The 72,089-nt window shown below is 37.4% G+C and overlaps 1 protein-coding gene and 1 pseudogene across 3 annotated transcripts; both read right to left on the reverse strand.

The window, feature by feature from the left end:
* Positions 1-3,433: 3,433 nt before the first annotated feature.
* Positions 3,434-5,926, reverse strand: LOC145159584 (uncharacterized). Of its 2 annotated transcripts, none has more exons than XM_079078590.1 (6): positions 5,785-5,926; positions 5,515-5,585; positions 5,235-5,417; positions 5,002-5,154; positions 4,843-4,933; positions 3,434-4,729 (listed from the first exon to the last, which is right to left on the reverse strand). In XM_079078590.1, the coding sequence occupies exons 1-5, from the start codon at positions 5,855-5,857 to the stop codon at positions 4,856-4,858; spliced, it is 558 nt and encodes a 185-aa protein (XP_078934716.1). In that variant the 5' UTR covers positions 5,858-5,926; the 3' UTR covers positions 3,434-4,729; positions 4,843-4,855. The 2 variants fall into 2 exon arrangements, with proteins under 2 accessions (XP_078934716.1, XP_078934715.1); XM_079078589.1 differs by having other exon boundaries at positions 4,840-4,933; positions 5,785-5,925.
* Positions 5,927-52,667: 46,741 nt separating this feature from the next.
* LOC145157846 (uncharacterized) lies at positions 52,668-58,751 on the reverse strand (annotated as a pseudogene). Its single transcript, XR_013737219.1, has 5 exons — positions 58,433-58,751; positions 57,258-57,606; positions 54,292-54,633; positions 53,990-54,220; positions 52,668-53,037 (listed from the first exon to the last, which is right to left on the reverse strand). The product of XR_013737219.1 is annotated as an uncharacterized LOC145157846 (transcript).
* Positions 58,752-72,089: the final 13,338 nt, after the last annotated feature.

Consider the following 72,089-nt stretch of genomic DNA (forward strand, 5'->3'; position numbering starts at 1 on the left):
ACATGCAATTTACATGTAAATCACAAGTGAATCACATATGAGTTACATGTGATTCATATGTAATTTACATATGAATCACATGTAATTCACAAGTAAATCACTTATGATTCACATATGAATTACATGTAAATCACATGTAATTCACATTTAATCACAAGTAAATCACATATGAGTTACATGTGATTCATATGTAATTTACATATGAATCACATGTAATTCACAAGTAAATCACAAGTGATTCACATATAAATTACATGTGACTCACATGTAAATCACATGTAATTCACATGTAAATCACAAGTGAATCACATATGAGTTACATGTGACATATGTAATTTACATATGAATCACATGTAAATCACAAGTAAATCTGTCACAACTAGCATTTTAGCTGGGAAAATTCTATTCTCATGTAAACATTTAACTATTGTAAGGCATGTACTCTAAGTGAATATTATATTCTATGCTCAATCAAAATCATCCATTTGAATCAAAACTCATGCGCGAAGATCAAAACCTAATACAATACATCTCATACCCATCCCCGGCGGATGCGGGGAATCAAATCCCCTCCCCTTTGTATTTTGGGCTTTTCCTCAGCCATCCCCGACAAAAAAAAACAAGTTTAATAAGCGATCAAAACCAAATGTCATAATCTGATTCTGTTTACATCAATCACAAAGTTTAACAAGCATCAAAATGAAAAGTGACGATTTGGTATATAGATCGTCGAACGAAGTGACAATTGACGAACTCTTGGAACCAGGAACATAATTTGATATAGGGACTCTATCTCTGATGGTCTAATATAGATCAACTCATTTTAGTAGACTTAATTCAAATTCAATAAATGAGTGATATATATATATATATATATATATATATATATATATATATATATATATATATATATATTCACTAGATGATTCATTTGTAAGATGATTCACAAGAAAAAATTCCCAAAAAAACATCTTTATGATTCATTTTTAAGTAAATTAAGAAAAAATTCATTTTTATGACAATTTTAGTGAATAACAACAAAATCATTGTATAAATGAATCATCGAGATGTTTTTTTGATAATTTTTTCTTGTGAATCATCTTACAAATGAATCATCTAATGATTCATTTTGTTTGTTCGCGAAAAAATATGTAGAAAAAAAACTTCTTACCTTCCTACAAAAAATTTCCTTCTTATTTGATCTTGACTCTATATATATATATATATATATATATATATATATATATATATATATATATATATATACATATATATATATATATATATATATATATATATATATATATATATATATATATATATATATATATATATATGATCATAAAATCAGGGGTGGGGCGAGTTGGGGATTGTTATACCCAGCCCCGTCTCCATCCCCGATTTTAGCAAAATAGGGATCCCCAGCCTCGTACCCGATATCCATTTTAGCGGGGAATACCCTTCCCCGATTGGGGCGGGTCAACCGGGTTCCTCACCGGGTCGGGTGAAATTTTCATCCCTAAGCATTTCTAAGACCTCTCCAACCCTACTCCATTTTCTACCCCATTTTTTACCCCAAAAAGTATATTCCTAGAATATTCCATTTTTATAACTTATATATATTGTCAAATACACCCCTCTACTAATTAGATTTTAACAAATACTATATATTATATTTTTTCATTACAAAAACATTATAAATTATATTATCATAAATAAAATGTTTATATATAATAAGTTTAAATTAATTATTACTTTATTATAAATAATGATTAAATAAATAAGATTATATTTATAATAAATATATCAAGATCACGATCGTATTTGATTACTATATTTTATAAACTATGTTAACGTATTTCAAGTCTTTAATCTATATTTACGATTAATTAATATAAATTAGTATATAATATGATATTACAAATATTAAATATTACATTTAAATTATAATTAATAGAAAAAAATAAACTACAAATGTATAAAATAAAAATGAGAGCGACTAAAATTTGCAACCCAAACTTCAACTCCATTTTTGGAGATATGAATAGTATAACCCCAAATATGGGGTTATACTATTCATATCTCCAAAAATGGAGATGGAAATGGGGTAGGGTTGGAGAAGAATGGGAAAGAAATGGGGGGGGGGGGAATAGAGTTTGGCGGTGGGTTGGAGATGCCCTAAGAGAGTTGAAATCGCCAATTGAGAGGAGATACAGATAGAGAGAGCAGTGTGGTGACAAATTGGGAAGCGATAGAAATAAGGGCAAGGCGGTGGGAATGAGAACGATAGGTGGAAGAGATCGATTGGAGCGATAATAGGCGGAAGATGACAAATTAGGAAGAGATAGAGATAAGGGTAAGATCATCTCCAACCCATCTCCATTTTTCCCCCCATAAATGGAGTAAAAAATGGGGTAAATAGTGTTTCATCTCCAACCCTACTCCATTTTCTACCCCATTTTTTTACCCCAAAAAGTATATTCCTAGAATATTCCATTTTTATAACTTATATATATTGTCAAATACACCCCTCTACTAATTAGAATTTAACAAATATATATTATATTTTAACTTAATATAAATTAGTATATAACATGATATTATAAATATTAAATATTGCATTTAAATTATAATTAGTAGATAAAATAAACTACAAATGTATAAAATAAAAATAAGAGGGACTAAAATTAACAACCAAACTTCACCTCCATTTTTGGAGATATGAATAGTATTCCCCAATATATGGAGGAATACTATTCATATCTCCAAAAATGGAGGTGGAAATGAGGTAGGGTTGGAGAAGAATGGGGAAGAGATGGGGGGGGGGGGGGGGAATGGAGTTTGAGGGTGGGTTGGAGATGCCCTAAGGCGGTGGGAATGAGAACGGTATGTGGAATCGAATCAAAACCACCTGAGAAACCTAAGAAGGCAGCGAACATCTAAAAACCAAAACCACCCTCTTGAATCCTTGTTACTATTCATAACGACCATGCCCATTAACAGAATATATAAATATAAATGATTCATTGTTTACTTTATGATGTGTTGCTACACCTGGTTGCTAATTATGGTTAATATTGGTTATGGTTAATGGTTTTTGTCGGTTAACAATTTTGGTTAATGGTTAATATTGATAGGGCTGGTCCAAAGGTTTTTCATGCCCGGGGCAAAACGATACAATAATGCCCTATTTTTTATGTCGTTGAAATACAACAAACCAATATAGAACATAAATTTCAAAATCAACAATGTAACAACTTTTTTACTTAAAAAAAACTTATTATACAAACTAAATGTTTCAAAATCCCTATGTAAACTTGTCTTCATGCATTTCAAAAAGCCAATAATATTAGTTATGCTCTCATAGTGCCTACTAGCTAGCTTAAAATTAAAAATCAATATTTCAAATTTGTGAGCTGTTAAATATTCAGTCTTCTTAAATGGTAAATATGACTTTATTACAAATGGAACTAAAGGGCCTAAAAAACCCCAAAATTCCAATTAGGCCTAAGAAAACAAACAGAAGAACCACAACAAAATGGTCACAAATCAAAACACTAAAAATATTATGAAATATATGGCAAGCCTGTTCTTGCGAGACTAGCAAGTACCAACAATCCAATCATAGATGATTAAACCTGAATCAAATTTCCAAAAACTATCATCAAACTTTAGGAAGGAGTTCTCACACCAAATGCAATCCAAACCCAATAAAAACTTAAACTCAAGAGAATCTAGCCCAACCAACCCAAAACTGTAATAAACTTTTTGTGACAATCCAAAAATAGCAATTAACAAATGATTAAATAGTAAATATGGTCATGTACACAGTAAAGTTATGTACATAAGTCCGGGGATTTCACAAAACTAGAACCACATATGTAAAACAGATTAGACCACAGATTAGACCAGAAACTCCACTTAGTATCTAGTTTTCATAGATTACTAAACAATAATTACTCAGAAAAAGCTGAAACAAGATAATAAACTAACAAGACAAATATTACATACCCTTTGTTCTTTAAACTCCCTTCAATTATTAATCCTAAAACGTGATAAAACAGTTAAAAAAAACGATTGTGGTCGAATACCACTAAACATACGACCAAAAAAACACACATTTATAAGACTACAAAACATTAAACAATAATTTTATAAACTAAAACCAAACAAAAGTTAAAACGGCAACAAATAAACAATGAAAGTTGAAATCTTTAAACAATAAAAACAGCACATAGTAAAAACAACAAAGGATAATTACCATAAAGTTTGACATTTTATGTAATTGAAAAGATAGACTTATTATCCTTTACAAGTTTTCTTCTAATTTTAACCTAAAAGTTAAAAAGCTTTTTGGTTCATTTGTTGGCTATTTTGAAGAATCTGTACTACCAAGAAGTAAGAAGTAAATAAAACCAATGAACGATAATGAAAGAAGCATGAAGGCAGTTACTCCAGTCCTAATTCTTTACTACCAGTAAAAACAATTCTACTTTGATCTTATATTCATTAACCTTCTTCAATTCCAGGATCACCATCACCTTTTTTAGTTCCAGAATCTGTTATTTAGCTACACATCAGGCTATTTTTTTTTTATTTTTTTTTTTGTGCTGGTACCAGAATCATCATCACTTTCTTCAATTCCAGAATCAATATCCATCTTCCCCAACTGTTCACTAGATCCAACTTCTTTAGCAGCCCCATTACTTCTCACTTTAAGTTCCTTATTCTAATAAAACCAAAAAACAATCAATCAAACCGTTTCTTGTAATCCAATCACATAAACATATATATATATATATATATATATATATATATATATATATATATAAAACTTACCACCTGACCAAGCTGATCATTTAATCATCAACACGGCCTTAAAAATATCCTCCTTTTGACCATATACCTTGACCTTTCTCTCCAATGTATCAACCTAGTTATATGTATATTAGTATCAAATGAAATCGGTTAACCATGGTTTGACCATAATTATAAACTAACCTCTATCCATGTCTTGGATTCTGATTCCATCTTCAAAATATTGATGCCATTGGTGCCCATGAAAGGTTCAACTTGGTTTAACTCAATGTTTATGGCATGATTAAAAATATATGTTGGCATTAAAGGTGTAGGGATTAATGGCTCTGTATATCCCTGAAAATGTTGGTTTTTAATATTAGTATACATAAAACTGTAATAATTACCGGTGTTGAAAGTAGAATTGTTTGTTTTACCTCTTTGATTGCTTCCTTAATGAGGAATTCAGCAATTTTGACTTGGAGATCACTACCCAGAATTTGGATATATAACTGACCATCTTTCTTGGCTGGGGCATGTTCTAGAATCCTGATTTCGGCTTTTGAGGTACTGTGAATGGAGGTTATGATTTCATCTTCATCACCGATAATCTTGAGTAACTAAAAATAAGAACAGAGTTCTATAGAAACAATTCATATTTGTGTCGTCAAGAGAGAAAGATTCGTGTAGAAAAGGAAAAAAAGGATGTTTACTTACTTCTTTTGCACGAAACCTATAGTGTACCTTTGCAGAATCGATTTGAACTGGTTCACCGTTTCTCAGTGGACCTGTTAACAGAGACATGATTTAATCCACAAATTCATTGATATAAGTCGAATAATTGACAGCAGTTATAGTGCATATCGATTAAACAAGCCCAGAATTAGGGTTTCAAAGGAATCATCGGTTTTGATGTCAATATAGCAGGATCAATCCCATGAATCTAGATATCAAAGAATTGAGAAATCGTCACCTGAAATTTCTTACCAATAATTTTCACACATTTGACTTCATCGCTAATCGGTGTAGGTTTAGACGGAATTCGATTTGGATCAACCATCGTCTTTCCCTTTCCTTTCCTAGGGTTTGCTAGGACGGGTGTTTGTTGGGATGGATTGATTTGTTCCAATCCAATCAAGTAAAACCAAATTGATTTCGGTTTTCAAAACATGGATCCGAATAATACAAACTAAATTCAAATCTGATCTGATCCGATCCAATTAATTCGGTTGGATCGGTTTTTATAATTTGGTTTTTAAAAACTAAAACATTTTAAAACGACATATAATTATAACATTACCGCATTTTACACAATAAGCAAAAACCTATTATTTAGTTATGATTTGAAATTTATAAACAACTATTAAGAATGTATATTTTATTTTAATATTTTATAGATAAAAGAAACTTTTGAGAGAAGATGCATATTAATATTTTTATTAGGTGAAACTTTTTGAACCTATTTCAAAAAATAAATTACAAAATTAATAAATAATTATAGATATATATTAAAAATAAATAAATAATAAACTGTTATTCAGTTTTTTTGGACTATTCGGTTTTTATTTTATAAACCATAACCAATCCGAAATCCAAAATAACAATTCGGTTTTGTCGAAAACCAATCCAAAAATCTGAATATCCGAACCAAATAGTCAAATCCAAATTGTCCAATTGGAGAATTCGGTTTTATCCAAATACCAAACAGCCTTACTTTTGAGAGAGAGATGAGAATTGTAGGCGATGGAATATTGGAGCGATTCTTGATAGAATTAGGGCCTAGAGATTTTGTTATGTGGCCCGATATTCGAGTGTTGTTATTGGGCATCTAAATATTAAGCCAAAACCACTATAAAAACAAAACTTATAACCCAATCATGATTACCGTAATAAATGAAGTTATTTATTTATTTATTTATTTATAGGTTACATTCTCATTCAATTTGTCAAATATCATTTTGTGGTTATTTTGAAATAATTTTCTTTACAACATGTCATTTTATGAGTTTTTTTTATTAAATTACACATAATATTTTAATATAATAAGTGTAATAAATATAGTAATAAATGGATATCAATTTCATTGATGAAATTGCTTTTTAATTTCAAAATTTCCAAATTAAAGCTCTTTAGCTTTTATTTATTTATTTATTTAAATTATTTGTTTAAATTTAAAAGATTAAAAACAGCTTGTTGTCCGTTTGTCATCTCACTTGTTGTACGATGATAATTAAATTAATGGTATTGCTATTTGCTTAATAAAAATAAAAATAAAAAAGCAAACAATTATAATCATTCATTATTTTTCTTATTTTTTTAATAAATTCAAAGTTCTCAAATATTTTGACCTTTATATTTAACTTTTTTTTAAATTAACTCATGTAATACATGGGTCTCACACTAGTTTCTAATAAATGAAAATAATTTTGCCACTTGTCATCTTCTTATGTATTATGTCACATGTCATTTTGTGGTAAATTTAGATTAAATTATATCTGTGTGTTATTTTGTGTTTTTTTTCCATTTTATTAAATTTCATATAATATTTAAAAATATAATAAATGTAATAATAAATGTATATCCAATTCATTAATGCAACTTTCATTACAATTTCTAAAATTCTAAACTGAATCAAATTATTTTAGTTGTTTATTTATTTAAATTAATAGTTTAAATTTAAAAGATAAATAAGCACTTCAATTTTAATAATTAATTTTTTTTTCTTATAAATTTAAATCCTGCATAATAAATGAAAATAATTTTGCCACTTGTCATCTTCTTATACATTATATTACATGTCATTTTGTGGTAAATTTAGATTAAATTATATTCATGTGTCATTTTGTGGTTTTTTCCATTTTATTAAATTTCATATAATATTTAAAAAATATAATAAATATAATAATAAACTAGGTGGGTTCGGTTAAGACCATACTTTTAGTCTTTTGTTTATCGGTTATGTATGTGGTGTAGCGATATATAGTGTGTCATTGGTTGTTATGTTTGGGGTTGGAACATGTCGCTTCTGTGTTAAAGTGTCTTCCAAAGACACCTGAGAACTAAAGTGGCTTTACAACACTCGTTCATATTCTTTGTATTGCAGTTTGTATGTTTGGTCTCATGGATTACAATAAACCAATATGTTTGATGCATTTACTTATTTTGTATGTTTAAGTGTTTAACAATTCTACATAACATCTATGCTTATGGAACCTGATTAAGAACATTTAATTTACATGATTACATACCAATCAAGATTCAATGGGCACTTTCTTTCATACTAATAAAATATGAATTCTGCTAGAAATTGTTTCATATAAAAGTTAGATTTGTTAAAAAGATTTATCTTTTTTCTTCTTTCATAGTGACCATTGTTCCAACTCCATCTCTTTGAAATAATTGCTTCAAAAACAGTCCAGAAATATTTCCATCTAGTAGATGCACTCTCTTCACACCTCCCTGTGGTAATAAAAGTTTATGTTAGATGAGGGCATTTACGTCTTTTTGTACAAACAAAAGATGTAGAGAAAGTCTCTGACTCCCTATTCTATCTTGCTCCACTGTTTTTGGTTAGTTTAGATAAGGGTCTGTATACGTAAGGTATGTTTCGTTTCTAGACATGATAAACCGTCTAAATGAGACTAAATGACCATTTTACTCTTACATTTAAGAAACAAATATTAAGTAAAAAGAAAGCAATCGGTTACTCTGCACACAAAAGCTACAACACCCAAGTCCGAAATATAACCATTTGATCTACACAGTCTCTGTTGATCACCAATAGCAAAACCATTCCCATGGTGAAAGTCAAACCCAATTCCATCCCGGAACGTGCGATTGGCATTGGAATTGGAATTCGAATTCGAATGGTCTTTCTCAACAATGGCATTTACGTAATTATCAACTATTTCACTTTGCTTCATCAAGCTATCCGCATATTCAACACTCAAAAACCTAATAACACTGACCAATTCATCCAGTTTGTTATCAGCTATTTCACGTTGTGCTTTTTCTGTATTTTTTTTCCCAAAATCCAGGAAAAAACTCACACGATTCATATTGCATAGCAGAAATGCAGAAGAAAGGCATGTTATTACCTGCATTTGCTCCAAATCTTTGCTAAGTATAAAAGAAACACTTATATATATGTTAACATATTAAGTTTTGTCTATTTTAGCTAATTAAAATCCTAATGGTGTCAAGGGTCCAAAGCATGTTTATGTATAATTTCATTAGTTTTTTTTTTGTGGAAAAATAGAATAAAACAATTACAAACATAGAAATCAAGTATCCATGGAAACTTAATGAGGTTTTGACATTTGACCTCATATATTTTCTGCATTTGTGTAGAGGGAACATTCGTAATAGCCTCTTGTTGTTGCCTTGATCCATGAGTATGCATGAGATATGAAGGTAAGAAAAAGTGGCCCCCACTGTCATAGTTTAAATAAGTTTATAAAATTGGTCCAATTTAAGAAATCTAAAACAAAGTATTAGCATCATAACTTTAAATCCATACTCTTTCCACTTTCTTGGAGACACTACTCCACAAGTAATTTGCGGCTTCTAACCACCTTGGTTGAACCAAAAACTTGTTTACTTGAGCCGCCCAACGATACCTCTCATGTCCACCATCTATGGAAATGATGTGTGTCAGTGACATGTCGACATCCGTCACACATTTAGCCCCTAACTTCTCTGCCAATTTCCATAACTGATGAAATTATGTTGTCAACACACGACATAAAAAAATCTTACACCCCTTCAAGATTTCACCATGAGCTGTCGCCAACACCTGCAAGAGTATATAACTTTTGGAGCAAATTACAAAAAAAGGTCACTAAACTTATTTCTTTTTTTCATATTTAGTCTTAAAATAAAATTGTTTTAAGTTTTGATCCTTAATTTAAGCTTTTGTATATATTTTTGATATTGTTGGTTCTTATTTCAAACTTAAGAACCATATTTGGAAGAACTTCATCATAAGGAACAAATCTGGTACGTTTTGCTAAGTATAGGGACCATTTATGTAATTTTGTTCAAAAATTAAATTCTAACCTGTCTTACATCTCGGCCTGTGAAATTATCTCCAAGTTCCTAAAATGGAAAGTTAAACCATTAATTAAACGCAATTTTTGAACATATGCAACGGTTTGGTTTCCACTATGTGAAATGTGATGGTTGGAAATCCAGTCCAGGTTAGAAATGGTAAACAAAAAGCATATGGGAAAAAAATAAGGACAGATGCTGGCTTTTTTTTACCTAGAGTGCCTTTTTAGGAAATTTTGAAGGTTCTTAGAGCTGGGGTCGGAACAGAGCGGCAGTGCGATTGGGTTAAGAGCGGTGTCCATGGTAACCCGATGAACAGTACCAAGGAGGCGGTGGAGGTCAGAACGCAAGCAGGGAAAACATACCTGGAGCAAGTAGAAAACGGGTGAAGAAGAAGCGGAAAGCGGTGGAGACAAAGAGTAATGAGTTTCGATGGTGTGGTGGTTGTGTTTAGAAGCGTCGTTCAGAAATGGAGGAATCTAGAAAAAAAAATTGTGGGAAGCACACGAACCGAGGCAGGACCGGTGGCGGAGACGTGAGAATGACACGTATCAGCGCTCATCCTTATCTTTACACCACTGTTAATAATTTAAGGGACCAAATTGCCAATATTATAAAGTTTAGTGCCAAAAATCTGAACCACTGAAAATATGAAAACTTATGGACCATTTCTGCCAAACAATTGACCAATTCACTATTCATCTTGGTGCACAACTTTATAATATATATATATATATATATATATATATATATATATATATATAAAATGTATATCCAATTCATTAATGCAACATTCCTTATGCATTTCTAAATTTCTAAATTGAATTAAATTATTTTAGTTGTTTATTTATTTAAATTTTTAGTTTAAATTTAAAAGATAAATAAACACTTCAATTTTAATAATTAAATATATATTTTTTATAAGTTTAAATTTTCTAAATTGTTATATTTTTATGTTTGTTGAGTGTGATGTAAATAATTCTCACTATGATTAAATCAAAATAATATATTTATATTTATATTTAAGGTCTTTTAAGTTATCCCACATTTTACTATAAATACTCTAAATTCCATTCTCTTATTAAATGAGGTGTAAATGAATCCTACTATGATTATTGAGTGCGGTGTAAATAAATCCCACTACGATCAAATTGTAACGACCCAAATTCCCAAATAAAATTTTCATTTTTAATTAATCAAAACATTCCCATAAAATATGAAATATCAATGACATTGCTATCAAAATCTATATCATCAACATTTTATTTCAAATATCATAGTGTTCCCATATAAAATACTGTAGAGTGCATGTCGCGCCATCAAACCGTGACCTTGCCCTTAGGCTCTGAAGTACCTGAAACAATCAACAAACTGTAAGCTCATGATTAGTGAGTTCCACAGAGCATACACCACATAATCACATATTCCATATTAGCTATACAAGCTACATAAATCACATAAGCCATACATACTAACATATAAGTATGTCGTGGGCTCCCCCCCAGGGTCTTATACCTACATGCCATGGGATCCCCCCATGGTCTTTACCTCGGATTCCATGGACGGCCACGGGCTTCCCCTGGGGTCTTCCATGCAAATAACACAAAGTCAACTAGCATACCATATATAATAGAAATATCTATCATACTACATAGCTCATACATAAACATATAGGGATGTCGTGGGCTCCCCCCAGGGTCTTACTCCTATGTGTCATTGGCTCCCCCACATGGTCTTAACTACTTGCCATGGGCTCCCCCACATGGCCTTTACCTAGGAATGTCATGGGCTCCCCCACATGGTATTATAACCAACTGCCACGGGCTCCCCCCGGGGTCTTCACATATCTAGTCAATAAGTACTAGCACATCCTCATATACATGCATATCAGAAATATCAGTAGTGAATCTACAATAAATACTACAACTAACTAAATGAGTCGGCCTTGGTGCCTTAGACCCATTGGTATGGTGATGAGACTCACATTAGTCTGCTGAACATGAAAGCTACTCGCCTAACAGTCTGAAACCACCTGCACTGAACAATAATACCATTAACCTTAAATTAGGGTTAAACACAATCTAATTGTAAAACCCAATTACTTAAAACTAATTCCTTTCACCATGGCCCAAAAGTCTCTCCTAGCTAATGGGCCCCAAGTCTGTGTCCAAAACTACTCATGGTCCATACGGCCCAATAAGGCCCAACAATAACAACCATGGCCCAAAACAGATAAATTGTTCCATCAACCCAAAACATGCCCAGGCCCAAAACTGGTCAAGGCCCAACAATGCTTACAATCCCATACGAAGCCCAAAACCCATCTGAGTGCGTACGCTCAACGTACCCCTCCAGTACGCTTGGCGTACCATGGTCCAGTCATTACGCGTTGCGTACAAGCTGCTACGTGCAACGTACTAGTCTGATATGCAAAACTGACCATTAAGTGCTTAATACTTGGGATTTCAACGTCCAACTTTAGACCTGAGTCCATTAAGGCGTCCTAAGGCATAAAATTGGCAACTTTATGCCTTTGCATGTTCCATATGCTCCCAACAATCCATTAAGACCTTTCCAAGGGTCTTTACCCATGCATTTGGTCAAAGTGCTCACCAAGACTACATTTTTATGGTATAGATGAACCAAAGGACCTAAGATCTACTTTTCCTAAGCTCTGGAGTTGCTCAAACTCCCAAGAGATGATCCATGAACACAAAAAGGGACAATAATTCAAATCCTAACTTAATCTAATGAATAAGGTGGCAAGATCAAAGCTTTATACCTCCAGAAGCACTTCAAGGTGAAATATATGCAAGATCTTGAAGCTCAATAACACACCAAGCTTGCTCACTAACTTCTTCTTCTTCAATACACTCTAAAATAGCCACAAATTCACTCTTTAAGCTCAAGAACACTCTCACAAGGAAACTCTGGGGTAAAAGGGTGAAATGAGGCTATGGAGGCTGATTAGGGTTTAGTCCATGAGGCTTAAGGTTGTTTAAATAGGTGTCAAGTCCAAGAATTAGGGTTTTGCTCTTCAGTCACGTACGCCCCGCGTACGCTGCCACCCTCCGCGATCAATTATGCTTAGTACGCTAAGCGTACTCCTGGAGTACGCCCAGCGTACATAAGGGACCATTTTGCTTTTATTTATTAGTTCAAGGTTTCAAATGGTAATACCTGATTTGGAGTGTTACACAAATAAATATAATATAACTATATTTAAATTATCCCATCTAATGCCTAACAGTTTGCCATTTTGGCGTCATAATAGATCAGCACGTTCAATTGGATGGAAAATAATATTGTATAATGCTTGCTTGAATGCATATATTCCATCGAATGCACCACATAATAATTATAACATTCATATAGTTGATATCCCTGATTATTAATAAATTTAATTTAAACATTATTAATATTACATGTTTTTATTGTTAATATTAAAATATTTTAATAAATTGTAAAAGATGATTGTATTTGACAAAACTATTGTAAAAAAAGAACAATAATTTTGGTTTATTGTAGTTGCGTGTGATTAAAAATAATTGTAATTATGCTTCGTTAATTATAAATATTTTACCATCTCAATGATTTAATTTGGACCTCACAAAACTTTTTGGGTGTGGATGACAAAGCATACATTTCCACTTAACAAACCGTACCAAATGTAAAACCAATAAAATGAAAACGACTATATTTTAAATAATATTGAAATGCATGTAAACATTAAAATTTTAATGGGTAAACTTATAACTTTCTAGAACACTGAAAAATTAAAGGAAACAATTTCAAAGAGCTTGAGAGGAAATACTTTATGGATAATTACTATATACGAAAACACAATTATAATTTGGATGCTTTGTAAATATTTTTTATAAAGTGTAGTTCGTATTGATCGAGTAGACGAAATGAAATCAGAGTATAGTTTAAATCTAGAACACAAGAGTAAATATAATCTGGATGGCTCAATTAAACTTCTAAAGGTTACAAGGAGTGAATAGAGTAAGAACAAGAAATGTCCAAAAGTTACTTTATCTCTAGAACTTAACACCTATTTATAGGCATTACAAAAGTTAACAAAAAATACATAAGGGCTAATTCTGTTAAGATTCGACATACCAAAGTGCCCCTATGAAATACATACAATGACAGCTGAAATACAGACTTCGACATTAAGACAGACTCATGACACTTCGACACCTCACAACTCCATTCGACCTCAACATACTCCCCCTTTGTGAGCAATGTCGAGTCCTAGGTCATTAGCATATAATTGAAACAAGACAAACACCATCACCATACATATCAAAATACAACCATCATTGTTTACATCAAGTATAGTTTCATAAATTACATGCCAAAATATTCAATGTATGATGATAACAAAACACGACAAATTCCACATGTTCTTGTTGACCTTTCCGCTTAACGATTCCCTGAGAATACAAGTTATTTTGAAAATGTCAACATATGAAATGTTGGTGAGTTCATAAGCATATTTGTATGAAAGGTTTTTGTATTGTTTTGTAAATACTAGAAAATCCGATATTTTCTATAAAAATGATTTGAAAGTTTTGTGTCAAATCTTGTATTAATGCATGTGTCATTTCTGTTTTGGAAATGTATAAAAAGTGTGTATTCCAGAAAATCCTATATTTTCTGTTGAAAGTAGAATGTATTGTATAACTGTATGTTTTCCCAGAAAATCCGATATTTTCTGTTTATAAAAGTGTCGTGGTCTTAAAACCCTAAGACCGAGTATTAGTGTATGTATGTTTTTGTATCGTCAAGATTCTATATGTATTTCCGTAAATTTATGATGGAGTTAATCTCTATGTGAGTCGTTATAACCATACTTGAGAATGACTAATTTGCCTGTCATGCCGTTTTTCAGACGCCGACTTGTTTAAGATAAGGTTTGTCACCCTAGACTGGCCTAGTCTAACTATAGCAAACAGTTCAGGTGTGGGGTGCCACCCCCGTATAGATCTATACACAAACTCTCGCTCTCCCTCCAGGAGACTCTGGTTATAACTACAGGCTACGATCGTACACTCGAAAGGTGTCAATCGACATGTCTCACTAGATCCTTAACTAAATTTACGCGAATATTGTATTACACCATGTAATGCAGTAAATAATTGTTAGGCGTGTCAAACCCAACAAATGATAGGGGTACAATGGACTCCAAATACACTGCTTTAATGCACTAAAAAGTAGTACAAGGCAAGCAGGGTCGAACCACAGAGACACGCGACAAAAGTCTATACCTCTTTGCACAAGGTACTTTGGTCACAAAGGGGGGTTTTGTTTGCAAAAGTAAATAACTAAATAACAATCTACTTTAAAAGCATGCACAAAATGAAATAGAATTGTAAACAAATTGTAAAAGTGCTTCCAGTTCTAGTTCTCAATGTTGTTGTTCAACTTGATTGTGACTTGATGTAATTCATGATTGTTATTCTAAGTTGGTACTGAAAGATATTAACACGCTCTAATACCTCTCGCTTGCCAAATTATCTAATCAAAACACGCTCTTTGACTAGACCTAGCTTTACTAATTCAACCTAAACACGTTCTTAGATTGCATTGAAAAACTGCATTAAGTTTTGTACAAGGTTCCCAACAATGTTCGTTTCTTCTCATACACTCGGAAGTGTGAAAACATGTGATAAATGTTCTACAATAAGAAAACCTATTGTTTGTTACCAATCATTAACTTTATAGAACGATTAGGTGCCCTAAAAGTTAATTAACTACACAAAAATTCAATTCATGAAAGTGGTCAATCAAACACAAATCAAATTTAAGGATTCTAGTTTAAACAAGAACATAATCACTAGAATAGAATCACAAATCAAACATCAAATCACATGCTTCAAGTCAAGCAATCAACATGTTTTGAACAAGAACTAGAAACTAGGGTTTCTTAGCCACACATGGCTAAGAACAAATCAAACAACAAGAATAAAGATGAAATTGAAATGTTTAATTCTTACTAAAATGAAATCAAAAGTGTTTGCAATGATTAGGTCTTCTCAAAAGCTCCAAGAGTTCTCCCAAAATCGCCCAAGATCGCCAGAAGTTGCTCCACAAACCGTTCTTTTATAAAATGGCGACGTCCCCTTGTTTTAATAAAGTTCACGTGCTTGCCATAAGGCCATGTGTTTTTGGCATGGCCATGCCTTTTGTCCATGCGTTTTTGGCATGGCCATTTGTCTTGACCATGTGTTTTTGGCATGGCCATTTGTCTTGACCATGTGTTTTTGGCATGGCTCATGCTTTTTGCTAAAAATCAAATAAGTCTTCACTGTTGGCTTCATCTTCAGTCTAGCCTCACCACAAGTCATGTTGCTCAAATATGAGATGATAAAGGACAAACACGACCCGTGTCAGTGTGACAAGAACTGCGTTTCAAACGTAGTCCTTTACTATGATGACAACGCAACAGTGACTCGAGTTATATCTTCATGCTTTCCTCCATGGAATGATCGGTTCATCTTCTCTTCATGTTCCAAAGCTCCATGCTCCAAGTTCCATGCTTCCAAGCTCCAAGCTCCATGCTTCATATTGTCTGCAAAATAAATCAAAAATAGTGAAGTACCATACATTCTTAATGAAACATGTAGTTGCCCAAATAATTAACTAAATGCAAGAATTATGGAGTAGAATGCTATGAAATGACAGAAATAAACATGCAAAATAGGTGCATAAAATGCACCTATCAATAATGTTCTCGAGTATGTAGAAGGATTACAAGGCCTAATAAGTATGAAATGTGTGGGTTAGGCCTAATTGGCATGTATGTGGGTTACTAAGGCCCAATAAACATGAAATGTATATTCCCTGCCCAATAAGCATGTAAATGGACCACAAAGGCCCAACAAACATGTAATGTATATTCTAGGCCCAATAAGCATGTAAATGGACCACAAAGGCCCAATAAACATGTAATGTATATTCCAGGCCCAATAAGCATGTAAATGGACCACGGAAGCCCAACAAACATGTAATGTATATTCCAGGCCCAATAAGCATGTAAATGGACCACAAAGGCCCAATAAACATGTAATGTATATTCCAGGCCCAATAAGCATGTAAATGGACCACAAAGGCCCATTAAACACGTAATGAATATTTCAGGCCCATTAGAATTGAAAATGACGTAATTATCCCATTTGTTATTGTATTGTTTGTTCTAGTTTAATTATTTACCAAAATAACTTAACAAGCCCACTTTTTGTAATAATGACATTTTTGGTCCATTAGACCGAAAATTTACAATTTAGGCATATATTTGGTAAAAATGACACTTTAAGTCCCTTAAGACCAAAAGTTTACATTTAAGGGTTTAATTCAATTAAAATGACATGTTTAGCCTACTTTTGTTTAAAAATGACATTTTCGGCCCAATTTTATAAAACTTGATATTTTCGGCCCAATTTCATGAAAATTGACATTTTCGCCCCAAATTTATAGAAATTACATTTTTGGCCCAAGTTTGATAAAATTTACATTTTCAGCCTATTTTTGATAGAAATAACATTTTCGGCCCAATTATTTTGAAAATAACATTTTAGGCCCAAATTTAATAGGAGTGACATTTTCAGCCCCTTTATCCGAAAATTTATATTTTTGGCTCACATTTTTTAAAATGACAATTTAATCCACAAAAGTCAAAAATTTACAAATTTAGCCCAAGAAACCGTGAAGGCCCAATTTGAGGCCCATTTTGTGAAAATTTGCACTTTTGGCCCTTTTAAAACCATAAATATCTTAAAGATCCATTTATATCTTAAATGATCCTTTTTGAACCTTCTAAAACTGTGAGTTAACAAAAGATCCTCACTTTTCGTTTATTTTGTCAAAAATGGCCCTTTACAAGATTTTGTTTAGTTTTTCAACATCCTTTACATGTTTAACACTTTCATCTTCATGATAAGTTGTATAAAGTGTTTGGATTTACAAACATCACCATATTTTTGTATATATTTCGAATTCTAGGAAGTTTCAACACATAAGCACAACATATAACATAGAAAAACACACATTGTCATGCATAACACATAGATCTAACAAAAAATCAATTTGTATCCTCCCCCAAAACATAGTAAAAACCGAAATCAAAGGGGTATGAACTCACTTTGGTTGATGAATTCGGTTTTGATGAAGAAGTGGAAGAGGATGGAGGTGTTTTCGGTCTTGAGTGCTTCTTAGGAAGAGTTTCCGAAACTTGGATGTTTCTAGGAAGCTAGAACACGAAATATAGTGTTTATGAGTGAGAATCCTTGCATGAAATGGAAACAAATCATTTGGTGGTGATAACAACTTACCTAGAGGTGATCTTGTTGAAGAATTCTTGGACACACACACACACACAATTTTTAGAGGGGGAAAGATGGGATTTTCTTTGGGTTCTAGATAGGAGGATGAGTGGATTATATGCTAGGAAAGTGAATGAAGTGAGGTGGTGGTGTTGCTTCACTCAGCCGAAGATAAGGAGGAAGCAGGAAAGAGATTAGTGGTTAATACATTATGGCTAATACTATGCTTAAATATATGAAATGTAAATTGCATGGATAACCTTTATGTAAAAATGAGGTGTCATCAATTATTTCCATGCAATTTCTCTTTTTTTTATTGTGGACCGAGAATTTAGGAGAGGGGGGAAGAGGAAATTTGATGTTGGACTCATATTTGATTATCAACCAAGATTGTATAGCCCAACAAGAAATTTTTCGGCCCATTAGGGCCCATTAGAAGTTTACGGCCCAAAATGACATAGTAAATGAGTTTTCGGCCCATTAAGATTAAATAAATGGTTTTCGGCCCAATAAGGCCCATGAAAGATCTTATGGCCCAAAAGACTAGATCTTAATGAATGTGGGTCTAATTAGAGCCCAAATATAGTTCATTGGCCCAAAATAGCCAAATTGAAAGTTTACTAGCCCATTAGGCCTAGTAAGAGGATCATGGCTCATTCTGAGATTGAATTGAAACATTAAGGTTACGACCCAATGTTGAAGGTATAACATGCATTGAATTAGGTTCTTGGAATGAACATCATGTATTATCAAGCTTAAAGTTGCAGAATACACCAAAAGTTGATTACATATAGACATAATTTCCTAGCCGAGAGTGCTAGTTGTGACATCATCCCCCCGTTAGAGGGAATTTCGTCCCGAAATTCTTTTGAAAGATGGAACTATGAACGAGAGAATAGGTGAGGGTATTTCTTCTTCATCTGGTCTTCGCGTTCCCATGTGAATTCCGGTCCACGCTTAGCGTTTCATCGAACTTTCACAATCGGAATGCGACTCTGCTTTGTACGCTTCACTTCTCTGTCCATAATCTCGACTGGTTCTTCGACAAACAGGAGATTCTCGTTTATTTCGATATCTTCTAGAGGAATGACAAGGGTTTCATCTGATAAGCAATTTTTCAAATTCGAGACGTGGAACACGGGGTGTACGTTGCTGAGTTCCGCAGGTAGCTGCAACTTATAAGCCACTGGACCAATTTGGGCAAAGAATCTCGAATGGCCCGATGTATCGCGGATTTAGTTTTCCCCGCTTCCCAAAACGGATCATCCCTTTCCAGGGAGAGACCTTCAGTAGCACCCGATCTCCGACTTGGAATTCCAGAGGCTTTCGTCGTTTGTCAGCGTAGCTCTTTTGTCGGTCTCGCGATGCTTGGAGTCGAGCTTTGATTTGGATTATCTTTTCTGTCGTTTCTCGAATGATTTCTGGCCCTGTGAGAGTGCTGTCTGGTGATGGCCCTTTTTCTAGCTGGGTGTGACCCACCTCAGCCCAACATAGAGGCGATCTGCATTTACGACCATATAAAGCCTCAAAAGGAGCAACCTTGATACTTGTATGATAGCTGTTGTTGTACGAGAATTCGATCAAAGGTAAGTGGGTATCCCATGACTTGCCAAGATCGATCACACAGGCTCAGAGCATGTCTTCGAGTGTTTGGATGGTTCGCTCACTCTGGCCATCGGTTTGAGGGTGGTAAGCAGTGCTCATATCTAGCTGTGTTCCCATAGTCTTCTGAAGCGCCTGCCAAAATCATGAAGTAAACCTACTATCTCGATCCGAGATAATAGACACTGGCACCCTATGAAGTCTTACGATCTATTTGATATAGATTCGTGTCAATCTTTCCATCTTGTTGTTGGATAAGGTGTCTAAGTCCATAACTATTTCTGGTATGTACTTGACCCGACCCGACATGGTCCATTTGGGTTGCATGGCACCATGCAATTGGATAAACTAAAATGAGAGAAATAACACTTATGGTTTATTAATATATTATAAGTTCTAATATATTAATAATATTATTTAATTAGTTTGATCAAGAATTAATTTAGAATTAATTAAGTGATCAAAAGATAACTAATTAAATATATGGGTAGATTATGTAAATCTTCCATATCTTATATAGTGGGCTAAGAGGCTCCATGGATTATCAAGTTGGGTTCCACCCATAGGATGCTCCATGGAGGCTCCATGGGAGTTACAAACCCATGGGTCATGGAAATGAAGAGTCATGCCACATTAGGGTTTACATGGTGTAACCCTAGATGTGACACACTATATAAGCAACATGTTCTCCACCAAAATCGGTGACACTAAGAAACAAGAGAGCTAGAGCCGATTTTGCAAGTGTAAGATTCTCTCAAAGTTTACTCCTTTGCATTTGGTGTTGTGTGAAGCATTTGAGGCATCACACTTGGGGTGCTAGGCTCACAAGGTTTCAAGGATCATAATCAACAACAAGGTAAGTTATTCTATCTTTCATTCAAGTTAAAACTGTTCCCCATGTATGCTAGATGGGAATATAACCTTGGAATTCAACTTTGCATGATTATTAGACAAACATAGATCCAAGGTTATTAGGGTTGCATGTACACTTAGGAAGTGTTAGAATGCTCAAAACCCATCAGTGGTATCAGAGCCTAGGTTTGTTTGTTTGTTGTTTTTTTTTTGTGTGCAAACAGCTTGAAAAAAAATCGTTTTTCTGTTTTCTGCTCGTATGAAAGTTTGCACATTTGTTGCTGGAAATGGACTAGAAACATTACCCTAAACTGTTTTGATGTTTTAAAGCTTGTTTTAGATGGTGTAATGTTTATGCTAATCCATTTACAATGGCAATTATTAAAATTACAAGTTTTTTTTAAGTGTAATTTTTGATTCTTGAAAGTGTTCACATTCATGTTCTTGAACTTATGAAGATTAGATGATCATAGGAATTGTTTGTAACCTTCATGGTAGTTTAATTCATGATCATAATGTGTTTTAATGGAGTCCATAACTTGTCCTCAAGTTATGGAAAACCAAAAGTCTCACTTTTATTAAAGCCATTAAAAGAACACAAGAGTTATAAAAATGAAGAGTCTTCATTTTTATTACTCAATTAATTCATAAGTTATAAGAAATGAAAAGTTTTGGAAGTTTACAAAACTTGCCCTCAAGTTTTGGAACATGTAAAGTCTTGATTAAAACTTTAGTTCCAACCCTTAGAATTTTAAAAGTTAAAATTCAACCCTTATACTTTATAATATTATAAGTTACTAATATATATATATATATATATATATGTATAACGTCAAGTCGTCTTACCGCTAGTACGCCTCATTCACGAAGCCGGTCTATAAGGGGGTATAAGGTTGTTGCCTATAAAATGGCAACTTAATGGGTGTCCACTCTCACCCACCGCTTCCTTGATCGGTGGAGGGTCGTTAGCCGAACGGGTAAGACAAGGACTTATAAATTCTCATTAAAAGTATGATGAATATTATAAAGTAACTAAATGCTTTTATTAAATTCCCAATCTTAGTTACTTTAGGAAAATGTGAATAAGGTGCTAATCCATGAAATTACACTTTACACTTTGTTTAAGTCGTTGGTGGAGCGTGTGTGGTTAATCGGCACACTAACTTGGACTTAACAAGGTAGGTAAAGGGTGACTTAAGGTTTACCATAGCATTGGTGGAGCGTGTGTGGTTTACCGGCACATCGATTGAGTGATAAACCTTGAGGGTACCAAGTGATTTGCATGGTTACTTCACACCTCGTTTTGTGATCCTCGGTATCCCAGTCACAAAACTTGGAGGGCACACTCGAGATTGAAACATGCCTTTGAAAAGTTCATTGAATCTCAAAAGAATCTAGGAATTTCTAAGAACCAATTAAAAACCTAATATTTATATTTCGTTTTTCATGGTGGAAATTGGTGAATCGTCATTCACCTACCTTTCAAATATGTTATAGCTTGGATTACGGCATACCTCTTCTAAGTTATAATATATTGTGATTGGATTCTAGCCTTAATATTACATTTGGGTGTTTTATTAAGGACTCTCTTAATATCTAAACTAATCTTGTTCTCTTCTTTCAGATGTCTTCAAACAATGCTGCTTCTGGCTCTAATCCTAATGGCTCCTTTACCCTTATGAACTTGTGTGGGAAAGTCACTTTTGATGGATCCAACTTCAATGAATGGATCAGAAACATCAGGATGATTACCCGCTACGAGGACAAAGAATATGTCCTTGACAAGGAGCTTAAGGAGATTGATGAGACCACTGCAACTCCCCAGGAGATTGCTGACTTCCGGGCACATGAAAGGGATGCTACAAAAGTGGCATGCATCATGTTGGCCACCATGACAGCGGAACTCCAAAAGTCCTATGAGGACTTCTACCCTTTTGAAATGCACCAAGATCTGATGGAAAGATACCATCAAAGTGCACGACAAGAGAGGTATGAAATCATGTGCTCTATCATAACAACCATGATGAAGGACGGGGAATCCGTCACGAGCCACATGCAGAAAATGCAAAGGTATGTGGATCGGTTGCTGAAGCTTAATGTGAACTTCCCTGAGGAGCTTGCAATAGATATCATTTTGCACTCCTTACCATCGTGCTATGATTAATTCCGCATGACATATCACATGAATAAGGAAGAGGTCACACTCAGCAAACTTCAGGGACTCCTCAAGACCGCAGAAACATGTCTTAAGGGTAAGTCGGTTGTTAACACTCCTACTCCAAAATCTTCCCCGGTTTTGGCAATCGGGAAAGGTAGAGGGAAGAAAAGGAAGAGCTCTTCGAAGGGTACCAAGGCTAGGACCCTTGATGGCTCTTCTTCAAGTGGAACCAAGAAAGGTTTTGTCACTCCTTCTTCTGACCCTAAAGAGGCTGAATGCTTCTATTGCCATGAAAAGTCACATTGGAAGCGGAACTGCCCAAAATACCAGCAAGATGTGAAGGATGGGAAAGTTAAACCCAACCATGCAGGTATTTACACTGTCTTATCTAATAACTCACCCCATTCTAACTCTTGGGTCCTTGATACCGGTTGTGGTATTCATATCTGTTCTGATTTGCAGGGACTAAGAAGAAGTGAGAATGTGGAGCATGGAAGAATAAACTTAATCATGGGGAATATGAAAGCTTTACCTGTCACCAAGATTGGAGTTTATACTTTATTGCTAAGTAGTGGGTTTAGTTTAGATTTGAATAAGTGTTGTTATTCGCCAGAAATGGCAAGAAACATTATTTCCTTTCATGCATTGTATAAACAAGGTTTCACCTTTTCATTTGATAATGAAGTTGGTTCGATTAATGCTTTCTTTAATAATGTTCTTTATTTTAAAGCATTACCTTGTGATGGCGTGTATGAAACTGTATATGTGGTTGATAACTTAGGAAATAATGTATTGTGTATTGATTCTGTTAATAATAATAACTTGGATAAAGCATCATTATGGCATTGTTGTCTTGGACATATAAGCAAGAAACGCATAGGCCAACTCCAAAAGGATGGAGTCTTGGAGTCATTTGACCTAAAGTCAGATGATAGTTGCGAATCATGCTTACTTGGAAAAATGAAAAAGTCACCCTTCATAGGTTCTTGTGAGAGGGGTGAAGGTTTGTTGGATCTTATACACACGGATGTGTGTGGACCCTTCAAACATGCCACAAGGGATGCTAATCGTTATTATTTGACTTTTACTGATGATTACAGTAGATATGGATATGTCTACTTAATCAATTATAAGTCAGAGACTTTTGAGAGGTTTAAAGAGTTTAAACAGGAAGTCGAGAATCAATTGGGCAGGAACATTAAGATGCTTCGATCCGATCGAGGTGGTGAGTATCTTAGTTCAGAGTTCCTCGACTATCTTAGGGAATGTGGGATTGTCTCACAATTGACACCTCCCAGGACACCGTAGTTGAATGGTGTAGCTGAGAGGCGTAATCGAACCTTGTTGGATATGGTTCGTTCCATGATGAGTCGAGCTTCGCTACCAATCTCATTTTGGGGGTATGCCTTAGAGACTGCCGTCCATATCCTTAATCTAGTTCCCACAAAGAAAGTTGCCAAAACTCCTCATGAGATGTGGACTGGTAAAGTACCCAAACTAGACCACATTAAGATTTGGGGTTGCGAGGCTTTCGTGAGACGCGAGACTCATGATAAGCTCGAACCTCGAAGTGAGAGGTGTATTTTCATCGGCTACCCACAGAAATCCTTTGGTTACCTCTTCTACAGACCTAGTGAGAATGTGGTCTTTGTAGCTAGGAGGGCTTTCTTTCGAGAGAGAGAGTTCATAAGCCAAGGAGACAGTGGGAGGCAAGTTGACCTTGAAGAAATTCAAGAGTCAAGTGGTGAAGGAACTTCAAACCCTAGCACTCGACTTGAGGAGGAAACTCCTGTTGAGCCAATTGACAAGTCTGTACCTCTGAGGCGTTCCACAAGGGTTAGGAATGCACCTGAGCATTACTATGGATTCCATATTACTGCGGAAGGTGATACACTTCTCAGTGATGAGACACTGATAGGTCTGGATGAACCTAACAGTTACGCGGAAGCCATGGCAGGCCCTGAGTCAGCCAAGTGGAAAGAGGCAATGGACAACGAGATACAGTTCATGTATGACAATCAAGTTTGGAACTTGGTTGAGAATGTACCAGGTCGTAAGACTGTAGGGTGCAAATGGATCTTCAAGAAGAAGACCGACATGGATGGTAATGTACACACTTATAAGGCATGACTGGTTGCAAAGGGTTTCTCACAAACTCCGGGAGTTGATTATGATGAGACCTTTTCTCCAGTGGCCAAGATTAAGTCTATTAGGCATCTGTTAGCCATAGCCGCATTTCATGACTATGAAATATGGCAAATGGATGTCAAAACCGCTTTCCTTAATGGAAAGTTGGCTGACGATGTTTACATGAGTCAGCTAGAGGGTTTTGTCAACACAGAGTACCCTAATAGAGTGTGTAAGCTTGAGAAATCCATTTATGGGTTAAAGCAAGCACCTCGCAGATGGAATCTTTGCTTTGATGAGAAAGTCAAGGAATTTGGCTTTTCTAGGAGTGAAGATGAATCTTGTGTATATGTCAAGGCTAGTGGGAGTATAGTTAGCTTTTTGGTATTGTATGTGGATGACATACTACTCATAGGAAATGACATCCCAACTCTGCAGGAAGTTAAGTCCTGGCTTGGGAAGTGTTTCTCTATGAAGGACCTAGGAGAAGCTGCCTATATTCTAGGGATAAGGATCTTGAGAGACCGGAGTAAAAGACTAATTGGACTTAGTCAGAGTACTTACTTGGATAAGGTGTTGAAGAGATTCGGCATGCAGGACTCCAAGAAAGGAGAGTTACCCATCCAGAGTAATGCCAGATTGAGTAAGACACAAAGCCCTAGTACTGAGGCTGAGATAGCAGAAATGAGTCGAATACCTTATGCTTCGGCTGTAGGATCGATCATGTATGCTATGACGTGTACTCGACCTGATGTAGCCTTTGCTTTGAGCATGGTTAGTAGGTATCAGGGGAACCCTGGCAAGGCACACTGGACTGCGGTAAAGAATATCCTCAAGTACCTACGGAGGACTAAGGACTGGGTCCTTACCCTCGGTGGGAGTGAAGACTTGAGAGTTGTAGGGTATAGTGATGCTAGCTTTCAGACTGATAGGGATAATTTCCGCTCTCAGTCAGGCTGGGTCTTTACCTTAAATGGAGGAGCAATTTCTTGGAAGAGTTCCAAGCAAGAGACAGTGGCTGATTCAACTTGCGAATCAGAGTATATAGCAGCTAGCGAGGCAGCAAAGGAGGCGATATGGCTGAAGAACATCATTGGAGACCTTGGAGTTGTACCAGCTATTAAAGAGCCAATGGAAATTTTCTGTGATAGTGAAAGTGCAGTTGCCTTAGCCAAGGAACCAAGGGATCACGGGAGATCCAGACACATCGACAGAAAATACCATTTCATCAGACATCGAATAGAAGAAGGACTCCTCGTGGCAAAGAGGGTATCATCGGATGAGAATCCAGCAGATCCCCTCACGAAGGGACTGACTCGGGTTAAGCATCTCCAGCATGCTCGGAGCATAGGGCTGAAGGATGATATTAGATTTAGTAGTTAGATAACCTTGAAATTTGTAAAGTGTAATTGACATTAGATGATGAATAAAAGGTGTTTTCTTTATGAGTAAAGTGTTTCTATCTCTTGTCGATCGTTTACTATATTTCTTTTGCATGTTTTGACTTCCAGAATAATTATGTTTGGTATATCATATTATTCGAACCTCCACAGTCGGTCATATGTCGGAAGTAGGTATGAATCAAGACTGTCATGATTGGTTGCAGAGGTCTAAGTTGTTGGACATGGCTACAACACTCATGAGTGCTCATGAGTTCTGAGCATTGGACTCAACCCACGCTCACTGGAATCACTTCATGGAATTTATCTCGAGTGATCGTGAGACGGTAATATCATATAAGTCTTCAAACCTAGAGATATGATTTGTTACTTATGAGTTGGTTATGCATTGATTGTACGTTAACGCATTGGTAACTCGATGTTATAAAACGTGCTTTTGTGTATAATTCAATGAGTGGTAGAACAAACATATGAGTCGAAGTTTATCTGTTCCTTCTTGGATTAGAAGCTGATATCTGGGCCCCTCGATGATTTTGTTTTGACCTATGTACCGGGCCCGGTCAGAACTAAGTTGATGTGTTCAATTAAGTTCTTTGTCAAACAAATCGGAAATCGGGAAACGAACTGCTGGACAATAAGTAAGACATTGTTCCATGTATTTGTCCGGCTGATATCTAGAACAGAGGATTATATGATCACTTATCTTAAATGGCGTATCATCATCTTCTCAGTTCCGAGAGACCTTGAAAGAGCTACGATTGCCGATCGGTTCCTGAAGTATTGCAGTTATAGTTATTAGACTTATCCAAGTGGGAGACTGTTGGATAAGGTGTCTAAGTCCATAACTATTTCTGGTATGTACTTGACCCGACCCGACATGGTCCATTTGGGTTGCATGGCACCATGCAATTGGATAAACTAAAATGAGAGAAATAACACTTATGGTTTATTAATATATTATAAGTTCTAATATATTAATAATATTATTTAATTAGTTTGATCAAGAATTAATTTAGAATTAATTAAGTGATCAAAAGATAACTAATTAAATATATGGGTAGATTATGTAAATCTTCCATATCTTATATAGTGGGCTAAGAGGCTCCATGGATTATCAAGTTGGGTTCCACCCATAGGATGCTCCATGGGAGTTACAAACCCATGGGTCATGGAAATGAAGAGTCATGCCACATTAGGGTTTACATGGTGTAACCCTAGATGTGACACACTATATAAGCAACATGTTCTCCACCAAAATCGGTGACACTAAGAAACAAGAGGGCTAGAGCTGATTTTGCAAGTGTAAGATTCTCTCAAAGTTTACTCCTTTGCATTTGGTGTTGTGTGAAGCATTTGAGGCATCACACTTGGGGTGCTAGGCTCACAAGGTTTCAAGGATCATAATCAACAACAAGGTAAGTTATTCTATCTTTCATTCAAGTTAAAAATGTTCCCCATGTATGCTAGATAGGAATATAACCTTGGAATTCAACTTTGCATGATTATTAGACAAACATAGATCCAAGGTTATTAGGGTTGCATGTACACTTAGGAAGTGTTAGAATGCTCAAAACCCATCACTTGTAAGATTCTTTTATTGGCAGGAAATGAGCGGATTTAATTAACCTATCGACAATTACCCAAATAGCATCCAACCCGTCTGTTGTCTTAGGTAATTTGGTCACGAAGTCCATAGTAATCCTTTCCCATTTCCACTCGGGTATCACTGGTTGTTGTAATAGTCCTGAGGGCTTTTGGTATTCCACTTTCACCTTGGCGCAAGTGAGACACTTGCCCACGTAAGTGGTGATCTCTGCCTTCATATTTGGCCACCAATAATGTTGCTTAATGTCCAGGTACATCTTATCTGAACCCGGATGGACGGAATATCGCGTCTTATGAGCCTCATTCATGATTATTTCTCTGAATCCCCCAAGTTTTAGGACCCAGATTCTATTCATGAACTAATAAGCTACGTCCCCTTTGGCTTCAAGATTTTTATCCATCCCACACAGTGTTTCGTTAGTGACGTTCTCCAGCTTTAATGCATCCAATTGGGCTTCCTTGATCTGAGAGGTTAGGTGGGATTGGATGGTTATTGATAGGGTTTTCACTCGGCAACCCGAGTACTCCTTCCTGATTAATGCATCGGCTACCACGTTAGCCTTGTCTGGGTGGTACTTGATCTCGCACTCATAATCATTTAGCAGCTCAATCCATCTCCGCTGTCTCATATTTAATTCTTTCTGATTCAGGATGTGTTGGAGACTCTTGTCGTCCGTAAAAATGGTGCATTTAGTACCATAAAGGTAGTGCCTCCATATTTTAAGAGTAAAGAGCACTGCTTCCAATTCGAGATCATGGGTGGTATAATTTACTTCATGCGTCTTTAATTGTCTGGACGTGTAAGCAATCACCTTTCCGCGCTGCATGAGGACACAACCTAACCCCTGGTGCACTACAGAGGGCTTGCGTCAAAGTTTGGTTCCCTCTGGTAAGGATAGCACTGGTGCACTACAGAGGGCTTGCGTCAAAGTTTGGAAGGCAGCCTCTTGCTTTTCCGTCCAGGTGAAAGGTACACCTTTTTGTGTCAAGGTGGTGAGGGGTTTGGCTATATTGGAAAAATTCTGGATAAATCTTCGGTAGTAGCCTGTGAGACCCAAAAAGTGTCGAATTTCGGTTGGTGTCTTCGGAATTGCCCAGCCTTCAATGGCCTTGATTTTGGAAGGATCGACATGAATTCCTTTTTCACTGATTACATGACCCAAGAAGTTCACACTGCGTAGCCACAACTCACATTTTGAGAGCTTCGCATATAATCTTTCAGCTCTTAGGGTTTCCAGGATTTGACGGAGGTGTTGACCATGCCCTTCTTTGTTTCGAGAGTATACAAGAATATCGTCGATGAATACGATTACAAAGTTATCAAGGAATGGGAGGCAGACTCGATTCATGAGGTCCATAAACGTTGCAGGAGCATTTGTTAGACCAAAGGGAATCACAACAAATTCATAATGACCGTATCGAGTTCGAAAGGAAGTTTTTGGAATGTCCTCATCCCAGACTCAGAGTTGATGATAACCGGATCTCAGATCTATCTTTGAGAAATAACTAGCCCCTTGAAGCTGGTCAAATAGATCATCGATTTGTGGAAGTGGGTACCGATTTTTGATGGTGAGCTTATTCAATTCCCTATAGTCAATGCACATCCTGAAGGATCCGTCTTTCTTCTTGACGAATAAAACCGGAGCTCCCCAGGGCGAGAAGTTTGGTCTAATGAATCCTTTATCCAGGAGTTCGCTTAGCTAGCTTGATAATTCTTGCATTTCAGCGGGAGCCCCTATAGGGTGATTTAGCAATTGGAGTGGCTCCTAGTAAGAGGTCAATTCGAAATTCGACTTGCCTTTCCGGGGGTATTCCCGGAAGATCTTCAGGAAATACATCGAGAAGTCGCATGCCATAGGAATGTATTTAATGTTTACTTATTCTTTGGTTTTATCCATAACATGAGCGAGGAATGCATAGTTTTTATTGTGTAGGCACTTTTGTGCCTTGATGCATGAGATAAGGCGAAGATTGGCGCCAGGTTTATCACCATAGATTATTAGGGTTTCGTTATTGGGGAGGTGAAGGCAAACGACTTTCTTGCGACATATAATATCAGCATGATGGGGGCTTAACCAATCCATGCCGATAATCACATCAAAACTCCTAATATTTACTGGCATCAAGTCTATTTGAAAAGAGTGATTGTTTAGTGTTAATGTGCACCCTACATAGACATCTTTGGTTCTTTCAGTTTTCCTATTAGTCATTTCCATCGTGAAGGCTTCGTTGAGCTTCTAGGGTTGTTGATTTAGTAAGTGTTTGAATTTATTACTAACAAAACTCCGCTTCGCTCCATTATCAAATAAGATGCATGCGTAAGTGTTGTTAAGTAGGAACGTACCAGTAACAACGGTCGGGTCTTGGACTGCCTCACCTTGACCCAGGATCAGGACCCTTCCTGATCCTCCCGCTACTTGATTGTTGGCCTTGGGGCAATTGCGCCTGAAATGACTGGTTCCTCCACACCCATAATAGGTGTGACTGGCCCCAACATTATTGTTGCAGTTATTGTTGTTGCGGTTGTTGTTGTTGTTGTGGTTGTTGTTATTTGGCTGCTATTTCTGTTGAGGCTGAGTTCTACAGTACCTTGCGATATGACCCCTTTGATTGCGACTCGTGCAATGCATCTCTCTGCATTCTACATGATGGTGAAAATTGCATTTGCTACACTTAGGTAGGGTCCCTGAGTATTGCTTGGGAGCATTTGGTGTGGATGAGGCTGGAGCATGTGGTGTTGCATCAACTGGGGTAGTAGCTGCATAAACTGCTACTGTTTTATGCTTTTTCACTGACCCTTGGCTCTGTCGCCCCTTTCGTTTGGTGTCTTTGTTCTGCTTGTTAGTCTTTCCTTCCTTTTTGCCTTCAGTTTCCCCAGTCTTGTCACCTTTCTTGTTGTCGTGGTCATAGAGCTTCTTGGCTAGTCTCTTAGCGCTATCATACGTTTCAGGGTTTGCAGCTATCACGTTTCCCTGAATTAGGGAGGTTAATCCCCAAATGAATCGCTCAATCTTCTTCCCTTCAGAAGTGATCATGGCTGGACATAGAAGCGGCAACTCACTAAACCTCGAGATGTAAGCGTCAATCTTGGAGTTCCGAACTGTGAGGTTCCACAGCTCTTGTTCCATTTTCTGAATTTCCACTCTTGGACAGTATTCTGCCATTATCATTTCTTTAAACTCTTCCCAAGGTATAGCATTTGCTACTGGGAGCGTCATGGCATCCACATGGCCATTCCACCAAGTAAGCGCTTGATCGACTAGGGTACAAGCTGCAAATTTCACCTTATGCTCCTCGGGGCATCCGCAGATCTCGAATACTGATTCAACTTTCTCTATCCATCTTTTTAGGGTTATCACTCCTCCTGTTCTGTTGAAGGTTCGAGGCTTGGCGTTTGTGAAATCCTTGTAGGTACAGACCTTTGTAGGCCCTTGGTTCAACCCCTGATTTGAGCTTCTGGCTCCTTGCCCATTACCTCTACCGTTATTTCCATTGTGAATGTGTGCCATTGCTGCTGATAGTTGTTGCCGAAGGGTGGCAACCTCCTCCTCTAAGGAGTGAGTCCTATCGATGGGATCTCGTGGTGTTGCGGTGTGATCCTGTACTATCTCCAAAGTGGGAGGCTCACTGGAAACTTCATTACTGTCTCCTTCCTCCTCCATAGCCTCATCGGATTCTCCGAATTCGTAGTCTGTTTCCATGTACTCCTCAGGCCCCACATCGGGTTCTGCCTCTTGACCCATTGCAGGGTCTTCCTCTGGGTCTAGCCCCCCCTGCATTTCCCTGATTGGGGAAATAGGGGTCCCCTGGCAAATGAAATCCAACCATAGCGTCTGCACGAAAGTGTATAAATATTAGAAATAAATAGCACTTCGATTACTCCTATAGTATTTTAATTATTTAGGTCTGGTTTTATAAGCTCCTTTTTGGGTATCTAAAGCGTAAGTTTTTGATTCATTGACCATCACGATTACTCCTGAACATATGTCAGTCATATTTTGAATGAATGTAGTTGATCAGGCTACATTCACCCCCAATACGACTACATAATTGTCCAGGTTTAACCATAATGTTCAAATCCTCCAAAGATTTTTATTGTTTATTATTATGTTATTACCCTAAAATGCACACATAGGTATGTATTTTATTTGTTTTATTCAGAGTTATTTAGTCCCAATGTATTTATAGTTGCATATCATGTATGATTAGATATCCCAGTTCACTATAAACAATGCTCTGATACCAATCTGTCACACCCTCGAACCAGACGACGGAAACGTCCGGGGGCTTGGGTGACTTCATCTTGTAATATCACCACAATGTACATAATTGAAACAAGACAAACACCATCATCATACATATCAAAATACAACCATCATTGTTTACATCAAGTATAGTTTCATAATTACATGCCAAAATATTCAATGTATGATGATAACAAAACACGACAAATTCCACATGTTCTTGTTGACCTTTCCGCTTAACGATTCCCTGAGAATACATGTTATTTTGAAAATGTCAACATATGAAATGTAGGTGAGTTCATATATTTGTATGAAAGGTTTTTGTATCGTTTTGTAAATACTAGAAAATCCGATATTTTCTATAAAAATGATTTGAAGGTTTTGTGTCAAATCTTGTATTAATGCATGTGTCATTTCTGTTTTGGAAATGTATAAAAAGTGTGTATTCCAGAAAATCCTATATTTTCTGTTGAAAGTAGAAGGTATTGTATAATTGTATGTTTTCCCAGAAAATCCGATATTTTCTGTTTATAAAAGTGTCGTGGTCTTAAAACCCTAAGACCGAGTATTAGTGTATGTATGTTTTTGTATCGTCAAGATTGTATATGTATTTCCGTAAATTTATGATAGAGTTAATCTCTATGTGAGTCATTATAACCATACTTAATAATGACTAATTTGCCTGTCATGACGTTTTTCAGACGCCGACTTGTTTAAGGTAAGGTTTGTCACCCTAGATTGGTCTAGTCTAACTGTAGCGAACAACTCAGGTGTGGGGTGTCACCCCCGTATAGATCTATACACAAAATCTCGCTCTCCCTTCAGGAGACTCTGCTACAGGCTACGATCGTACACTCGAAAAGTGTCAATGGACATGTCTCACTAGATCCTTAACTAAATTTACGTGAATATTGTATTACACTATGTAATGCAGTAAATAATGTTCTCGTTTATGTATAAGGATTACAAGGCCCAATAAGTATGAAATGTGTGTGTGTTAGGCCCAATTGGCATGTATGTGGGTTACTAAGGCCCAATAAACATGAAATGTATATTCCAGGCCCAATAAGCATGTAAATGGACCACAAAGGCCCAATAAACATGTAATGTATATTCCAGGCCCAATAAGCATGTAAATGGACCACAAAGGCCCAACAAACATATAATGTATATTCCAGGCCCAATAAGCATGTAAATGGACCACTAAGGCCCAATAAAACACGTAATGTATTTTTCGGGCCCAATAAGCATGTAAATGGACCACAAAGGCCCAATAAGCATGTAAATGGACCACTAAGGCCCGATAAACACGTAATGTATTTTTCGGGCCCAATAAGCATGTAAATGGACCACAAAGGCCCAACAAACATGTAATGTATATTACGGGCCCAATAAGCATGTAAATGGACCATTAAGGCCCAGTAAACACGTAATGTATTTTTCCGGGCCCAATAAGCATGTAAATGGACCACTAAGGCCCAGTAAACACGTAATGTATTTTCCGGGCCCAATAAGCATGTAAATGGACCATAAAGGCCCATTAAACACGTAATGTATTTTCCGGGCCCAATAAGCATGTAAATGGACCACAAAGGCCCATTAAACACGTAACGTATCTTCCAGGCCCATTAGAATTTAAAATGACGTAAATATCCTATTTGTTATTGTATTGTTTGTTCTAGTTTAATTATTTACCAAAATAACTTAACAAGCCCACTTTTTGTAATAATGATATTTTTCGTCCATTAGACCGAAAATTTACAATTTAGGCATATATTTGGTAAAAATGACACTTTAGGTCCCATAAGACCAAAAGTTTACATTTAAGGGTTTAATTCAATTAAAATGACATGCTTAGCCTACTTTTGTTTAAAAATGACATTTTTGGCCCAATTTTATAAACCTTGATATTTTTGGCCCAATTTCATGAAAATTGACATTTTCGCCCCAAATTTATAGAAATTACATTTTCGGCCCAAGTTTGATAAAATTTACATTTTCAGCCCATTTTTGATGGAAATAACATTTTCGGCCCAATTATTTTGAAAATAACATTTTAGGCCCAAATTTAATAGGAGTGACATTTTCATCCTTTTATCCGAAAACTTACATTTTTGGCTCACATTTGTTTAAAATGACAATTTAATCAACAAAAGTCAAAATTTTACAAATTTAGCCCAAGAAACCGTGAAGGCCCATTTGAGGCCCATTTTATGAAAATTTGCACTTTTGGCCCTTTTAAAACCATAAATATCTTAAAGATCCATTTATATCTTAAATGATCCTTTTGAACCTTCTAAAACCGTGAGTTAACAAAAGATCCTCACTTTTTGTTTATTTTGTCAAAAATGGCCCTTTACAAGATTTTGTTTAGTTTTTCAACATCCTTTACATGTTTAACACTTTCATCTTCATGATAAGTTGTATAAAGTGTTTGGATTTACAAACATCACCATATTTTTGTAGATATTTCGAATTCTAGGAAGTTTCAACACATAAGCACAACATATAACATAGAAAAACACACATCATCATGCATAACACATAGATCTAACACAAAATCAACTTGTATCCTCCCCCAAAACATAGTAAAAACCAAAATCAAAGGGGTATGAACTCACTTAGGGATGTTGGATTCGGTTTTGGTGAAGAATGTAATGCCCTGTTTGAAATTACTCGGTTGGGGCCTCAGAAACCAAGGGGGTAGGGGCGATTCGGTCTTTATGGGTCCCGAGATTTATCCGAAAGATTTTATGTTTGGAGGTGTTGAGGGGAGCGTAGGGCTTCCCGCCGCCTTCTCGTAGATATAAAGTTCGTCGGAAACGGACTTGGAATAAAGGAGTTATGACACTTAGTATTTATTGTCGATTATAGCCCCTAATGGAAAATTAGTGGCAAGATGATCCCGTGCATGCAAGGTGGCCAGCTCAAGAGTACGCCCAGCGTATGCTGGGGTACGCCCAACGTAGATGGGGAAAATAGTCGCGGGTGATTGGAGACGTACACCCAGAGTCACTAAACCCTAAATTTTAGGGTGTGACACTATATAAAGAACATTACACCCTCTAAGGGTCAGCCTCCTTCTCATCCTTTAACCCCTCTTTGAAACCCTAACCCTTATAGTGAGAGTGTAAGCTTGTAAGGCCATCTTGGAGTGCATTTTGGTGTTCTTGAAGAGGAGTGATCATCTTGGAGTTTCATTGATCAGGGAAGAGCTTTTGGATCCAGGTTCTCCAGCCCATTTGCAAGTCTCTGAAGGTATAAAGTTTCTACCTTGTCATCTTATTACTTGAGATCTAGATTAGGGCTTGTTTGGTTTTTTATGAGCTTTTGGACTATCTCTTGGGAGTTGGGCAACTCCAGAGCTTAGGGAGAGTAGATATGAGGTCCTTTGGTCTATCCACTTCATAAAAATGCAATCTTGATGAGCATTCTAACCTCATGCATGGATCAAGACCCTTGGAAAGGTCTTAATGGGTTGTTGGGAGCATATGGAGCATGCAAAGGCATAAAGTTGCCAACTTTATGCCTTAAGACGTCTTAATGGACCTAGATCTGAAGTTTGATGTTGGAAATCCCGAGTACCAAGCACTTAATAGAGAACTAGCTTAACAGAGGAGTACGCTGGGCGTACATGCAAGTACGCGCCGCGTACACCACTCCCAGTCAGTACGCTTAGCGTACGTAAGAGTACGCCTCGCGTACTCATCAATTTTGGTCTTGTAGTATTTTGGGCCTCGAGTTGGGCCAAGCAATGGACTTTGGGTCTTTCGGCTTCAGTGGGCCATCAGGAGTCAGATGTTTTGGGCCAGGAATATGTTTGGGCTTACGGTAAGGCCCATTAAAGGTATTGGGCCCAATTGAGCAAGTTGGGCCATTAGTGGACCACTAGTGGGTTTGGAAAGCCTACCTAGTGTTGGGTTTTGATTGGAGCATTGGGCCTTTGTTTTGGATCATGCTGGGCCAGGGGTAAAATGGTCATTTTACCCCATGCATGGATTAAGGATTATGGTATGGGCCCCAGTTGCTAATTGGGTATATCGTTTCGGTATTGATGGTCAGCGCAACAACTAAGGATTTCTTTAGGAAGCTTCCACATTCGAGGTGAGTCTTCTCACCATACCAATGGGTCTAAGGCACCAAGGTCGGCCCATTTTATGTTAGTTGGTATACTTGTTGTGTAGAGGTTTGTGACATTGTTATGCATTGACATGTGGTAGAGATAGTCGGTATGGCTAATGGTAGAGATAGCATGTATGGCTACTGGTAGAGATAGCCTGTAAGGCTAACGGTAGAGATAGCATGTATGGCTAGTGGTAGAGATAGCCTGTATGGCTAAGGGTAGAGATAGCATTGTGGCTAATGGTAGAGATAGCTTTATAGCTAATTGATATGTGTTATGTGGTAGAGGTAGCTTTATAACTGATAGATATGTGTATGTGGTAGAGGTAGCTTTTATAGCTTGCATGTTATGTGGTTGTTGTGTGGGGTATGCTCTGGGGAACTCACTAAGATTCGCGCTTACAGGTTTGTTTATGGTTTCAGTTACTTCAGGTTCCAAGGGCAAGGCGTGATGACGCGGCGTGCACCCTCTCACAGACGTTTTGGGACACTCTGATGTTTGGAATAAAGTTGTGTTTGACTTATGTTTTGAAAACAATTATAACTGGATTTCTTAATGTATGACAACATGTTGCTTATTTTAAAATGAAAATTTTACTTTCAAATTTGGGTCGTTACAAAGAATGAGAGAGATTCTCGGCCTTAGAAGCTTCTTGAGTGGAGCTTTTCGAACTTAAGGTACATCTATGGGCATGGATCACGAAATAGAGTGTTAAGGAGTGAAGGATTATCTTTAAATGAAGTTAATCACCTTGTTTAGAGAGTAGCTTACCCAAAAGTGATGATCTTTGGTGAAGTGTTCTTGATGCACACTTACAACTTAGGAAAATTTGAGAGGATGGAGATGAAAATTTTATTGAGAGCTTTAGAGAGGATTTTGGTGTTTGAGAAATGAGAGAAGTGTGGGTGGTAAAATTGTAAATTTTTTTTCAAAAATAACATAAAAAGTTTTTGAAAGAAAGGAAAAGATGAGAGTGCAACGCGCGTGATCAGCCGAGCCGAGTAAGTAATTCCCCAATGTGCTAGCCATGTTATTCTGATATTTGAGCCTCGTTGATCATATGGAACTTGCTGTGTGTATGCTTTTAAAATTGTATACGGTTAGGAGCTTATAGCCTCAGAATGATTGATTGGGCCTTATTTCCTGTTCCTCGTATGGTTGTGGTCCTAGGGTAGAATCTTTTATTCGAAAGTCTATTGGATCCTTTTTCTGTGTACAATTTGCATGCATAAGAGCAACCTGTCATGATTGGTCTAATTAATATGAGTAGAGTAAATCTTAGGGCAACCTGAGATTGATGTATGCGGTAGTTTGTGGAATATGGGTTAGTTGTGGGGCAATTTGGGGTTATCAGGTAGAGCATTTGGGTAAGGTACAGGTAGGTGTGGAAGGTAGTATTGGGCCCATACTACTAAAAGCACAGGACCTGTACCCGAACCAATGTTAGACCTGACGACTTCAAGGAGGACCGGTGTGGGGAGATCCCTTTATGGAGATCCTGATCATTATGATTTATGATATTTCAGTTCAGCATGGTGGTGACACGATTTGGAGCAGGGGGATACGGATCGGGATCTGGATCTGGGGCAGGATCAGACGACGCTACTGATATGATTGATGAGAGGCTGCGCGAGCTCATTGCAGCCGAGCTTACCAGGGGCATCCTTGATGCTACCCCATTCATTTTTGGGACGGTCAAGGAGGGCATTATGGAGATCATGGAGGAGAGAATCAGATCATTCAGAGCTTAGATTGCTGCGGGCCAGATTGGGGCCCGAACTCCCTCGTTCCGGGAGTTCAAAGCGTGTGTGGCGCCGGAGTTTTTCGGGGCCAGGGACCCCATCGTTAGTCGACGTTGGGTGGCAGATATCGAGAACGCCCAGCGCACGAGTTCTTGCCCGGATGCGGCAAAGGTGGGATTTGCTTCTTGTATGCTGAGGGACAGGGCCCGTGATTGGTGGGGCGAGGCTACGAGTCAAGTGGGAGCAGCCGGTGTGGCTGAAATGACCTGGGCCGAGTTTGTTCGGCGATTTGACTTGGAGTTTGCACCACCCATTGAGGTGCAACGGCTTGTGAGGGAGTTTCACGACCTTCAGTAGACCACCGAGACGGTGGCGGAGATCACCGCCAAGTTTCGGGAACGAGCTTTGTTGATCCCGCAGTATGCTACTGATGAGGAGATGCAGAGGACGAGATATCATTCTATGCTGAGGGATGATATCCGGGAGTTTGTGAGCTTTACAGGGTGCAAAACCCTAAATGAGATGGTAGAGAAGGCCCGGGAACGGGAGATGGAGTTGGATTTCCGCTCTAAGCGGAAGCCGGAGCAGACGCAGGCAGCAGGGGGTCAGGCTAAGAAGCTGAAGACCTCAGACATTTCCAGCAAGGGTCAGCAGGGTCAGGGTCGGTGTACCAAGTGCAGTAGGGTGCACAATGGAGCTTGTCGTATCACAGGCACGGGATGCTATGCATGTGGCCAGCAAGGCAACTTGAGCAGGGACTGCCCCACGAAGGGCTTGATTTGTTTCCACTACAACCAGACCGGCCATAAGCGGGTCAATTGTACGAGGTTGCAAGAAGGAGGGGGAGCGGTAGCGGTAGCGGTGCCTGCACCCGCCACGATGAGGATTACCGATGGCCGCCCTACGAAGGCGGATACTCCAACGGTGAAGAGCCGCGCATTTCAGTTGATCACTGAGGAGGCTCAGGCAGCGCCGGACATTGTGGCTGGTACGTGTCTATTATCCCATGCTCTTTATTATTCATAGGATCGATATGTATGTTATGTTAGTATAAGGACCGTTTTGTTCAAGGGTATGTCGGTGCATATTTTATTTGATTCGGGTGTTGCCCGATCGTTCGTGTCTCTTGCGCTTAGCAAGAAGTTCTAGGATGCGTCGGGAACCTTGGTTTCCCGCTCGAAGTAGAAATTGCAGAGAACCGCACGGAGAGTGCCTCGAGAGTGGTGTCAGGTCGAGCAGCTAGAGTCTTTGGCATTGTTGGGGTTCGAGAAGTGCTAGCTGGTTTTCAGGAGTCAAGTTGTCTGGAAGGGTCATTCGGGGAGCCCTAGCTCTATTAGTAGCCGGCCGTCATTAGACTGTCAATTGGACGGAAGAGGGTCTGGAAAAACCCTTCAATACTCGTGTGCCGAGCGGATCTAGTTGAATCTAAGTGGGGGAGGATCACTCGGGTATCCAGGTTGGAAGCGAGTGTGTGACGAGGATGCGTTTCACATCCCCATTTGGGGAGGAAGGGCATTCTTAGGGGCCAACTGAATATAGGATAGCGAGGGATGGGGGTTCGGGAAACTCCCCAACTTTTGGATCGCGTCTTCTTAACGCCATATAGCAGGATTTGGAGGAGGGGACCAGGTAGGATCCGGTCAGTAGTTGAGTTCAGTTGGGAGTGTTGTAAGTCTACGGGTGCAGCGGTAGCTTGCACGGATTTGTTCCAATGGCTTAGACCAGGGTAGACCAGTTCGCAAGTTCATGGGGGATCCACAGCTTAGGCGAAATCAGGGTAGGTAATGATGATTCGGTTGGAAGTCTGTGGGAGAGCCTAGATGTTCATGGGAATTCGGAGTGGAATTGGTAGATATTGTTGAGGCAAGGGTTTGAACCCTAAGTTGCAGTATCTTGTGGATAAGCGATGCAGGACGCAGAAAGGCTAGGCTGGGTGGTCTTGATATTTGATATCTTGGGAACTTGGTGGTTGGACCGGGTGCGAGGATGGTAATCTCGGAAAACGGCTAAGGATGTCTAAGTACCAGTCGGGTAAGGGTAATCGGAGGTTATGACGCATGATGGACCCCGAGGGAGCGGCAGAGTATCGACCCGTTATGGAAAGGAATTGGAATCGAGGGTCGCGCGGATTCAGTTCAGGATTTTGACTCCGTGAGATGGGATCCGGGAGTGTAAGGATGCCAAGGGCATCATGGGAAGTATACCAGGATAGCGAATGGATATGGTTTGATGGTGGCGCAGGCCATCACGATATATCTCGAGTGGTTCCATCAGTAATGGGACCACGACATGTTGAACCCGGGTAAAGTCAGATCAAGGGAGGTCGGGTATGATGTAAGACTGTAGTTGTTCTAGTAGCATTCGTTGTGGCATCGGAGTCAGTGGCGACGGGTTGTCAGTCTGTCATGATCGGATGGATCAAGGATCGAAGGAGTCGAGGGAGGAGGCATCGTCAAGGCAGTGAATGTCGGGCGGGGTGTCCTTCGGAGGCCATATTTGACTGCTGAGCGTGTGTCTCTAGCTCAGCAATCGGGAAGGTATCCGGTGTTTCGGATGGTTGGCAGGCAAGTTGGGACCAGGAAGGTCCCGACCGTTCTTCAAGAAAGCCGTCATATGGCAGAAAGAGGACTAGGAGCGACTTCAATAATTTGGAGCCTATGAATGGAATTGTGGGTTATTCGGTAGTCGCAGTGAGTCGGTGACTTTTGTTCTTTAAGAAGCCACATGGTATCACGAGTGGGAATTATTCGACCTAGGCCAGTCTCTCGAGGAATCAGTTTAAGGATGATTCGTTGTGGGCAATCTGTCAGGGAGACAGACCATCTCGAGGCTTTGGGTATCGAAGGGAATAGACGTGATCAGGTTGTAAGGAAATCGTTCATCTTCGAATTCTAGAACCCGCGAGGGTTGACTTTGATTGCCTTGGGAAGATTGAAGTATCCCTGGGTTTGTGTCCGTGGTGCTCAGGTAGTCTGGTTTGTCGGGGATGGTGATGCATGACTTCGAGGACGAAGTCTAGTTTAAGTGGGGGAGAGTTGTAACGCCTTGTTTGAAATTACTCGGTTGGGGCCTCGGAAACCAATGGAATAGGGGCGATTCGGTCTTTATGGGTCCCGAGATTTATCCGAAAGGTTTTAGGATTGGAGGTGTTGAGGGGAGCGTAGGGCTTCCCGCCGCCTTCTCGTAGATATAAAGTTCGTCGGAAACGGACTTGGAATAAAGGAGTTATGACACTTAGTATTTATTGTCGATTATAGCCCCTAATGGAAAATTAGTGGCAAGATGATCCCATGCATGCAAGGTGGCCAGCTCGAGAGTACGCCCAGCGTAAGCTGGGGTACGCCCAACGTAGATGGGGAATATGGTCGTGGGTGATTGGAGACGTACGCCCAGCGTACTAGGAGTATCCCCAGCGTACGCCCAGAGTCACTAAACCCTAAATTTTAGGGTGTGACACTATATAAAGAACATTACACCCTCTAGGGTCAGCCTCCTTCTCATCCTTTAACCCCTCTTCGAAACCCTAACCCTTATAGTGAGAGTGTAAGCTTGTAAGGCCATCTTGGAGTGCATTTTGGTGTTCTTGAAGAAGAGTGATCATCTTGGAGTTTCATTGATCAGGGAAGAGCTTTTGGATCCAGGTTCTCCAGCCCATTTGCAAGTCTCTGAAGGTATAAAGTTTCTACCTTGTCATCTTATTACTTGAGATCTAGATTCGGGCTTGTTTGGTGTTTTTATGAGCTTTTGGACTATCTCTTGGGAGTTGGGAACTCCAGAGCTTAGGGAGAGTAGATCTGAGGTCCTTTGGTCTATCCACTTCATAAAAATGCAATCTTAATGAGCATTCTAACCTCATGCATGGATCAAGACCCTTGGAAAGGTCTTAATGGGTTGTTGGGAGCATATGGAGCATGCAAAGGCATAAAGTTGCCAACTTTATGCCTTAAGACGTCTTAATGGACCTAGATCTGAAGTTTGATGTTGGAAATCCCGAGTATCAAGCATTTAATAGAGAAGTAGCTTAACAGAGGAGTACACTGGACGTACATGCAAGTACGCGCCGCGTACACCACTCCCAGTCAGTACGCTTAGCGTACGTAAGAGTACACCCCACGTACTCATCGGTTTTGGTCTTGTCGTGTTTTGGGCCTCGGGTTGGGCCAAGCAATGGACTTTGGGTCTTTGGGCTTCAGTGGGCCATCAGGAGTCAGATGTTTTGGGCCAGGAATATGTTTGGGCTTAGGGTAAGGCCCATTAAAGGGATTGGGCCCAATTGAGCAAGTTGGGCCATTAGTGGACCACTAGTGGGTTTGGAAAGCCTACCTAGTGTTGGGTTTTGATTGGAGCATTGGGCCTTAGTTTTGGATCATGCTGGGCCAGGGGTAAAATGGTCATTTTACCCCATACATGGATTAAGGATTATGGTATGGGCCCCAGTTGCTAATTGGGTATATCATTTCGGTATTGATGGTCAGGGCAACAGCTAAGGATTTCTTCAGGAAGCTTCCACATTCGAGGCGAGTCTTCTCACCATACCAATGGGTCTAAGGCACCAAGGCCGGCCCATTTTATGTTAGTTGGTATACTTGTTGTGTAGAGGTGTGTGACATTGTTATGCATTGACATGTGGTAGAGATAGCCGGTATGGCTAATGGTAGAGATAGCCTGTATGGCTACTGGTAGAGATAGCCTGTAAGGCTAACGGTAGAGATAGCCTGTATGGCTAGTGGTAGAGATAGCCTGTATGGCTAAGGGTAGAGATAACATTGTTGCTAATGGTAGAGATAGCTTTATAGCTAATTGATATGTGTTATGTGGTAGAGGTAGCTTTATAACTGATAGATATGTGTATGTGGTAGAGGTAGCTTTTATAGCTTGCATGTTATGTGGTTGTTGTGTGGGGTATGCTCTGGGGAACTCACTAAGCTTCGCGCTTACAGGTTTGTTTATGGTTTCAGTTACTTCAGGTTCCAAGGGCAAGGCGTGATGACGCGGCATGCACCCTCTCACAGACGTTTTGGGACACTCTGATGTTTGGAATAAAGTTGTGTTTGACTTATGTTTTGAAAACAATTATAACTGGATTTCTTAATGTATGACAACATGTTGCTTATTTTAAAACGAAAATTTTACTTTCAAAATTGGGTCGTTACAAAGAATGAGAGAGATTCTCGGCCTTAGAAGCTTCTTGAGTGGAGTTTTTCGAACTTAAGGTAGATCTATGGGAATGGATCACGAAATAGAGTGTTAAGGAGTGAAGGATTATCTTTAAATGAAGTTAATCACCTTGTTTAGAGAGTAGCTTACCCAAAAGTGATGATCTTCGATGAAGTTTGCTTGATGCACACTTACAACTCACGAAAATTTGAGAGGATGGAGATGAAAATTTTCTTGAGAGCTCTAGAGAGGATTTTGGTGTTTGAGAAATGAGAAAAGTGTGGGTGGTTTTTGGGGTTCTCGGCCGAGACTAGAAGAAGAGAGGGAGGGAAGATCAAGATGATTAATGGGTAATACACATTGGTTTAGTTATCTTGATTCTAGTTACATGTAAGGTTTTGCATGGATATTCAACATATAATAGTGAGGTGTCATCTCCATTTCTTCCCTTTTTTTTTTATAAACCGAGAATGGAGATGGAGGAAAAAGAAAATGGACCTTGGGCTTGAATTTGGTTCATGACCGAGAATTTGTAGCCCAACAAGAAATTTTTCGACCCATTAGGGCCCAATAGGAGCTTACGGACCAAAAGAGGCCCATGAAAATGATGTGAGACATTCTAGGTCCATTATGGCCCAAAATACTATAGTTTAATGATTGTGGGTCCAATAAGAGCCCAAATAGAGTTCCTTGGCCCAAAATAGCCAAATTGAAAGTTTACTAGCCCATTAGGCCCAGTAAGAGGATCATGGCTCATTCTGAGATTGAATTGAAACATTAGGGTTACGACCCAATGTTGAATGTATAACATGCATTGAACTAGGTTCTTGGAATGAATATCATATATTATCAAGCTTAAAGTTGCAGAATACATCAAAAGTTGATTACATATAAACATAACTTCCTAGCCGAGAGTGCTAGTTGTGACAAAGTATCACACAGACAACAAGTATATCAACAATATCATACAAGAGCCGGCCTTGGTGCCTTAGACCCGATAAACCCAGTGAGGAAACTCACCTCAAATGTTGAAACTCACGGTAAGAAATCTCTAGCGACTGCTCTGACGACTCCCCAAGCTACCAGAACAAAATAACACCCAGTCAAAATCCATTAATCCAAACTTGGGGTAAAATGACCTTTTTACCCCTTACCTAATCTGGTCCATGGCTAAGGCCCAAATCCACAACACAAAAGGCCCAACACTAGATAGTCTTCCCAAACCCACTAGTAGCCCAATTATGGCCCACTTTTCCTAATTGGGCCCAAGCTCTTCTAACAAACCTTATCCCCGACCCAAACACTTCCCTTACCTACAAATCTTCTACAATTTTCCTAATTTTCCTAGATCAAACTTGGTCAGAGTCAAAGTCAAAGTCAAAGGGCCGAGTCGACCCAACTCGTCGAGTTGTTCCTTCAACTTGCCGAGTTGATCCTACTGCAGAGTCGGGAGAAAACGAGACAACTCGCCGATTTTATCCATAAACTCGTCGAGTTTGCCAAGAAACCACCATCTTAATCCATTAAGCCCTTTTTATCAGATCTAAGGCTCCAAAATGTAGATCTAAGTTGCTTCCAACGTATACATCCATAAACTCGATATCTTGATGGCTTTGCATGCCCCAAATGGATCTAAACTCGAGATACAACAACCTACTTCCATGGAAATGGCATTTTCTCATGCATGGAAGGATTTTAATCCAAAACATGACCACTTTATGAATCAAGGGACCAAATAACGTCGTGAATGGAAATTCCCAGCATCACAACCATGAGAGTTCATCATATTTCATTAATGGGACCAAAAAGGTCCATGAATCTAAACCAAGAGAGATCTAAGCTATCAATCACCAAGTTCAAGACTTTATACCTGAAATGGTTGCCAAAAGTGTGTGAGATTCTGGATCTAATGCTTCCCTCCAGGCTAAACAACTTCAAGCTCTTCTAAATCCTTCACCAAGCATAAAAAGCACATAAAAATCCACTCAAAACCACAAGATTCCCAATAAGAGGCTCACAACTCGATTTAGGGTTTTTGGAGAACAAAGAGGTTGATAAGGAGGCTGTTCAAGGGAGTTTAAGGTCTTTAAATAGGGTGCAAAACCCTGAAAATTAGGGTTTCATACTCAGCCGCCAACTCGTCGAGTTGAGGCATCCCAACTCGACGAGTTGGTTCATTAAACTACGCGGACAAAGTCCATTTAACACGACGAGTCGAGGCTTCCAAATCGTTGAGTCCTACAAGAAAATTCAATAATTTTATAGATAAATCCTTACCAGGAACCCGACGTTACAAGTTCTTCCTCGCCGTCTCTTTCTCGCCTTCATACCAGGATCCACAAATCTATTTTACCGTTGAGTTCTCTCCATCCTTATATCTCTTTTGTTGAACATCAACCTGTAAGTATTTATTTGCACTTGCATTTGATTTCCACTTTCTGTTTGAACCTGCATCGATTTAATATCCGTTATCTTCAATGGAAATTTGAATTAATTTTCATCCTCATTGTTAATCACGGTAATGCCACAAACGGTTTGACCTAATCGATATTGTGTTTAACATAACCAGAAGGCAATGCATTTTGTGTGGAAGATGATATCTAGTGATCGACCTGAGCTATAGTATAATTGTTTACTTTATTTCAGGTAAACTTCTGATTAAATATACTTTTTCTTTTCCGTTTAGATTTCTAGATTAGAATTGAAACTGGTGATCTTTGCAAGTGAGCAACTGTTCAAAATGATTTTTCTGATGGGTTATGGGTTTCATCTACATTTCAGGAGCCTTTTGGAACTGCTGTGAGAATGTTGGTCAAAAGGAGGACTTATTTTCTTGAGTTTAATTCCTTTTAATGTAAGAATTCTAATCATCTTCACTTTTTTAATCTGATGAAACTACTGTAAAATCTATTTGTAGGTCAGCAAGATCATTGGCTGGAAGTTCAACTCCACCAAATAGAGGTTATTTGTGGACAACAAGAAGTGGCCCGACTTCATCTATGGCTATGGCTGATGATGATGATCATCATCATTCTTCAGAAGATGAGTCATCTGTTAAGACACCTGCAATGACAACTTCCCAACCTAGGCCGGTACCCCACTCTATAAGTCTTTCTTCAAGCTTGATTATTGATTTCTAGTATTTGTTGTTTGCAGCTCTTAATGTAAAAATTAATTAAGAGGTGAATCACATATGAATTATATGTGATTCACATATTAATCACATGTAAATCACAAGTGAATCACGTATCAATTACATGTGATTCATATGTAAATCACAAGTGAATCACATAGGCATTACGTCTATATGCACATATGCATTTTGTGTGAGTGTTCTTCGTTAACTATTTTTTTTAAATTTTCTTGTGCATTTCACATTTGAATCTTAAAAGATACAATCACATGTGAATATTACATTATATAATCATATGCGAATCTCACATGATATATACATGTGCATTTTTATGAGTGTTCTTGCATTAATCATTTTTTTTTTTAATTTTCTTGTAAATTTTGAAGAATTTGTGGAAAATATTGAAGAGGTGAAAAGTGATAAATTGAAGAAAATATGAAAATCTTGATATAAAGAAATGATAATACTGTGAATCTTTGTAGTTTATTTTATATATATTTTATTTTGTATCGAATAAAATACTTGTAGTATTATGTTTATAGATTGATTAATAAAAATAAGATTTTTTATGATTTACTTAGGGATATTATAGTATAAGAAATTTACATATATGCATTTGAAAAAATATGCATATATGCACCTAAAACATTGAACTTTTTAGTTAAAAAAATTATAGTTTTTTTTTTTTTAATTTACTGATTTTTAAAAAATGTACTTTTAAAAAAATTGCAATTTTTTAAAAAAGATTGCAGTTTTTTTCGAAGAAAATGCAGTTTTGTTGAAAAAATTGCAATTTTTTTTTAAAAAAAAAGTTGTTTTTTTTTGAAGTTCATGTTTTCTGAAAAAAATTAAAAAATCTCCATCTTTTTAAATCGAAAATTATTTTTTTTAAAAAAATCCAAAATTTGATTTATTATGTTAATTTTTAGAAATTTTTATTAATATTTCCAATAAAAAAATTAAACATTAAATGAGTTCGGTAAGATGACGATCATGCCCTTAATGAGTTAATTTTGATCTAACTCTCTACCTTTAGTTCTCAGGTTTTCGGGAAACTATAAGTTCTCAACGGATCTCACCCACACACACACACACACACACACACACACACACACACACACACATATATATATATATATATATATATATGTTTCGGTTTACGTTCTATGGAAAACAAAAAAACCCTAAAATGAATAAAAAAAATACTTAGAGATCCCAAATCTTTTTTTTGACTTTATATTCTTCAAAAATCGTAACTTTTTATATAATTTCACTGATTTTTATGTTGAAAAAAAATAAATAATAAATAAAATTGATTTTTTAATTTTTTTTCTGAGAATTTATAAAAAAAGCTGCGATTTTTAAGAATATAAAACCAAAAAAAAATTGTGATGTCTATGTATTTTTTTATGCATTTTTAGGGTTTTTTCTGTAACGCCCCGACTCTCAGGTGGTAATTTTATGGCTTTGATGTTCATAAGTTGCAAGGTCTACTCGACGAGTTGGATGCCCTGACTCGTCGAGTAGGAGCGGTTTGGGCCACGTGTTTAAGTGACCTACTCGCCGAGTCCAAGATAGGACTCGACGAGTAGGAGCTGAAGGATGAAACCCTAATTCTCGGGGTTTTGCACCATATTTAAAGGATCATAAGCCTCCTTCAGCCCCCTTGCAGCCTCTTGAGAGTCCAGCAAACCCTAATCCGTGTGTGTGCTTCATTCTTGGGTGTTTTAAGCTTTGGAAGGTGGATCTTTGTAAGAAGAACTTGGAGAGCAAGTGGCTAGAAGCAAGGAACGTGTGGGGATCTGATATCTACCTCAGTTAGCATCTTTTGGAAGGTATCAAGTCATTACCTTGGCCTCATTTCATTCTAGATATAATTTGGTTAAAGATTAGGGATTTTCTAGCATAATAAGAAGCTATTCTTGGGTATGAGCTCAAATCTGAAGTTTTAACTTCAGATCTGAACTCTCTTTGGTCTCCAAGTCCATAAAGCTCTCAGCTTTAGCAAGTATGAACCTCTCCTTAAGTGTGAAACTCCATTTCAAGCGTGGTTTTGATATTATAAGACTTTAGAGCCCTGCATGCACGTAAAGTTTGCAACTTTACGTGATAAACATGCATTGGGAAGTTGGATCTGCATTTTGGAACCTTAAAGTGGCTTAAAAAGCATTTGAATGGATAGTGGACTGAAGGGACTCGGTGAGTTGCATGGTCAGCTCGGCGAGTCCAATGAAGATTGTCATGCAAGGACTTCTGCATGGACTCGGCGAGTCAGTGGGGTGACTCGGCAAGTCAACTTGGGTTTTCCCGAAGTTTGGACACGCTTGAACTCGGCGAGTTGCGGGAAACTTGATGAGTCAGTGGGGGGTTTTTCACGACTACTCGAGTTCTGGAAGGACTCGACGAGTTGGGTCAACATGGATTGTTGACCTTGACTTTGGCTAAGGGTTATCTATTTGACTTTTGGGGCATTTTAGGAAGTTGGAAATTTATGAGTATGGATCATTGGTAGTTATAGGTGTTGGAGTTGGGGCAGCGTTTCGGGAGCGCAATTTTGTGGTTCAGTTCGACATTGCAAGGTGAGTTATCCTCACTATTTCAACAGGGTCTAAGGCACCAAGGCCGAACCTTTATCTAATTTGTATCCGGGTATTTGCTCGATATGTTTATTGATCTGCTAGATCTGCATCCTGGTAGTTAGAATGGTATTATGTTCAGTGACCTGGTCTAGGTCGGTATCCTGGTATATAAGATGATGTTATGTTAGTGACTGGTTAGGTTGGTATCCTGGTTATAGTATGTGGCTATGCTATATGACCTGTTAGATCAGTTTGTTGTCTATAGACTATTATATGATTATCTGTTATATGTGTACATGGTTGTTTGATTGGGGGTTGGGTTGAGGCGGTCCTGCTTTGTGCTGAAGGCCAACATACCCAATGAGCGGTCCGGATAGGCTACAAGCCTTGCGAGGCGGTCTAGACGTGCCGAAGGCTCGGAGAACGGTCCAGATAGACTGAAGGCCTGCGAGGCGGTCCGGTCAGGATGAAGGCTCATTATACATACTGTAGACTCAGAGAGTGGACCAGGTGGACTGAAGGCTCGGTGCGGGCAGACCAGTCACACTGTAGACTCGAGATGCATGGCTGTTCTGTTTACTTATGTTATATGTTATGGTTATATCGGTATGGCGTTGGTATTTTGGGGGTAACTCACTAAGCCTTCGAGCTTACAGTTTCATTTTATTGTTACAGGTTCAGCGGATGACCACAGGAAGGCGAAGGCGTGACCGTACACTCCCTCGATTGATGATTTTGATTTCTGGGAACTCTAATGTTTAAACTATTTTGAAAACAAATTGTAATAACTGAATGGTTTTAAATGATTTAAAAAGTTTTAAACTGGCTTGAATTTTATGGATGTTATAAGTTGGTATCAGAGCATTGGTTTGAGTGAATTGGAGGAACACTCGTGTGAATCCAGTCTCAAATCAAGGAAGAATTTTCAAAATGATTTTTAAATGGTTTTCAAAATAAGTAAAAGGAGGATACAAGTGTACGATCAGCCGGAGCCAGTAAGTAGACCCCAAAATACCATACGGTTATTTGATTAGGTGATATGATAGAACAACATGTTAGTACTAGGCTAGGGATCTTCGGGAATTGCATGATAGAATTGCCTGATTACATGATGCCTGCTAGCCTAGGGTTTTCTTTATATGAGATTGACATCATTACTGTAGTTACTTGTGTATGTATCGCGGCTGTACATAATTAAGATCTTATAGCCCGAGAATGTTTGATTTGGCCTTATGTTCTGTTCATATTGATTAGGGCTTAGGGTAGGATCAGATATTCGAAAGTCTATAGGATCCAACGTTATGTATTGTTAGCATACACTAGTGCTGCAGGGTTGGTGGAAGTTTCATGGATGGGTGAGTAGAGAGAGGCCGGGAGGCCAGTTACGAGATATTTAGCATTCCTCTAGGAGTGAGGAATGAGCGCTCGCTACGATTATGTATATTGTTAGGGCGTTGTGATGATACTTGAGACAAATATGGGTAGGTTTGGAAGGCAATGGCGGTTATGGTGGCAGAAGAAAAAGGAACGGGTGACATTGTATAATCATTTATGATTATACCAAACCTGCCGTGCCGGTACGTCGGAGGGTTAGAGCGGCAAATGTGAAATACGTGGCTGAGGTTGAATCTCAAGATATCTATTTTATTTTTAATCTCAACGGAACATACCTCTCTCTCTCTCTCTCTCTCTCTCTCTCTCTCTCTCTCTCTCTCTCTCTCTCTCTCTCTCTCTCTCTCTATATATATATATATATATATATATATATATATATATATATATATATATATATATATATATATATATATATATATATATATATATATATGGAATTAGGTTAATGTATAAACTTTAGTTATTGTATGATTGTATAACCAATTTTGGACCAATCATCGTCTAGAGGCAAATTAACAACATTGAATAATATTAATTTAATAACCTAACATTACATTTCTATATTTATAGCAATTCCCCATATGTTTAATCGTTCTCCTTTTATTGCCTTCTACCTTTGTTTTTTAGATTTTTTTTAGAAGCAGCCATATTATCTCATATTTTACACGAATTTAAATGCACCCTATAATGACTAATGATCTAAAGGGTTATAATGAATTTTTATTCATTTGTTTATTATTTTGCATCTTACTTTTATTCTTAATTACCTTGAACATTTTTTTTTGTTGATTTTTCAAAATAAAGATAAAAATACCATATGCTATAATGGATAGATTTTTAAAAATAAAGATAAAAATTAAAAAATACCATATGCTATAATGTATAGATTTATAAGGTAGCATTTATTTAAAAAAAAAAATACAATCCTGCAATAGAAATGCAATGTCTTAATAAACAAATAAATGTACATGCATTGCTATTTCTAACACAAGAAGCATAAAAATTACACAGCTGCTTATTTTCTTGTTATCCTCTTCCAAAACATAAAAAGTTATAAACTTTTATTCCCTTTGTTTACAAGTGCATAGTCTAATAAAATAATAATGATTTTCCATTCTCTTTTCCTTTCCCTCCCTATGATAAAGATTTGATAACCAAATGTCAAAGTAGATGTTAATATACGGATATGAAGGATCATATATTTCCAATATCCACTTCCAGGGTCCATTTAAATTTAAAATTGGTCTAGTGACATATAATTGACGAATATTGTTAGTGGAAATATAGCGAAAATGAGTCTATAACATGGGAAAATCAAAGGTATGTCAAGCGTCCAAAGTAGTTAGACGTGACAATGGAACGAGTTTTGACCTTGATCCACTTCAAACTCGCGCAAAATTAATGGGTTTGGATCATATTTTATGATTCGTTTACCCATTAACGACCCATATCCATTAACCTTTTTATTAAAAGGGTCAGGTATGGATCATTATCGATCTGATCCGTTTATGACCCGTCCCGTCTAAAATTTTGAAATATAAATTAATTATTTATGAGTAATAATACATTTATCAATCTTCAAATAAAGGAGTCGAGGAGTTAGACTGTTAGATGTTCTACTTCAACTTCTTAGTTCAGTTACTAAGCCAAATGACCGATTGCAGTCGACTCCTAATATAACCGACTCTATAATCTTTTGAAATCGATATTCCACAATCAAGACGCAAGAGTAAGAAGAAAAGGTCTTCGGAAGAAAAGGCTGCAATCGAGTTATCGACATTCCACAATCATAATACATTGGAAAAGTTATAATGTTGTTTGGTTTTAGTGATCATGTTATATGTGTTTTAATGAATAATTATAGCCTAAACTTAATATTGTAAATAAGTCGGGTAAAAGGGTTGAAATCCGGTGGATAAAGGTATGGGTTTAATCATTCAAAACTCTGCGGGTTACGGGTCAGGTTTGGATTATCATTTGAAAATTGCTTAATGGGTTTGGATCCGCTCCATTGTCAGGCCTAAAAGTAGTTGAAAGTTGAAACAACAAAGGGTCTGATGTCTCAACAACATTTAACCAAATAAGAGCTCCTCACAATGAAAACATCTAATCCATGGATTCATACAAGAAAATTTTCAAAGTATTTAAGAGTTTGATGAGAAAGATTTCATCATCAAGCATCAAAGGGTGATGAAGGCCCGGGCATAGAGATGTGGTTGGAGGCGTTGCAAAAATCATCAGGAAAAAGTGCACCATTGGCATCCCACAATGATCTTTGTTTGAAGTGGAAGTGGAAGTGGAACCACCGAACCAGGGGGAGTCGAGAAGCAAATCTGGCGTGCAATATGATAAGAATGGAGAAAAGAAAACAGATAAATGAGAGAGAGAACAGAGATCTTATTCCAAAATCAAATCAGAGAAGCTCAGATGAGTGAGTCTTCCTGCCCAAGCTTCATACAGCCGAGTACATTCTTAGAAAACAAAAAGATGATCTCCCTCATTCATCAACATGACCTATATAATAAATCTATTCTCTCTAACAGAATCACCAACAGCCCCAATCATTCCCCTCCACTCCACGTGGCTTTGTGTAAACTTTCCATGTGCCAAATTTGTTAAATTGTTCCAGACTAGTGGGTCCCAGTAGCAACTTCCCTATCACAATACTTCATCATCATGTCATTGTCTTCTCTTTCCGATTGCTTACCACCAGTTTCATCTGCTGCTGCTCCTGCTTCCGCTTCCTGCTTCACTTCACACCACACAAAACAAATTTCATCAAAACAACTCAACCAATCATATTTATTATGACTAACTCACATCTTATTGCACGGCATAAATCGGCTAAATTCTAGAAATAGCAACCTACTTTCCATTTATTTGTGTATTATAGTGTCCTACTTTCATTTCTTTCACACCACAGAAGAAAAATAAATAAAAGGGAATTTCATCAAAAAGAATAAGGATATTCATATCATATTGATTGTTGTTCTAAATGATAGAGTTACTGGCACTGCACAAAAAATGAACAGAAAAAGGGCTAAATGCAAGATACAACAACCTACTTTCCCTCATTTGTATATAACAGCGTCCTACTATAAATCTGTGTTCATTGTACATTGAAATCTATCCAGTTATATAGTATTGTGCTCTTGTTAAGATATTCTACTTTGAAAAATCTACCTATTTATAGCAGTAAGAGTTGCTTCCTATTTGGATGAGTGGCTAGATCTGTCAATGTATAATGATGTAATAGAAAGAAATAAAAGTATGTTGCTATTTTCTTGCATTTAGACCTAAAGAATTGAAAGGTTCCAGTAGTGATGAATGATGATAAGCCTTTCAAGTTTCAACTTCCACCAACAGAATAACTATAAACTGATTTAAGCAAAACTCGATAACTGATCAGAACATGAAAATTTTGAAGTTGAAAGTGATACAGGGCTCAACACATATGAATTAACAAGAAAGAAACAGCAACATGCTTTCATTGATTTGTTTATTATAGCATATTCTACTTTCATCCCCTCCTATTCCTATAACAATTCTAACTGCTATAGTTGAGTAGATTTTTCAAATTATAATGTGTTTCTTGATAAGGAAGAAAAGAAAACTGAAAGTAGAATGCTAAAATTAGGTGATTTTTTTCTTAATAAGACAAAAACTGCAATAGAAAGAAATGAAAGAATTATGTATCACCTGAAATTGCCTCGAGGGATTGATCATGATGTTCATCGAGTGAGTATATTCAGTGAAGACAGATACAGCAGAATGACCCAATGGTGACATGGGGTCCCCATAAGCCTCCCAATCCCAGTCATCATCAGATGAACAAGCAGCATCATTCGAATTGGAATTGGAATTCTTTGAATTTGAGGTTTTCAATGTCTGTGACTCGTAGAGCACCGCTTCCAACAAACCGATGTTTTCCTATTATGCGAGGGCAAATCCGACTTTTCATGACCAATCAGAGCGAATCTTCATATAGAAAAATATCACTCAAAACCACCACCACCATCATAGATGGGACATGATGGATTGGATCTTCTGATTCTTTTGGGAGGATGTGAAATCGGGAATAGGAGGCTTTGTGGAAGAAGGGTGGAATATCGAGAAAATTGATATCCAGGAGGCTTGGGGCAAATATCCTAAATTCTTCAACTCCAATGCTGGGATTTGGAAGTTGTTATTTGGCATGTGATGATGATGTATCTCCGTTTGGGAATGTGCCCAAGTGTTGTCGTTTAGTGTTTGGAGGGTAAATTGGTAAACCTGCACACTGTCGTCACTTTGGTTCTTGTGTTCCAGAAATTCTTGATTTCGTTATCTGTACGCCCGGGTAACTGATAACAAAAAGTAATCACATCAATCACCATTTTAGTAAACAACGGAACATAACCGGTTATTCTGCATTTGGTATGCATTGGACTTGGACTAATGTCAATGGGAGAAACAAAAAAGTTGCAAATTTTTGTTCGCCTAATGCAATGCAAGAAATAGCATCGTACTTCCATTTATTTGTACACTATAGCATCTTAATTCCACTTATTTCCATCACAATATTCTACTTTCAAACTTTTTTCTTATTAAGGCATTAAACTTTATAACATCTCATGATTAATATGACATATCAAAGAAAAATAGATATATATATATATATATATATATATATATATATATATATATATAACAAGTTCAAAATAAAATATGTTCAAGTGCTCAACAACTACATAAGTCTTTATCACCATCATAAGTTTAAAACATGCCCAAAATAATAGGTTGCTCTTACTCTTCTCCATATTCTTCTATAATACAACTTCTTCAAGGTTTTAGAAACTCATTGGCTCCTACAACTTCAGTAATAGCCTACAGGAAGTGTTGTCACAATAAATTATCTCTGTCTGGTCTGGACTCTCAGAGGAAGTGCTTAATGAACAAAGGTTGTTTCATCTTTCGGCTGAATAAATAGTCAGAATGACAGTAAATCACCCTTCTGTTAGTGCTCAATGAAAAACGATTGTCTATTTGGTAACCAACAAAGAAATTATTAATTTATGAACTACTTTGATAAAAAAAAAAAATTGATATACATAATAATATGTGATCTTAAATACTTGATATAACTAATTCTGAATGTTTTAAATACTTACATAGAACATATTTTTACATAAGTAGTTATATTGGCTCATAAAAAAAATGAAATTAATAACAAATTTGATTTATCAAATTCTAAATTTCAAAGTTTAAGGTCACACACACACACACACACTAGACTATCACATACTTAAATAAAAATATATTTGAGCAATTAACAGCAAGCTTGGGGAACTGGATAAGAGAAACAAAGGAGGGCAAATTTGTATAAGGTTAGGACATAATGGGGTCTCATTTCCCTGACTTTCTCTATTAAGTCAAAAAGAAAGAAACATTAATATATAGCTTCCTGAATTAAGTCATGTCCCCATCAACTTTATTAAGTAAAAAAGAAACACATCTTAGGTACCATACTTCCAAGCATTCTTATCTTAGCAAGGATGTGAAGGGCACACTATTGTTTGGTAAAGGAGATGCCTTTTCAAGATTTGGCCACCTCAATGTCTAACAAGTACTTGAATTACTAGAAAAAAAAACACATCCATCCATTGTCATGATGACATCCATATGAGTTATTCATTTAACTAATGAAGTTTTTGGTTTTCACGACCATTTTGATGTTCAAGGGGCAGATCTGATTTTCTGTGAAAGTTGCTATTCCTTGCTTCTTAATATATATATATATATATATATATATATATATATATATATATATATATATATTATTGGATATAATGAAAACAAAAACATATGTTAAAAAAAAACATATTTGAAAGTTACATAAATTTCATGAAAGCTTGCTTCTTAAATCAATTCCCTGCAACCCTTTTGTCCTCTAACCTGCTAACTTATTTGAATCCCTAGGCATTATATATAAGATAATAGAGATGTCAAGGGCATTGAACCTTCATATGCAAAGGTCACATGTTTCGTAAATATGATATAACAAAAGCATCACTTTTGCTTCCTCATAAAAGTAAAGTCAGGGAAATCTATACATTTTGCTAGTTGGATCGGATTTTCCTACATGTGATGTGGGTATGTGAAATGATCTCCTTGAAGAAAAATTACTTATGGAATCTCCTTAGGTATTTTACCTTAGTATATTATAATGTAGGTCATAAGCATCTAAACAACTCCAATATAAGTTAGAAAGAACAATTCAACAACTTTCATACACAATAAAAAAAATATATATATATCCAAGAAAAGATAGCAATATCAAGAAACATAGCCCAAACAAATTTGTTTGCCATTAACCATGACTTATCATCATATAGCCAAACCAACCCAAGGGAAATACATGATGAAATTATACACCAAGTATGGAAAGACATAAATGTGGGTAAGTATAATCATTCAGCTCATGGCACAATACAAATCACTATATCAGAACGTGTATAGTTGAAAGATATAAACTAAAACAGAACATCAAACATGAGAGTTACTATTGCCAAACTTATTTTTCAGATTTTCTTAAAATCTTTTTCACAAGTGCTGAATGCATATGCTTAGCAAGATGTCTTTGTATGTATATGATATTAAATGTGTGTGTATATGCATGCATACTTACATATGTGCACTTGTTGTGAAGAAGATTCAAAAGAAGCCAAGGAATAAGTTTGGCAGCAGCCACACACACACACACACACACACACACACATATATATATATATATATATATATATATATATATATATATATATATATATATATATATATATATATAACATAAACTTATGATCACCAATATCAATTTACATTCACAAAAGAATATCAATGTTTGCAACTTGGATATAGCAGCTAAGGAAGGATTGGAATTTAGAAAAAAAAAAGTAATTGGGAAACAAAGTAGAGGAATAGAGGCATGCACCTCAACAGCCATGTGTGCCCATTTGTTCCCCATTTTAGCATGGAGTTCAATGATCCGGCGTTCCTCTTCTGGTGTAAATGCAACTTTTTTGAGATCAGGTCTTAAGTTATTTGCCCACTTTAAACGACAGCTTTTACCACAACGAGAAAGCCCAGAGTGCTTCTGAATTCCCCTCTCCATTTTTGTTCACATAATCCACCAAAATTGCATCTTCAGCAGATGTCCATGGACCTTTTTTCAGTGTCCCATTTCCTATCCTGTTTCTTTCACTGCTGGCTTCATCATTCAGTGAATTTATGCAATCCATGGACATTATTCTCTCCTCACTTTCACTTGTCATGTTGCTCATCTTCATAACACACACAAAACAAACATATAGCTATCTATCAGCGGACTGGAACTGTGGAAGTGGAATGCAATAATATATATGGAAAAATCTTTCCAAATACTAAAAAACTTTTAAAAGGTGTAATAAAGTATGCAGGAGATTTCGTTTTAGAACTTCTTCTGCAGCTTCAAGTTATAATAATCACTTTTGATGAAAAATCTTGATTAGTAACAAAGCAATAGATAAAATAAGGGTATCTAAGTAATTTTTCTCTACCCGTTGATTTTATGATTAATTTTGTTGCTGCTACTTGCTAGCTGGTATGAAACTAGAAACCGATCATTGTGGCTTGAAGTTAAATAAGCACTTTCCAAAAGCCCATCCAAACAGCCTCTAATACTAAGGAACTATTGTAATAGAAGATGAATTCATCATGCCAGGATTGAATACTCAACAGATTTCATTAACACAATATCTAAAACCCACAATTGCCTCTGAAAACTGAATAAAAATTGACAAGAAATAATACAGCATCAAATAAGAAATGGACCTATCACCTATCATATAGAGGCTCTTCACCTCACCCCAAACCCCACAAAAAACAGTAGCACACAGATTTATTTTTCTAACATCAAAAATCATTTCCAATTTAAGCAATTAAACTACTCTATCAAACCCACATGAATAATAATTTTGCTTAGTACGCATCCTAATATTTAATATCAACATAATTAAATAAAGACCGGAAGAATCGAGCTTACTATAAGTGAATAAACTCACTCACACAGTTTTACATCTATATAAAGAAAAAAAAAATCTGAAATTGGAAGGCAAGCTAGGGTTTTACCTTAACGAAGAACGCTGGATTGCTGAAGAAATATCAATTCCTCGTCATTGGACAAACAATAAATGGTAAAAGGAATTACGATGACTTCAATATCAACTAAAATCCTCAATTCAAACACCTGATTGCTGAATTCAAACCGTAAAAGGAATCTCTCTCTCTCTCTCTCTCTCTCTCTCTATATATATATATATATATATATATATATATACACTGTTGGCATCTTTCTTTTGTTCATCCACGTCAGCATCGCCATTCTTTTCTTGCTTTTCCTCTTCAGCATCCATGTCAGCATTTTCTTCAACTGAATTCGTGTTTTCATCTTCACCATTATGTTGACTTTTCATATGAACTACTGAGTGAGCCCGTGGTCACTTTTTCAATTGGTTTTGTTACCTTTTTATTTTTGACATTTTTGAATGTAAAAAATATCATTCTAACAACTAAACAGCCAATCACATTGGCAGCAACAAAAATTGGTAAAAGGGTACAAACGTCATTTGCAACCTAAAATCAAAATAATTTGATAAAAGTGCTCCCTAAATGAAACATGCAGGGATTATTAAAACATATATGCTCATAATGAAATTTAAAAACATGTTACTCATTTTTTATGAAAGTTGCTAAATATTGCATTTAACCCTTCTTTATTTACCAAAGCCATCTTATTCTATAGTAACTCTATACAACCATGCCTATATCCTTGCCTAATTAGGCAACAAAATTAAAATTTTAACAAGCAATGTCTCTTTCTAATTTGTTAAAACGCCTACATTATGTTGGTCGCAAGGACTTTGAAAGAGACAGTAACAGGTAGAAATGTTCTAAACCTGGACCGCGTGGTTATAATTTGTTGTTTTTGTCACTGTTGTCTTGGGATTAGTGTCAGCATAACTAAATCTAAGGCCTCGGGTAGATCACCAACACCATCAATCTTCAAGTGTTCATCTTTCCTATATCCCAAGCAACAATGAATGATGGTAAGGTTTCAACCAAATTGATCAGTAATGTATAATACCTCATAGATAGTTATGTGCCAGACTATATTTTACCTGGTCTGTCATTACAACAAAATTCTCACTCACATCCTTGCAAAAAAAATTTTATTGCAGTTCTCTTTTAGTGCACACACCGGTATATGATGAACTTTCACTTGGTTGTCTAATAAAACATGCTCTTAACATAAAAGCGATTATTTTATCCTTTGTGTTTCCTGTTGCTACCACCTGATTTCTGATGGATGAAAAAAATTTCAACACCCTTAGCCTCCAAATCATTGACATGTACACTAATATGATGTAGAAGTAAAAGTAGAATCTATATAGAGAAAAAACAAAATGAAAATTATTAATAAATAAAATATGAAAGATATAACCAATAATAACTGAAAATAGTAACAACCTCTTTTATTAACTCAGTTAAGCAACATAAATATCTTTCCAAGAAAATATATGTTGCAATTTTTATGAAAGTGGAATGGAATGGAATGATAAAAGAATGGTATTCATAGAATAAATGACACCATTCTTACCAACATCCCCTCTATGAACATGTAATGATGAATACTCACCCATAAGTGGAAATTGTTTCACAACATAAGTCCATGTCTTCGAAAAGAAGCAGGAACTCCATGGCCTCTGCAAAACCATTAAATCCCAAATTCAATTAGGCCTAGTAAAAAATTACTCTTTTACCCCTGTTTTCAACTTCCAGCAAAGTAAATTACATAAAAAAAAATAACAAAGCTATCTCTTCTAAAGTCTTTCTGCCATAAAAATCAAATTTTTTTTGTTTATAAGCAAAGAAAAGAGAACAATCTAAAACACAAAGCAAAGAAAAAACAACAATCTAAAACACCATAAGGCCTGAAAAAGCTTGATTTGAGGATTTCTAAGAAGTTTTGCTTTGCTCAAAGTGACCTTCATGTTTTTCTGTTATGTCACCATATAAGGATTTGATTATGTATGGAGTGAAGAACTTACTTTTGTAACCTGAAAGGAAGTCTGAATCGAAGGAATGTTATTGCTTCCATCTCCTTTCTGTGTACTGGTTCATATACCCTAAAACATCACAACCACCTAAATTATATTGGGAAAAACACAGAATAAGAGAGAAATATAAGCAAATGAGCATAAGAAAATTGTAATACCATCTATTGCAGTCTACGTGACCTGTGCCATCATCAAGCAAAAATGAAACATCGGTAACCCTCTCAGCTTTGTTCAATACCACCTGTTTCGTTTTTCATCGGGCCATCACGAAAATGAATTCCATCAAATTGGAACTCTGATGAACAAACGAAATACGTAGCCAGAAGCGAACAAGGAAATCAATTGCATGGAATTGTAGAGGCGTGATGGAGAAAAAAAGAAATACCTAGAACCAGAAGTGAAAAAAGAAAATTAATTTCGCAACCGACCTCTATCTATCATAAAATCGAAGCAGTGGCGACTTCATCTTCAAGAGACGGAGGCACAACAGGTGGAGGAAAACATATTGGAACTTTTGTGTAAGCATTTCTATGAGAGTTGAAATCGCCAATTGAGAGGAGATACAAATAGAGAGAGAGAGAGAGAGAGAGAGAGAGAGCAGTGTGGTGACAAATTGGGAAGCGATAGAAATAAGGGCAAGGCGGTAGGAATGAGAATGGTATGTGGAAGAGATCGATTGGAGCGATAATAGGCGGAAGATGACAAATTAGGAAGAGATAGAGATAAGGGTAAGGTAGTGGGAATCAGAACGGTATGTGGAATCGAATCAAAACCACCTGAGAAACCCAAGAAAGAAGGCAGCGAACATCTAAAAACCAAAACCACCCTCTTGAATCCTTGTTACTATTCATAAAGACCATGCCCATTAATAGAGTATATAAATATAAATGATTCATTGTTTACTTTCTCATGTATTGCTACACCTAGTTGCTAATTATTTTTAGTTACAAATTTGTCCCTGAAGTCAAGTTAGAAATATCAGTTATTGTCTGAAAAGTCCTATGTATTTTGACCCTTTTTTTTGTGAAAAGACCATCCTTCTTTTTAACAAAAAAGTCCTGCTTGTTTTTTGGTTTAAAAATGGTCAAAATACACGTGACTTTTTTTGAGAATAACCTAGGATTGATATTTTAGTGTTAACATTTTTTTTATTGTGTACAAAAAATAATTACAAGTTGACAATTTTTGGGTTCTCAAGTGAAGAGGAAAAACAAAAACAAGACAATGTAAGTTGACTCTTTTTTTTTTGTGTAGAAAAGTAAAATTAAAATGTAATTGATTGTTTGAAACTAAAATGCAGCCACCAAGTGATTTACACAAGAAGCGTCTAGATTAGGGGTGTTGATCGGGTAATTTTTTTCGGGTTTCGGGTAATTCAGATTTTTCATGTTAAAAAAAATACCCGTTACCCGACCCAAATTAAATTTGGGTAATTCGGGTTTGGGTAATTCGGGTATCGGGTCGGGTTTGGGTAATTCGGGTATTACCCGAAATATATAATTTTTTTTTGAATTGCACCTGAAAATAAATTTAATGAAATAAACACGTCGTGCTTTATTAGTCTTGTTTATATAAACAAACGAGGCATAAACGAAGTTACTCAAGCTTTGAACATTGAGATTTTTTAGTCAATAATACTTGAGATATCAAGCAATTTTTTAACAACTTAATCTAATCTAATAAGATGTTAAAAAAACAAATACTTAAAGATCTTAATGTAAAAGTTAAAAATGTTTAAGATAATTGTAGCCATAAGTTTCGTCAAGATAATGAGTTTGTTAGTTGCAATAAAAACTCTAATCTAGAAAATAGTTAATTTTTAAAGAACATGGTGATATATAAACAATTTCTTTTAATATTGTTCGTGTCATATTGTCATAATAAAGTCAAAAATATGGTTTATACTTTGCTTTTCTAGGCGATTGTATTTTTCTGTAATGTTTTATGAGTTTACGGCTGTGTTTACGGCCGTGAACAGGTTTACGGCCGTAAACCTGTTCACGGCCCATGTCTTATATATATAGGGTGAGGAGTGCATGTGGGTGTACGGTTGAAGAGGAGCTTAAGTGTGTGTATTCTAAGGTGTGTTCTAGAGAGAGAAACAAGAGAGAATAAGAGAGTGTGTGTGAATCTATTGTAAGGATCTTCATTCATATCTTGAATACATCATAGATTCAAGTTATTCTTCTTCTCCTTCTCTTCTATTTTGATCTGACATCATCCGTTTGATTAGGATTCCGCACCATCAAACGGATCTGATTGATACACAAGCAGATTGGGGACTTACAAGTGGTATCAGAACTTGGTTTGTATCAATCAATTTTGTCATATCTGGAGCTTATTTGATCTTATTTTGGAAGGATTTTTACGTTTTTGGATAAATCTTGGCAAAATAAGGGGGGTTTGTTCTTCGCATTTTTCATAAAAACGTGTATTTGATCGAGTTTTGGAGCAAAAAATGGTGAAAAACGTCGTTTTTTTCGCGATCTAAAGCAGTGTTTACGGCCTTTGAAGGGTTTACGGCCCGAAGGGAGTTACGGTCGTAAACAGTTCACGGCCCTCAGAGTTTGCGGCCTCGGAGTTTACGGTCCGAGGTTCACGGCTGGTCCTCGCACGTGTACGGTCAGAGTTTGCGGTCCTCGGTGGTTTGCGGTCCAGCAACGTTTCCGGTTCGCACCTCGTCCTCGGTCTCGCACCTCGTTCTCAGCCAGCAACAATCTTCGCAAGCAAGCTTCGCAGCAGCATCTTATTAAAAAAAAGGGAAGCGGAATTAGGGGTGCCGAGGATCGAACCCGGGTCTCCTCCCAACTCAACCAGCGCCCCTTCCAACTTTTCTAGGCTGCGAGTTGATACTCTCCTCCAAAATTTAATTCATAAGGCGTCCCTTCTTCAATCTAGTTTCGCACTTTTTTACACTTTCAGCCCAAAATTCAAATTTCTTTTAATTTTAAATTCCATTTTCAACCAAAAATTTTAGCTTTTAATTTTTTTAAATTTCTAAATTGACCTTTGACCTCAAATTTTGACTTTGTCTTTCAAGTTTGACCTTTGACTTTAAGCTTTGACTTTCTCGTTTAACTTTCAAATTTTCAAATTTAGCTTTTCGGTTTGATTTTTAAGTTTGACTTTTTAAGTTTGACTTTTTAAATTTGATTTTTAAGTTTGACTTTTTAAGTTTGACTTTTTAAATTTGACTTTTAAGGTTGACTTTTGAGTTTTTAAGTCAAAGGGCATTTTTGATAAAAATGAGTTCCTCATCCCTCCCGGTCAATGAAGTTTCATGTACTCCATCTTGTGAAGCTACGATTAAATTTCTTCGTGAACATAATGATTTGCTAAAAAGGGAAGTCGATGACCTAAAATATGAGAGGTACATTATTAGGAAAGAACAGAAACCATTAAAAGCACAACTAGAGGCCAAGACTAAAGACTTTAGGAAATTACAGGCAGAGTACAGTGAAAAGTGTGTCCATTATAGATATCTTAAGAAAGATTTTGATGATGTGACTGTCGAACTTGATGCATTAAAAGAAAAATATAAAGATGTTGAATTCAACTTTAAGAAATTTGATGTGTCAAGTGAGGTAGTTGCATCGATGATTGAAAAACAATTAACATTCAAAGATAATCAAACTAAGGGGTTGGGGTATCACAGTGTACCACCTCCCTTTAATGACAACTATAACCCACCCCTTGAGATCAACGAGGAAGAGACACCTGCTCAGTTTGGCCCACTCCCTGAACCAACTCCTGCTTCAATTAAGACTGAACAATCATGGCCAACTGAGGTTGTTGAGGTGAAGAATACTGATGTTTCTACTTTCTGTGCAGGTAAAGTAGCGGAAGATGAGAACAAGGAGAACACTATTGAACAAACCAATGTCTCCTTGAACTTTGAATCTGTTGCTTCGAACTCAATGCTATTAATCAACCTGTTGTTGGTAAATACATGCCACCAATTCAAGCTAAACAGAGTGCCTGTTGCAAGTGTGCATGTAGGAACAACCAGAAACGAGGCAAGAACACGCCACCAGGGACAGGAAGAAACAACTCCCCAGTGAAGAAAAAGACATGTTTTCACTGTGGAACACCTGGACACATTGCCCAAAACTGTCCAAATCACGCATACGTTCCTTACTACGCACAAGGCTGGCAGAACACGCCAAGAGGGAGATTCTCCCAAAGAAATCCTTCGAGGTCACGTTCAGACAATGGCGACTGGAATGCCAACAAGGCTAAGAATCCAACTCCCAAGACCAAGAATCAAAATCCCAAGGTCAAGAAGGGAATGGCAATCAAGAAGTCTAATCCAAGAGATGCTCCAGCGAAACCAAGACCGACTAGGTCAAAGTCATCTCAACGGCCGACTTCAAGTTCAAAATCAAGTACCAAGGCACCCATCCGATCCAACAAGAAATGGGTTAAAACCGACTATAGATGGGTACCGAAGGTTCAATCTCCCAAATCATCTAATGCTTCTAATATTTCTACATCTTTTGTTTGTGATAAGCAGGACATGTCATGGGAGAGAGTACCTTGCAAAGATGACAAAGGTCAACCCAGTTTCAAAATGGATTGGGTTCCAAAGACTAACTGATCCCGCTCTGTGTCGGAGCAGCTATGGAGGCATATCATCGGACTTCGTTTTGTTGGTAGTGGCTGTTCCAGGCATATGATAGGAGGCATCTCTCAACTGTGCAACATTCTGAACTTTGTTTGAGAGTATGTGTCCTTTGCGGGAAAGGAAGGAAAGAGGGGATCACTCATTTTGGTTTGTGTTTAATGACATGAAGAATTTTTGGATCTGTTCTGAGATTATGCGTGTTGTTCTCAGACCTTCTGGATGCAAATTCAATTGGTGACTTACGGTTTGATTTTTCTTCTCGATACTCCTGAGTTTATCTTACACTGATTCATTTTGAAGACAATTTTTCTATTTTCTTATAGTTTTTTGTTAGTAGGTGTATGTTGGGAAGTGATATCAAGAAAGTGATAACGGGCAGTCTAAAACATGTGTAAAGGACTGAATCTGAATTGTCTAGACTCTGTGATCAATGTGCTGGTAGGCACGAAGGATTTGACAGTGTGGATTTAGATAGGATTGTTTGGACTGACCATACGACGTTCAGGTAGATTGAGCAGTGAGATAAACACGGGAACCTACAGGATACACTAAATTAATACGCATCTAGAACCGTGGCTTAATTTTTCCTTGATGTATGGACTTATGTCCTTAATTCTGGTTCTGATAGGGCGACTGGGGGTTCTGATAAAGTAGGTATGTAGAAATTATTTTCTTGTTTTCTATCTGTCAGTCATATGTTGCTTCCTCTGCGTGATTGGAAGAGATACGACCTGGATTGCAACATATGCAACTCTAATTCTACGCACCTCCTTATCTATGAAATTCTTTCTATCTGTTAGTCATATGTTGTCCCATCTGCGTGATCAGAAGATCCGACCTGGGACACAACATATGCAACATTCTACCTCTCAATCCCTCTATCTCTGTTAGTCATATGTTGTCCCCTCTGCGTGATTGAAAGAGATCCGACCTGGGACACAACATATGCATCTATCTTTAAATATGTCTTCCTCCTCAATAATTGTTTACTCACCTAAAGTAAGGAGTTCTTTGGAAGTTCTTGATAACCAGGGTATATCGGGAAGTGGGGAACACGTTCTAGTGCAACTAAACTTGAACCATTTAGAGGTTGTCTGTAGATCTCGCTGCTTGATTTAAGTGGACAACAATACCCATGGTCGTCGGTAGCTAAGTGGTATATTTGGAAAAGTTTGTCAATATTCTTTGTGTTTAAGTGGACCACAATACCGACAATTGACCAGATCTATTCATGAAGGTGAAGGTACTGATAATAAAGTTAAGACTGTCTCACAACTTTGATCCCAAATATTTTTGTTTTTGTTAAATTTGTTCATAGTTCTTCTCTATGCACAAATTTAGGGGGAGAATTAAAAAAAATACAATAATCAGAAAATTAAAAAAATCAAACAAAAATCAGAAAATTAAAAAAAAATCCAAAAATAGTGTTATTTTTTATTTCTTGTTCAAGAAAATCAAAAATTCAAAAATATTTTTGTTTCTGTTTTATTTTTTTCAGAAAATATGAAAAATCCAAAAATATTGTGTGCTAAGTTTTCTTTTAGTTTTGTTTTGTCTTGAAAAGTGAATTCATATGTAGATGAAACTCATGGAGTTTGTGTCGAGAATTTCTGAGCTAAGACTTCATCCGTGAGTGTCGAAGAATTTTCATTCGAAGGAGCAAGAAATGAAGATTATTCTTTCAACATTCAATCTTTCAACCCCAGAAGCTAGGTGAAGCTGAAATTGAAGATTATGTGACGGATTGCATTGAAGCCTCCTCAATCAATCTGCTGCTATCTATAAACCTGCTGACGTGATCTAGAAGATTTGTTCTCTCTGATATTCTCTCCGAAGATTCTCAAGCTGAAAGCGCCATCTTTCAAGAATCTCTACAAGAAGCCTCCTCACCTAATGTGCGTTCAATGTCAAATTCTGCAGAAATCCCAACTACTCAAGATGAAGTCATTTATTGAAGATTCATATGTTCATCTTGATGCTGTGAAGAACTTGAAGATAAATGCTGAAGCCAAGCTCCAATGAATATTAACAAGAAAAGCCAGCTACTTTTTAGGGGGAGCTTGTTGGGTCAATTAAGAAAAGAAAGCTTTAAACCAAGGGGGAGATTGTTGGGTCAAAAATATGGTTTATACTTTGCTTTTCTAGGCGATTGTATTTTTCTATAATGTTTTATGACTTTACGGCTGTGTTTACGGCCGTGAACCTGTTCACGACCCATGTCTCATATATATAGGGTGAGGAGTGCATGTGGGTGTACGGTTGAAGAGGAGCTTAAGTGTGTGTATTCTATGGTGTGTTCTAGAGAGAGAAACAAGAGAAAAGAAGAGAGTGTGTGTGAATCTATTGTAAGGATCTTCATTCATATCTTGAATACATCATAGATTCAAGTTATTCTTCTTCTCATTCTCTTCTATTTTGATCTGGAATCATCCGTTTGATTGGGATTCTGCACCATCAAACGGATCTGATTGATACACAAGCAGATTGGGGACTTACACTTGTAAGTCCCCAATCTGCTTGTGTATCAATCAGATCCGTTTGATGGTGCGGAATCCCAATTAAACGGATGCTGCCAGATCAAAATAGAAGAGAAGGAGAAGAAGAATAACTTGAATGTATGATGTATTGAATATATGAATGAAGATCCTTACAATAGATTCACACACATTCTCTTTTGCTCTCTTGTTTCTCTCTCTAGAACACCTTAGAATACACACACTTAAGCTCCTCTTCAACCGTACACCCACATGCACTCCTCACCCTATATATATGAGACATGGGCCGTGAACAGGTTTACGGCCGTAAACCTGTTCACGGCCGTAAACACAGCCGTAAACTCATAAAACATTACAGAAAAATACAATCGCCTAGAAAAGCAAAGTATAAACCATATTTTTGACCCAACAAAAACTGAAGAATCTAGATAGAAACACAAAACAAAAACCAGATCTAATGATCAATCACATTAAAAGTACTTGTCTTTGTAGAACGGAAAACTAGGGTTTTAGCCAGACATGGCTAAAATCTGATAAAAACAAATGAAAAGAGACATCAAACAACTAATCTTACTAATCTACTTGAAGGAGATGATCCACAGTCTTCAGATCTTCAGAAATCGTTGAAATCAGAGAAGAAACACCTCCAAAATCATATTTTCGTCGTCTGGTACCTCTGGAATCGTCAACTTAGGTTACTGGAATGCTATCAGGGTCTATTTATACGTCCAACAGCAAAAACGACGCGCATGCGATCGCATGTAGACAACTTGCGATCGCAGGTTTTAAAGAAAACATGTTTCATGCCTTTTTAATGAAGTAGGATGCTATTTTCGCACTTTTTGGCCAACATGTGATCGCATGTATTGAGTTTTCACTCCCGGATCAATTTTAGGCACTAAAAAACCTCGAATCCATGCTGCGACCTAACCTACGATCGCATAAAGGCTCCATGCGATCTCATAGAGACAACATGCTATCGCATGTTGTTCCTAAGACGTCCAAAATTTCGTCTACTTTTTAGATCATTTTGAATTACATCAATCGGAGTTAGGGTTCTCGAGATATGGTCAAAATACTGACAAGGGGTAAAAGCTACCAACAACATCCTTTAACTAGGAACGATCCTATAAACAAATCGCTTGCTAAGTGCAAGCAACACAAAAGATCGGGTAGCCCCCGAATCAAACAATACCATAGTTGATACGTCGTTCACTAGGAACGATCCTATAAACAAATACATAAACATGAGTAATAATCAAAAATAATAGAGAGATAATGGAGAAGATACATACCAGTAACCACATCAGGAGCCGCTCGTGCCTCCTCTATTGTCAACTGGAAGGCTCTGCTCTTCGCCACTGGCACCTCAGCCCGACCCTGCCAGCCGTCTGTAATCCTCAAAGTGGTAGGAGTGGGTGCCACCACCTGTCCTGCTAATGCTAGACTCGGACACTAGGACTTCTTGTGTCCCCTCTGATTGCAATGAAAGCAAATCAGATCAGATGTTGTGGTGGTGGTGGTAGTAGCTGTACAATCCCTACTCATATGCCCAGTTTGGCCGCACTTGAAGCAGTCGGAACTCCCTGCCTCGCACACCCCATCGTGAAACCTGCCACATTTGCCACAACGACTGTGGATCTGCTGTCCCCTAGACCTGTGATCATACACCTTGGGCTTTTTGCCCAAACCCGTTGTGCCAGACGCCACCTCTGGCTTCCTATTTTTCTCCATCTCTAGATCAATCTCTCTCTCACGAGCCCTAACAATCATGTCCTCCAGCATTTTACAGCTGGAGCGGCTCACAAACTGTCTAATATCACTCCTCAACATCTCATGATACCGAGCCTTCTTCATCTCCTCGTCCGCCACATACTGCGGAACAAGAAGGGCTCTCTCCCTAAATTTGGCGGTGATCTCCGCCACTGTCTCTGTAGTCTACTAGAGGTCCTGAAACTCTCTAGCAAGCTGCTGCACCTCAATAACCGGTGCGAACTCGGTCCTGAACCTGGTCATGAAGTCACTCCAGGTCATCGCATCCAACACAGTATCATCACCAATGGCTCTCCCAACCTCCTCCCACCAATCACGCGCCCTGTCTTTCAGAAGACAGGACGCAAGCCTAACCTTGTCCCCCTCGGGACTTCTGCTGGTGCGGAAGGCGTTGGCAACATTCGCCAACCATCTAGTACTAGCAATAGGGTCCCGAGCGCCATGATAGTCGGGATCTCCACAAGCCCTGAACTCCCGGAAAGTGAGTGTGCGCAACCTCATTATGGCCGCAATCTCAGTACGTAAAGCACTAAACCTCTCCTCCAAAAGCTCCAGAATACCCTCCTTGACCGTACCGAAGATCACAGGAGTCTGCTCAAGTATGTTGCGCGTGATCTCCAAGGAGATGAAATCCCTGGCCTGCTCATCTAACTGCCTGGCTCCAGAGCCTGAGCCCGATCCCTCCCCGGCACCTGAACTGCCATCTGTTGGTCTATGACGTAAAACCACCATTCTGAAAAACACATCATAACAAACGTCAGAAAACTAACATAACTCGAGGGATCACATATACTACAAGTTACCTAATCTTATCTCAACCTTCCTTGATTCGAGTACGGATCCTCGGCTTTCAGTAGTACGGGCCCATACTACCTTCCACATCTATCCGTACTTTCCTCAAGAACTGCCTTGACTCCACCAAGTCCCTTCTACTACTACTGCTCTCAGCTATTCTCATCCCAGGCTTGCCCTAGGGTAATCAACATCCCACTCTCCGCCATCAGCTGCATAAGAAATCCCTGCTATCTTCCCCTAACTAGCTCGCGAATACTATTACATATCACTCAGACTAGATAATTCTTCAAATGAGAGGTTCTACCCTACAACGGTTAGACTCAAATGAGAGTTGCGAAATAAGGCTAAACCTAACCTTATGAAATTATTTATCCCTTTAAATATGTAACTTAACATATTCGTTTACTAGTTAGTAAAAGATAGCTAGAACTCCTAAAAGCACAAAGCAAGCAGCATTCGAGCATTGAGTACACATAATCAAGCATATACTACTCTGGCTATCATATTGACTAATCTGTACTAGCATGCAATTCATAAAGCTGATACACATATAACAGGCACATAAGACATCCTTCCTAGATCCTTAGGCCTAATCTAGCATGTTGTTCTCATAAAGCTGATAAACATTACAAAGCATAAACTTGTATGGGTAATTTGGGAGTACTTACTTGAGCTCGACTGATTGCATGCACCACACCCATTCTCTCTTTTCATAATTATTTTCTATTTTCCAAATTCTTTTTGTAAAGATGATTTTCTTTTGAAAATTTTATACCACTTCCTTAGTTTGAGTTCAGACACACCCGAAAGTGTACCCGAATCCCTCAAACCGAGTCTCTGATACCAACTTGAAACATCCCAAAAATACAAGCCAAAAATTTCGTTTGAAAAATATTATAAAAACTATAATCATCCTTAATCAATAAGAAAACCAATTGTCATGTATCTCAAAATCTCATATCAAAGACTGTATCAAAATCAAATGAGAAAATATCAGAGTCTCAATCAATCCCAGGCTGAAAGTTGTGGTGTGTGTCATGCGATCATCCCGAGCCCTTCCCTTTGCTAGTGGAAGTACCTGAAACCAAAACTGAAAACTATAAGCACGAAGCTTAGTGAGCTCCCCTAAACCAACACATACCATATATTAACACATATAACACATACTGGGCCTTGCCCACTGCATCGGGCCCCGCCCGATATCGGACGAATCTGACATTGGGCCCTGCCCGACATCGGACCGAAGTCCGACATAACTTGGGCCCCGCACTGCATCGGACCTAAGTCCGGTATAAATAAAATGAACATAACATAAGCATAAACATATAACATAATCACATATCCTGCATCGGGCTTGCCCAACATCGGACCGAAGCCCGGAACATATAACACATAACATAAACATGGATGAATCACAAAGACATCAAGCATACATAACTACTTCTCGGGACCGCCCCGGTATCGGATCGAAGTCCGGAAACATATAAACTGCATCGGGCTAACCCCGACATGGGCTTACCCCGACATACTACAACTACATAAATGGGCCGACATTGGTGCCTTAGACCCGTTCCTACTGGAGGAAGACCCACCTCTCAATCTGGCTGCTGAAAACTCGTGCAAAGTTGACACTGTCTGCTGCTCCAACTACTCCCCGACTATTATGACCAAATAAACACTTAGTAAAAAACTGTAGGTTTTTCTATGGGTAAAATGACCATTTTACCCCTTTGATCTAATTTGGGCCATGACCTAAGCCCAATCCTTTCTAGTCCTCACTAAGGCCCATTAAGTCCCAAAATGGCCCAATTTTCTAAATTGGGCCCAACTCTTCAAATGGGCTTTCCTTTCAAGCCCAACTAGTCCTTGGGCCCTTAACTGACTTTTGAAGGCCCATCACGGCCCACTACTACTATGTCCAAGACTTGGCCCAAACCAAGGCCCAATAACAAAAGTCCACTTACTAAGCGTACACTGAGCGT

The sequence above is a fragment of the Lactuca virosa genome, chromosome 2 (genome assembly GCF_052849685.1).
Source record: "Lactuca virosa cultivar CGN04683 chromosome 2, Lactuca_virosa_CGN04683_v6, whole genome shotgun sequence".
NCBI lineage: Eukaryota > Viridiplantae > Streptophyta > Magnoliopsida > Asterales > Asteraceae > Lactuca > Lactuca virosa.

What these genes read in the sequence shown, in the direction of transcription:
- LOC145159584 (XM_079078590.1), bottom strand. Translation starts at nt 5,857, where the DNA reads ATGGTTGATCCAAATCGAATTCCGTCTAAACCTACACCGATTAGCGAT. An exon ending in ATAGGTTTCGTGCAAAAGAA is followed by an intron (nt 5,418 to 5,514) that starts GTAAGTAAACAT and finishes TCTTATTTTTAG; the next exon opens with TTACTCAAGATTATCGGTGA. An exon ending in TTAAGGAAGCAATCAAAGAG is followed by an intron (nt 5,155 to 5,234) that starts GTAAAACAAACA and finishes CAACATTTTCAG; the next exon opens with GGATATACAGAGCCATTAAT.